This window comes from Protopterus annectens, chromosome 9.part0, assembly GCF_019279795.1.
Source record: "Protopterus annectens isolate FY-2018-M chromosome 9.part0, PAN1.0, whole genome shotgun sequence".
Taxonomy (NCBI): Eukaryota; Metazoa; Chordata; order Ceratodontiformes; family Protopteridae; genus Protopterus; species Protopterus annectens.
This window is the reverse complement of record NC_056743.1, coordinates 1,833,575,091-1,833,647,179: the sequence shown is the minus strand read 5'-3', so window position 1 is coordinate 1,833,647,179 and position 72,089 is coordinate 1,833,575,091.

The following is a 72,089-nucleotide window of genomic DNA, read 5'->3' as shown; positions in this document are numbered from 1 at the left end:
TCACTTATTTCTACAATTGACTAATTCAGATTTCTTATAGTTAGTAAAATATCTGCAAAAAGCTGTATCTTAGATTGACGATCCTTGTTAATTGAGAATTCATCATTTTTATTGCTTCTTATGCTATTGGCTAAGCGTTTGATAAATAATGCAAATAGTAGAGGGGACAAGGGGCACCCTTGCATTGTGCTTTTGTTTAAAGTGAACCCTTGAGAAATATAAGACCCAATTTTATCATATGATTTGGTGTCTCTATACAATTTTTTTAATGTTCCAGTTAATTGTTCTGGAAATGCAAATGATTCTAAAGTTTTAAACAAGTAGCTCTAATCTAAAAAATCAAACTCTCTCACATTAACTAAGCTAAGATAGTTACTACCCTTTTATATTAACATATGTTAATCTGTTGTCTATAAATCCTGTGTGATCTTTATCAATTAACTGTTTACTGTATCTCTTAATCTTTTAATGAAGAAAAAAAGTAAATATTTTATAGTCTACATTTAATAATGAAATAGGTCTATACAAGGAAACTAATTATCCTTTCCTTGTTTAAGTATAGGTATGATTACAGAAGCTTTCCATGAGGGAGGAATTATTTTGTCACTCTGAATTGTCCTGAAAAATCTCACTCAGTAATACTAAAATATTTAACAGAAGCAAACTGTATAATTCCATATTTAAAGCATTTAACCCTGGAGCTTTACCATTTTCCCCCTTGTAAAGCTTCTTTATATTCTATTAAGGTAATCAACTTATTTAACAGAGATATCTGTTGGTCATTACGTTTATTATTAATATTTTCTTCAAATACTTGTCAATTTTGTAATCATCTGAATATTATTTTATCTTTGTTAAGATCCTCATGGAATTTCATGGATTTTTTTTGAAAATGTGAAACATTTCCTCTATGTCTGAAGTAAGTTTATTAGTGTAAGGATTTCAGATATTATTGATTTGTGCCCTTTTGATTAACATCTTACTTCTATTAGCTAATCTATGTAAATTTTTTGAAGTCTTCACATAAGTAAATCTTATTTTTTCTAAAGCTATCTCCATTTTATGCATTAAAACTGTTTGATATTTTGTCATTATTTTAATGTCTTCAGTATTACCTAATTTCTTTTTTGTTCAGACTTCACTTTCTGTTTTTCAGCAACAACTCTTTATCCCACACTTTCATTTTATTACTAGCCCATCTTCCCATTCTATCTTTAATATGCATTTTAAGGAGTCCAATAGTATGAATTTACTAACCTGACCATTATCATTCAAAGATAAAAAGTCAGCTTTTCTATTTGTTCCTTAAGGTAATTCTTAAATTATTTTAATTTCATCATATACTGGGATTTTATAAATAAACTGAATTTTCCTTATATCCATTAATATAGTAATACCTAGTACATTCTGATCAGATAAAGGCAAGGAATAATTTTGAAATAATTCAATTTATTATGTAAATCTGTACAGGCATAAAACCTATCAATTCTAGTCTGCACCCCATGTGCATAGGAATAACGAGTAAAGAACAATGACTTATCATCTGCTTTTACTATTAAGTCAACTAAATTATTATTACTAATCCATCTGTTTAGTGATGTAGCTAATGCCACTATTTAGCTTTCTTCTGTTTACTTGTATCTTGTATAGTAGATATGCAGTTAAAATCCACTGCTAAAATTAAACTACATTTTCAATGACTTTATAGTAAATTTAAGCGAACTTTAGCAAATCTTGCACCTATTCCAACCATCCAGTAATAATTAGCTTATGTATAGAGTAAGCCATTATATTTAATTCTTGCAAATCTATGCATTCCTTTGGGATTATTAATGGATTTAATGACCCAAGGCATTACAATATATTTTCTCCAAAGTATAAAAGTTCCTCAACTCTTTTTGTTAAAAGAAGAAGATGATAATATTTCATAACCTAAGTTATTTAAATATTGTATATCTTTATCTTTCAGGTGAGTCTCTTACAAGAATACAATATCTCCTCTATTTCATTTTAGACATCTTAGTCAGTTTTACAGTGAACACCCCCGGTTCTTATAATTTTAGATATCTCATTAATAATTTCCTTCTGTTGCCATTATTTAATCCATTTACATTTGTAGATAATGTACTAAACTATCGGTACTGTGTATTTAAATATATTTTTTATAAAAAATAATATGACACATCCACCATATTAATTTAATTGTATATAAGACTCCAATGAATTTCTCAAACACTATCATAGCATTCCACATGTTTTGAATTATTCCTTTCTTCCAACAAAATTATTAAAACATACTAAACTATTATACAAAAGAGAAATCAATGCAGATATATATTTATCATGCTAAAATATATACACATATTGTATAAATGTAACAAAATCTGTGAATTAATTTTAAAGTACAAGTGCCTATATCCCACAATTGTGTAACACTCTTAACAGTTCAAGTATCATTTTTTTAAAATCCTTTAGCTTATTAAACTGCTTCATAAAACTATGTACAATACCAAGGTCAAAGAGAATGTTTTGCTATTTCTCTGGAGTCAAAATAACATTTGCAGTCTGTATTATATTCAAATGTTACAGTGTGCTTAATTCAAATCCCATTCTCCTTTCTCAGGTTCAAACATACTGAACAATTTACTTTCAATAAACATGTATGTACTGATTCAATAATATAATAATCAAATTTTAGCTCTGACTTATGAGAGGAGCTATTTCAGGTGGTCTTAGTAAATCTAAAACATATAATATGCAAAAAACTTCAAAGGTCACATGATCAAGCTTCATATTTCAGTGTTCTTTTTTTCAAATATGTTATATGATTTTCTATGTACATTATATGACATCTTGTGCATTCACATTTATATCGTATGCAGGTATATGTAAAACATATCTTTCTTATAAGCAGATTATTATTTAAATATTTGTTGTGGCTTATTTTCCCTCTAATATTATACCTTATTCTATACAACTTGTATTTCCAAAATCTCCCATCAAAGAGCTATTTAATCATCAGCTCTCATATATATATATATATATATATATATATATATATATATATATATATATATATATCTTAACTTACTGATACTGGTCTTTTATTAATCTTACATATTAAACATTTTATTCCTTGTGCATTTGCATGTTATTCATAAGATATTTGTCCTTCTTATTAATTCTAGTGTTACAAACAATTTTGTCTCTATATAAAAGAATTCCTGCTTATTTAATTTGAATGTGTTTTTTAGCCATTGTGGACTGTATTTCTGATCTAAGCTTCACATCTTGACATTAGAATCTGATTACAGCATATGAAATGACAACTCACAGCACACAGCAGTTGCTAATTTCCCCTGTTATTTTCTCATTCTACTTAATTCTTTTAAACTGCTCTAATCTGGACCAAACATCTACCTTTACTTTAAATTATATATCAGCAACAGTTCAGTGCTAAAACATTACTATAGCTTTTTACCAGTTATTTACTTCTATGAAAAAAATATGTTATTTTAAGTAGATTTCTCATGTATATACTTGAAAGAAAAAAAAAGTTCCTTTCTGTTTTCACAAACATCAGTAATGGACTTTGACATAGATTTTCTTCAGAACAGCTCAAGGCAGGAAGCAAGGCATGCATGAATGCAGTGTTCTGACACAACTGGAGCATTCTTTTGCTATCAAGCTTTCCTTAAATGCTACTTGCTTTATAAATGACCTGTAAAAGGAATGTGTTACACAAGAACAAAGAAAAGAAAATCACCAGCACTTAAACATTTCTAATTAGCATATTACTTAGATCTCACATTCAGTTAAATGAGTAATGCACATATTAAGCAAAGCTGAACTAAAAACTTACCATTTATATCACTCATCATTTAATGACATTCTCTTACAGAAAGTATTTAACTTTAAAAAAACACACTTATAAGTTTAGTATATATTAAGTTTTTCACTGTAAATATAGTAAAACAGTAAAAATAACCCTTTATATTCCTCATGAAAAATGTTTTATCTTAAAATATAAATACATACTTACGTATGTTTTGAAGCTTAAAGTCCAATATAAACCTTTTAACTTAAAGGGCAAATCTATTGTTTTGAAAAAATAGAAGTCCTGTAATAAAAGAATAATGTTACTTGTTTTAAGCTTTTTTAATTTTAGAAGCTGTTTTCCAGGAATTCAGGTCACTCTGTTTCCTGAGGGATATACTCTTCCACTCCATTTCTTCAGTATTATGAAAGACTTTATTGCTGTTAACAAAAGTGGATGCCTTCTCCAGCATGTCAAATGTTTTAGTTCCTTCAGAAATAAATAATTTTATTTTTGCAGTAAACACAGAATTGGTTTTAATATTATTCTTTGTAAGTTCCCTGATCAGTGGAAAGCAGGATTTTATTTTACTCATTACTTTACTGGAATGATCATTGTCAAATCTAACATGTTCACCTATTTTAATTTGTGGGCTGGACCATGCTGTTTTTAATATATGATCTTTTTCTAAGGTAAACATAAACATAACTATAACTGAACATGGTGGTGGTGGTGAGTTCTCTTTCTTTGAAGGTGTTCTCTTGGATCTATGTGCCCTTTTAAGCCCCCCCCCCAAAAAAAAACAAAGTTCCAGGTAGATTTAATGTTTTATATAGTCAGGCTAAGAAGATTATTATATTGTTTCTCTCATACTTTTAAAATATAGCATAAATCCTAATGTTATTTCATCTCAGTCTATTTTCTGAATCATCAACTTTATCTATGAACCAGGTATTTTGTTTTAAAATAAATTCAGTCTGAGACATACCTTCAGTTATTCTCCATTTATGATTATTTAACGCTTCTTTCATACTGCTGATTTGTGCACTTTGTTGTTTCGTAGGAATTTCTAAATGTTCCATCTTCTTTCTGGTCTCTTCTTTGAAACTTTTTATTTTGGTAACCAGTTTGTTTTAAGTAATACATCCTGTATACTAAATATTATTGACTGGATGTGTTTTTTAACACAGTAATCCTGGGTACCATTTGTAAAGTGGCTCATGTTGAAGTCTCTTCTCTCTTAGCCAACCTGTTGAAATTCTGACAGGAAAATTACAGCTTTTGAAGAACATGAAGTTAAAAATCTTTCCTTTGACTATTAAGCAATAAAGTTAGCTAACAAGTATCTCCACAATTTATTTCTTTGTTTATATTTTTTGTCAGAGAAAAGTTTTCAGTCACATAGCTTTCATCAGTTGCTGCTCTCATTTATCCATCTTGACCATACTGCTGAACAAGAGAAGTTAAAATAGAGCCTTATGGAATACCTTTGCTTAAAGGGAAGAGAATGAGTTTTTTGCATGAGAGATAATTTATAGGCCAATTGGAACAGAAGGATTAATTCCTGATCACTATGTTTGATAAAATTCTTGGCCAACATACTGAAGCTTTGGCCTTACCCTGCTCTTGACTAAATGACAATGTATGTATCCTGTCAAAAGAATCTGACCACATGCTCTATGATTAATAGTGTAGCTAGGGTGGGGCAAAGGGGGCAACAACCCTGGGCACAAAGTGTTAGTGGGTGCAATGTGCCATCTGAGACTGATCCTGATTGCTCTTTAGTCCATACCAGATTTTAAAAGTTGATGCTGCATTTGAGGTCAAACCTGAGATATGTAGCATTCCTTGTGTGGTCTAAACTGTTGCAGCTGCTAGCTACATTTGTAGTATGCAGGTTGCTACAGTTTAAGAGAAAAAAAGATTTATTTTTAAATACATGTGTGGTGTGAAATGTCATACCTCTAGCAGCTTATGCACATCTTGCATTTTCTGAAAAATAAACTTAAAAGATAAACTAGTGTAAATATTTTGTGAACAATAAAAGTTATTGAAACTATGCAAACAGCGATGTTATCAGTACGAAGTATTCTTTACAGTGATAATAATCAGTGCATTCATAGTGTTTTCCAAAAATACGGTAATATAATATAAGGCATACAAATTCCAAATTATATATTTTTAAACTTTCACATACACATTTTCATATCTTGAAAACTATATAGCTTAGACATATGTTGTTAGAAACTGTTTGTTAACCAAGCATAAGCTTTCACTTGACAACAAGAAATTCCTAATAAGAGTGTGTTTATTGTGGTATTTACAAAAATATGAAAACATGTTTAATTGTATAATTAACAATATAAAGAAACTGTGTATCTCTCAAGATGTGCAACTTACAGTCCAAATATTAAAGTCAGTTTTTCTCAACAACATCTAAGGTTTCATTGAATGTCATGCAGCAGTTTTTTAGTCACTTGGATTTTGAAGTATAAAGTACATATGGAAATATTGCTTAATTTCATAATTATATAAACCAAAAAGAAGGTACCAGGCATGGTTCAGATATAAACTTTATTATACAGTACGCACTTTCACGTCAAGCACGGAAGTTTCTTCAGACTTTAAAATAGCTTCAACTTCATTCATTAAAATACTAGATTACTAATTGAATTAATAAACACTTAACCAATTAGATGCTAAAAATAATTAACAACTTTAAACCTTGTAAAAATCTACTTAATTACAATCACCATGGTTACCATAAAGGCATATGTCCTGATTTTACATGCTCTAAATGCTCTAAAAATACTTATAATTTATGAACTGTCATATAAAAATTAATATATGATATGGATTAATATACATATCACAATAACACTGTAAAATAAATGCATAAAACAACCATATAATCATATCTAAAATATAAATATATAATATAATCATTACAACATAAAGACACAAATATATTAAATAACAATATTGGCTCTAACCTAGAATTAATAATTAATTTAATGTCTAAGAGGTTTATTAACCAAGAATGGTTTCAATGAAACTTTCTCATTTAATCCATATGCCTTACCTGCTTGTAACTTTATGATCCATTTAATTTCGGATATTTCAGTGTTATTCTTAAAATTACCTAACCTATAACTTCTGTGGGTAATTTCTAAAACAAGGAAAGAGAACTTATGTGTGAAATCAAAATTATGTATTTCTGGCCATGGCATTACTCTCATTCTCTTGATTTATTGCATATAAAGTTCTCTAACATGTTCTCATAAGGAACAGTTAGTTTTACCTACATAAAATGAGGGACATTTGGAGCAAAAAGCTAAATATACTAAATCTCTAGTCTTGCAATCAGCGTAGTGTGTAAATTCATATGTCCTTTCTGTAGTTGGATGAATAAATGTATTACTATTTGCCATATATGAACAATAATTACAATTCCTGCAACCAAAAGGTCCCTTTCTCTGAGACTTTATATCACATTCTTCTCCCTATCATAACATAAATGCTTCAAGGTTTTGCTATTCTTATAGACATAACTGGGGGTCATGCCTGTGATCTTAGTCACCTTCTCATCTAACATTTATATATTCCAGTTCTTAGCAATCAGTTCTCTGATTGATGATATGTTAGCTGAATAGGGAATAACTATTCTGTATTTATTACTCTGTTTAATTTGTCTGTCTGATATTACTGATAAATCAACTCTCCTATCTCTAAAATAAGGTTGGCCTCTATCTTTCCTGTTAATAAAGCTCCTATCAGTCAACACTGCACTTTCTTTCCGTTTATATCTCCTATCTAAAAAATATTTCTGTAATTCCTTTAGGGCTGTCTCACTCTTATTATCATGACTAGTGAGTCTAGACACCGTTAGACCTTGCCCTTTTACAAAGAAGGCATTTTAGGCTTGAGTGAATTAAACTTAAACTGCTACAGTTTAAATAAAAAAAGATTTTTTACTTTTTCTCAACTAAAACTTGTGGAAGGAAGCATGGGGCAGAGTACAGAAATGGGACCGTGTCTGTGTTCAGTCATCGAATGAGAAATCCGTCAAACCTCTGTTCATTGAACTTAAAACAGTGAACGTTCACTGAAGTGAATGTTCCCTCATCGAAGAGACAGTGGACCAACATACATACTGAAACACACACTGCAGGTTATTAAACCCATCCATGTGGGGGCTATGCCTCGCATGCCCTCCTAGTGTTGGGGGGGTTGTGCCCACCCCCCTACTTGTATATGCCAACTCCAAGATTGCACTACAGTGGAGGAAAAAGCAAATTTCCTAATGCTGGTCAACCAACTCTGTTCCCTGGGTAAAACATTTGATGATTGAACATTTGCTGAAGTGAACATTTGATGTTTTAAGTTTGATGAACAGAGGTTCAATGGATTTCTCGTTTGAAGACTAAACATAGTCCCAAATGGAAGCTGATTGATTCCTACATTTAAGAAGCCCAGGTACCTGATTGTAGACCTTTTCTTTTTTAACTTGTCCCCAACAGGACCTGGTTGGCTTGCTGACCCATGCACTTCAGGGATATCAGCCACCAGATCATGGACCTTTTATATACTAATTATTTATTTTGCTCTTCTATGGAAGATCTGAGAGGTGGGCTGCCACTATGGAGATTAGCCCCTACTGCTACAAATGCCAGCTTCTCCTCTGTCTGTGATGTCACAGTTCTGACTCCCCTTAAAATGAAACTATTATAGTCTGAAATTTGACTTATCAGGGAAACAAAACTCTAACAATAAAGGACACTTTCCCCATTTTTTTTAATAACTGGGTCTTAGTTTCATTATATACTCCATTGTCCTTAGAATACCTGATATACCTTCCATCCCTGATTTTATGCAACACCCATCCATGACTATCCAAATCTTTAATGTATTCAGCAAGCATAACAGAGATGAGAGAAAATAGCTGACCTCAGTATTAAGGTAGACGACTGACTTCACTTTCTTTTTATTTGAGAAAAATGAAAAAAATAAAAACAATTAAACATTACAATATTAAGCAACAGTAAAAAAACAGTCCAAAACTTCAGATGTTAATTCCTCTTCTGTGATACTTCTGAAAAAAAACTTAAATAAGCATAGTCACTGGAATAACTGAGCTTTAATTTATGGTAAGTGCTTTCATCCACTGGACCTCATCAGATCAACTTTTCAATAACAGATTTAACCCATGGAAAACTAATATATACATAAAAGCACAAAGCATCATATAACATGATTGACAACCTCATACATAGTAATGAGCCTGGCCTACAACTAAAAGCTAGCCTGATATAGCTCACACCATTTTTTACAATTCAAATTAAAATAAGAAACAGAAAGAGTACTAATAAAACAAAGTCCAAATAAACTGAAATGCAGAACTAGTGATTAACTCCTAGTCTGCCTCCAGACTGGAAAAAGGTGTCACAAAACTCCCTTCAATAAAGACTATTTAACAACAAGAGCATTTCAAAGGAGTAATAAACTAAAAAACTAAAAAAGAAAATGTCATAAAACAGCTGAAGTGAAGAACAGAGTGTGTGTTTTGTGTGTGTGTGTGTGTGTGTGTGTGTGTGTGTGTGTTTGTGTAAGAGACAACAGGCATATGAATCAATAAAACCGCACCCACTATAGTAGCCTTGGCAAATATGTGATATACAAAAACATCACAGATAAAAATATGAGTAAGATAAAAACTGTAATTGTAAGTGTATTAAAAACAAACAAAAAGAAAAGTGCTTTCACCCATAGGGCTTCATGAGATCACTGTTAAAACTCAGCATCCACAAAATCAACCATACACTAAAAATAGGGAATAAAATCACAGAATGGATCTAAAGACACAAGATCATTGGCGTTTGATTCACCCTGACCCCAGCTGACTTTAACTGACTGCCTGGATGACATGGTCTCAGTTCCCTTTAGACACCTGTTTACTGAGGACATCCAGCAGGTAGTAATGGAAGCAAGCAACTCTGCTACTAGAAAATCATATATTAACAAATGGAAAAGGTATTCCAGTGTGTGCCAGGAACATAACCAGCACCCATTCATGGCTAGTTCCTCTCTGATTTTACAATGTTTGTGTGAATTGCTTTCCTACGGCCTTTCTTACCCCTCCATCAAGATTAATTTATTGACCATTTCAGCATACTTGCCCAAGGATCCTCCTCTTTCAAAGCATTCTCATGTCAAGATGTTTTTGAAAAGGGCTTTGCTTAACAGGCCCCCAAGAAAACCAGTGGCCTCTTCTTGGGATCTTAATTTTGTATTAGAGAAGCTAACACTTGCTCTATATGAACTGGATATGAGTAATCTGGCTGACTTGCGATCCTTAACTTGGAAAACTATTTTACTGCTTGCTCTGATGTCTGCAATAAGAGTATCTAAGTTGCATACTCTTATGGTGAGTCAACCCTATCTTATTTTATGCAGAGATAGGTTTATTTTGAGAACTAATTTTTTATGCCTAAAGTCACATCAAAGTTTACTTTAAGCCAAACTATTCCATTTTCTTTACTGATCTTAAAAAGTAATGAAAAAGGATACTGCATACTTTGGATGTCAACTGATAACTCAGGTACTATCTTGACAGAATTAAATATTTCAGATCTATGGATCTACTGTTCATTTCTTGTGAAGGTAAGAAGAAGGGACAGCCCATGTCAATACAGACTATTTCCAAATGATTGTCTAAGGTTACTACTTTTTGTTATACTCATCACAACAAAACTATTCCAGGCAGGGTCAAGGCCCACTATGCCAGGGCATTGGCTTCATCTATTACTTTATGGAAAGAGTTGGATTCTAGAAGTATTCTAGAAGCAGCAGCTCTGTCTTTTATGCATGCTTTTACATGGCATTGCAAGCTTGATTCTTTGTCTCGGTCTGGATAAGCCTTTGGGGCTCCTAGAACTTTCCCCTTCCACATCACAGAATATGTAAGCTATGGTACTTTATCCATATAGCTTAGATTGATATTAAGAACATAGCATAGTTGTGTAAGCAAACTTTTCATAACCGTACAGTCTGAATGATCAGCACTGCAGTAGCCACTCCCTCCCTCTATCCCCCTTGTTTTGTTGGTGTGTTCATTATGTCAGGGTGTGGACTTTTATTTTTCTTGTTCCTAGTATTGTCTTTTCAGGCTTAGACTCCCTCACTGTTTTGGAATGAAAGCACTGAAGGCTTAGCACCTCAACCTATCTTTTTAGTCAGCTCAGTTCAAGCTGACTAATGATTTGGGTGAGTGAAGGTGCCAAGAAGCTTTGGAAGCTGGCCTTATTTTATATCCTATGCAGGATATAACCTATATAGCCAAGCTATTACAGCAATGATCATTCAAGCATCTACTGTTATGGTAAGTTTATTTGCACAACTGTACTTTCTTCCATTGAAAACAAAATAGAAATATCCTGTTCAGGGCACTTAACAGTTCAGTTTGTTTAAGGTCTTTCAGGAACACAACAGTCCACATAGTTTTGCAGTGTTGCAGCTCAGAATAGCTATATATAACCTTCACAACTTAGATTCCCGGTAGACCAATATGTAAATTGGAACTTGACCCATAAATCAACAACTTCTAATATTGTACAGGTAAACAGACATTCCAGAAGTAAATCAACAACTTTTAGTATTCCATAGATAACAGGTGTTCCAAACAAAAAGCCACATCTTATGCTATGCCACAGGTAAATCAGTACTCCTCAGATAAATCGCTATCTGGTGATTATGAGAATCCCAAAAGACTCAACTCTTGGTCTTGCAAGTTCTTCTAAAGTGAGACAAATGTCTTTGCTTGTTTAAGTTACAAACTTGCGTCAACATATTTATGATATATACACAGAAAGGAAGAAATTCAACTTCACATATTGTTATACAATGATAGGAATATATTGAATCATCAAGGTAATTTTAACAATTAACACATAAATAATCTTGGTATTTCAATAGCAACATTCCAAGGTTATCCCTACAACTAAAGGTCTTAGTATAATTTATAGATCTTATTTTGATCACTTCTTTTTCTCAGTTTTACATAATATTGTTGTTAAATTTAAAAATTCTTTGAACATAGGAACTTAGTTTGATTTACAGTTTTTTGTAATAACGTTTCTGACAACCGCCAAGAGAGTCCAAAACAGTTTTTGCTCTTTTGCTTTTACACATAAAGGAAGAGGAATATTCATTAATATTACTGATCTGGTTAAAGAACAATTATCAGACCATAACCCCTTAAAAACATACTTATTTATTCCCAATATGGATTTAGTCTTTCACAAACCATAAACATATGTGTCCAATCAGCTTTTACATCTTTACTACATTTCCAACAAACAGAATTAATTTTACTAAACTTAGAGATTTTATAGGGAGTAACAAGCATCTTATGTTTATATTTCCACATAAAAGTCTTTCCAATATAAACTTGAAAAAATTGAATAATTGAATTAAGTAACAAAGCTTTATTCTTACCATCTATTAAGTCACTGAGTCCACCTCTATCTAAAATGTTCCAGAATTTTGCATCAACATAGATATTATTGTTATTTATAAATAGCTTATATAGCTTGGACAAGCTTCCTTTGTATGTCATTCTACCTTTGATAACAGCATCATATATTCATATAATTGGGAATAATGTTCTGTTCCTCTTCACTGATATTATTAAAAAAATCATTTAATTTCTTATTCATGGATAATAATAACGGGTTAGCATATTCAGCCAATATATTCTATCATTAAATATTGAGGAGACATGCTTTTCCATTTTCAAAGCAATCAGATGATAATACTAATCCATTTATGTTCAGTAAATTAATTTTAAAATTGTTCTGAGTTTCCTTACATTTAGAGGTATGCGCAATAGGAAAACGCAAACATTTCAGTTTTGATATTAATGGAATTTTAAAAACATATTTCTTAACTATGTTAAGAATTGATTTCATATATGCAGGGTCTAAAGATTGAAATGAATTTCATTCTAAGGTAAATTTTGCTAACCAGATGAAAGGATTATTACATATTTCTAATTTATCATCTTTAATACATTTATAAGAATTTAGTATAATCTGCTCCTGGATGATTTTCTTTTGACTAGTGTAAGTTAAGTCATCCAGACTATAATAGAGGTAAAACTTACAGGAGTAGAATAAGATTCTACATCTGGGACTCTAATACCACCATAAGCAATTCTCATTTTTTAGGATAGCACATGAATGAAGTTAATGTTTTTTCAATTCTCTTTAAAAGTTTTTGTCAGTTATTAAAGCTACTGAATGCAATGTATATATACATATATATATATATATATATATATATATATATATATATATATATATGTATGCACCCCTGCTTATAGTTGGAGAAGAGTAATATGTTTCTGTATGCAGTTGTGCTGGAATATAGTAACTGTTGGTGTACTGTGTTTTCTCAATATGAGATTCAGTATTCTGAGTTTTCGGTATCTTGAACTTTTGAGATTTTTTACTCAGTCTTTTGAATTTTGAGCTTTTTGGATTATGAAACAGAAGTATATATATATATATATATATATATATATATATATATATATATATATATATATATATGGGTCTACTTCTTTTGACCTAACTCCCATTTGCCTGACACCCATTTGCCTGAGACCAAATGACTGAAATTTCATTTGCCTGACACTTCATTTGCCCGACACTTCATTTGACTGACAAGTATTATTAGCAAGAAAATGGAATATGCCCCTTTCCCCACTGTAGTGTGACCCTGGAGTTAGAATATATAGTTAGGGGGGTGTGGGGGTCACAGCCCCCCACAACGGGGGGTGTGGTGGGCAAAGCCCCCCACTTACTTTTCTTTTACTAAGCAATATTACATCAAAAGTTAACAATATCATATGAAATGAAGTGGGGGGCTGTGCCCCCCACACCCCCCTAACTATATATTCTAACTCCAGGGTCGCACTACAGTGGGGAAGGGGGCATATTTCATTTCCTTGCTAATAATACTTGTCAGTCAAATGAAGTGTCGGGCAAATGAAGTGTCAGGCAAATTAAATTTCAGTCAAATGGGGTCAGGCAAATGAGTGTCAGGCAAATGAGTGTCAGGCAAATGAAAGTTAGGTCAAAAGAAGTAGACCCATATATATATATATATATATATATATATATATATATATATGGTCTACATCATAAGATCGACAGACTATTTGATCGACATTCATTTGGTCGACAGCTCATTTGATCGACAACCAGTATTCAAGGCACTTAACAAGGATTTGCCCCCCTCCACAATGTTATGTGACCCTGGAGTTGATATATATAGTTGGGGAGTGTGGGAGGCACAGCCGTCCACATTGGGGGGGTGTGGGTGACGAAGCCCCCAACCTATTTTCATTTAAAATGTGTGTAGTTTTTCTTGTATTTTCATGCTTTTGAATGAAAATAGGTGGAGGGCTTCACCCCCACACCCCCCAATGTGGGGGGCACAGCCCCCCACACCACCCTAACTATATATAATAACTCCAGGGTGGCACAACATTGGGGAGAGGGGCAAATCCCTGTTAAGTGCCTTGAATACTGGTTGTCGACCAAATGAGCTGTTGACCAAATGAATGTCGATCAAATGGTCTGTCGATCATATGAAGTAGACCCATATATATATATGTGGAGCCTGGGGTTGGCTCCGAAAAATCAGAGTTTATGTTAAAATGGAGGGCGGTGCAGTCTACTGCCTCCCTTATGTTCATAGAATTGCTCATTGAATATTATGATATTCAGATAAATGAAAGCAATTTGCTTCTAAGGGCATGTCAAGAACGTGTTTTCACTTTTTCTGATAAGGGACAATATCAGCATTTGTATTCCATTTTCAAGTCTGATATGGAGCGACATGAACGAGATTTAAAGATGCGAAAAATGAAGAAATATTCCAGGGACATGACTGATTATAAAAATAATGTAGTGTATACGTGGAAACAACAGAAAAGGAGTGTGCGTTTTGATTCTAAAAAAAGTGGGTCAACTAAACGCAAAAGGGTTAGACCAATTTTAAGGGCTCCACATGGTAGTGAACTGTCTGATTTCTCATCCAGTGTTTCTAACACTGACACTGACATTGAAACAGGGGACATTGAGCAGCATAGCTCACCAGTGAGAAAGAGGCCTAATACCCCTTTAGACGGGGGGGCCGCAAACATCGGCGGGGAGGAAATAAGGCTGTTGTTTCAGTCCAAAATGCAAGTGATGTAGCAGCAGTTAATTTTGAGCCCGAAGGGGTTGGTATAACTGATAATGCTGATGTTAACAATTTGATTGTCAATTTGTCCAAATGCACACTTGATGTAAACCAAGTTAAACTCTTGAATAAAGGACTTGGATACGTACCATCTTTTTATGTGTCCCACTATGATGTTGTGAAAGATTTAAAGCAATTTAGTAGAAATTTAAACTTAAAGTATTATTTTGCACACCAAGCACAAAATGTCAATAGTCATATGGATGATAATTTTCATTTTAGAAAATCTGAATTTCAACCGCCATATAATGCTGTTGTTAAAACTTTTGAGAACTTGGTTTTGCAAGATATTCAAAGTAATTGCACTAACATTTTTGCTAACCATGCTAGGAATCTCAACCAAGATGAACATGAGGCTTTACACACTTTAGTCAACAATGAGGACATTATCATAGTGGGGGCTGATAAGGGTGGAGCGACAGTGATCTGGGACAAGATTGAGTATACCCAGGAGGCTTTAAAACAGCTAAATGATCAAGTCTCATATATTAAGCTGCCTATGGATCCGACCTATGATTTCAAGAGTGTGATAGATGGTTTCTTAAGAAGGGCATTTAAAAGAGGTATTATAACTGAAACCCTGCATAAACAACTTACAGTTGATATACCCAAGCATCAATATTTTTATCTTGTCCCTAAGATACACAAAACCTTGGTAGGTACTCCCGGTAGACCTATAGTGGCAGGTAGAGGTTCTTTAACCGAACCTCTATCAGAATATTTAGAACATAGGTTGAAGCCTCTTCTGAATCAGGTTAGGGCACGAATTAAAGATACCACCCAGTTTTTATCTTTAATGGGGGATTTACAGATACCTGTGCAGGCATATATAGGGACTTTAGATGTTCAGTCCCTATACACCAGCATACCCCATAAGGGTGGCATTCAGGCCATACAATACTGGTTGTCACAAGTTGGCACTTACTCTAGGGATGACATGGATTTAATTATTAATATTCTAACTTTGGTATTAGAACACAATGTTTTCAGCTTCCAGGGTCAATGGTATCTCCAAAGCAAAGGGACAGCTATGGGGGCGACGTTCGCCCCCACTTACGCTGACTTATTCATGGGTTTTTTTGAGACTAAATATATCTATAAAATTGATTTCCCATTTAAAGAGCAGCTTATGATGTGGAGGAGATACCTAGATGACTGCTGGGTTGTTTGGAATGGGTCTGAGGGGGAATGGCAAGACTTTGTCCAGTATTTGAACAGTAATGTTTTCGGAATTAAGTTTACTGGAAACATACATCTGTTCACGGTTGATTTTCTAGATGTGCATGTCACTAAGACATTGGATGGCACAATAGCCACCACTGTACACAGAAAACCTTTTTCGAAAAATTCTTTATTACTGGCAAACAGTTGTCACCCACCCCATATAATTAATAACATACCCAAAGCCCAATTCCAACGTATCAGGAGAATTTGTTCATCTGATGAGGAATATGATACACAAGCAGCAGTCCTCAAACAGAGGTTTATAGATCGTGGTTACCCTGATTTTAAGTTGAAAACAGCCTATTCTGCTGGTAGAAAGCTGAATAGAGAACAGTTATTAGAATCGAAAACTGCGGACAAAGTTATTGATGACCCGAGAGTGAGATTTATTACCAGCTATGGGACTAATACCTTTAAGATCAAGGATATCATTAACAAATATTGGCATATCTTCACTAGCGACCCATTTTTTTCAGACATTTTACCTGATAAATGTAGTTTTGGTTACAAACGGGGTAAAACATTAGGCCAATGTTTCTCACGTTTTAAGAATGAAGTTTCTCATTCAGAACATAAGTTCAGTGGCCGACCGGGGTGTACCTTTTGTGGTAACTGCAAGTACTGCAAAGTAGTGTCTAGGACTTCATCGTTTACATCTATAAACACTAGCAAGGTCTATGATATTAGATATCATATTAAATGTAGTAGTACTTGGTTGGTTTATATGGCTGTCTGTAAATGTGGTGCTTTTTATGTAGGACAGACGTCCTGCAGCTTCAAACAGAGGATAGCCCTTCATATTAGTGATATCAAATGTAAACGGGAGAGAAGTGCTTTATATAAGCATACTTTAATACATACAGCTTCACACTTTGTATTTGTAGGGATTGATTTGTTACAATCTAATGTTGCAAATATAACTTTAAGGCATCAACTGTTAAATAATTTGGAACGCAGATGGATTGTCAATCTTGGAGCCTTATTTAAACCTGGGCTTAATGATCACTGGTGAACAATGGGGGCTAACATCATCTTTCACTGTGGATATATGATATTATTGTAATTTTTTATGATAAGCATTTATATGTATATATGTATATTTAATAATATTGTCAGATTATAGATTAGTTGGATTTAGTTCTAGTATGGCTTTAGGTTTTGCATTCATATATGATAGAGTTAGTTTAGGAAAATGTTAAATGCATCATGTTTTACTCTATATATGTGATTATGTGATATACCACTAGGGGGCATGGTGCAACTTAACTATATAAATGGATGCAATATGTTGATTCTGCACTCACTGATGACGCTCTTTGGAGTGAAACCGGTTTGGGGAATGTGTTACATTCAATAAATTAGTTTACTCGCTGCTCGTGTCTCCTGTTTGTGCTGGAACTATTTTTGGAGGTTGTTTATATATATATATATATATATATATATATATATATATATATATATATATATATATATATATATAGATATAAATATAAAATCTTGGGTAGTATAATCATTTTAATAAGCACTAACCTATCCTCAAAAGTAAAAAAAATAATTCCATGTTTTAATAAGAAGTAACACTTAGTCAATTACTTTTTCAGAATTATTATTAATAATCTTACTTGCATCTGGATAGATATTTATTCCTAAATATTTTGGTTCTTTTCCTTCCCAATTATATTTATATTTATAAAATAAAAAAAATTCACTGCCATTAACTTTTTTTATTTCATTTGTTCAAATTCCTTGTTACACAGGTTTTTGTTGCATATTTATATTTATTCTTAAACTTACTATTTAGTCATTGATTTAACACTAACATTTTAGTTTTATTGCTATTAAATTTCAACAGTAACACTTCTTTAAACTTTTTAATTTCCTTATGTATTTATTAGATTGAATAATTTAAATCTCCTACAGTTATAAAATATAATCTGCAAAAGCTATATTTTAGATTGACAATCTATATTAATTGAGAATCCATTCCATTGCTTCTTATACTATTAGCTAAGGGTTGATAACTAATGCAAATAGTAAAGAGGACAAGGGACACCTTTGTTTTGTGCCTTTGTTAAAGTGAATCCTTGAGAAATGTCAGATTTAATTTTAACATATGCTTTGGAGTATCTGTATAGTTTTTTAATATTTCAATTAACTGTTCTGGAAATGCAAACACTTGTAAAGTTTTAAAAGAGTAGTTCCAATCAACAGAATCAAAAGCTCTCTCAATATCTAAGCTAATTAGGGGTAATTTCTTGTTAATTTCCTTTGCTAAAATAGTTACTACTCTTTTTATTTTCTTGTATGTTAATCTATTGACTATAAATCCTGTTTGATCTGTATTAATTCATTTTCTACAATATCTCTTAATCTTGTAGTGAAAATGGAAGTAAATATTTTATAGCCCAGATTTAATAAAGCAATAAATCTATATGAGGATACTTACTTATTATCCTTTCCTTGTTAAGTGTAGGTGAGATTACAAAACTTTTCCACGAGGGAAGAATTATTTTGTCACCCAGAATTATCCTGAAAAAATCACTCAGTAATTCTAAATATTTAATGGAAACAGACTATACAATTCCAAACTTAAACCATCTAATCCTGGAGCTTTACCATTTTTACCTTTTTTAAAGCTTCTTTAACTTCTATCAGAGTATTAGGCTTATTCATCTGAGATATTTGTTGGTCATTAAGTTTGCTAGTAACATTTTTCTGTAAACAGTTGCTAATTTTGTAATCATCAGAATTATAATTTGTATCTATTTAAGATCCTTATGGATTTTTTTTAAATATTAAGCATTTCCTTTATATCTGAAATTAGTGTGAGGGTTTTGAACATTATTGATTTGTGCCTTTTTACTTAACATCTTACTTCTATTGGCTAATCTATGTAGATTTCTGAAGTCATTGCAGAACTATGCAATTTTATTTTTCTAAAACTATCTCTACTTTTTGCATTAAAGCTGTTTGATATTTTGTCATTAATTTTTAATGATTTCAGTATTATCTAATTTCTTTGTTTGTTGTTCAGACCTCACTTTGTGTATTTTGTGTTGTATTTCTAACAACTCTCTATCCTATTATTTCATTTTATTAGTCGCCCATCTTCTCATTCTATCCTTAATATGCATTTTAAGGAGTCCCATAGTATGACTTTACCAACCTGACCATTATCATTCAAAGATAAAAACATCCTCTGTTTGTTCCTTAAGGTAACTCTTAAATTCTTTTAATTTCATCAGGGATTCTATAAGTAATCTGACATTTCCTTATATCCATTCTATATTAATACTTAGTGCATTTTGATCAGATAAAGGACATAAATAGTTTTAAAATAACTCTCTTTATTAAGCAAATCTATAGAGGCATAAATCCTGTCAATTCTAGATTGTGTCTCATATACATAGCAGTAATGAGTGAAGAACAATGACTTATCTTCTGTTTTTACTAGTAAATCAACTAAATTAGTATTACTAATCCAATTATTTAGTGTTTTAGCTGATGTCAGAATTTTGGCTTTCTTCTGTTCACTTGTATCTTCTATACTAGATATACAGTTAAAATCCCCTGGTAAAATTAAACCACACTTCCAATGACTTTGTAGTACATTTAAGTGATGTTTAGCCACTTTGCACCAATTTCAGGGATCCAAGAAAAATTAGCTAAGGTATAGAGTTTGCCATTATATTTAATTATTACAAATGTATACATTTCTTTAAGATCATTAAAGGATTCCATGACTTTAGGCTTTACAGTGGATCTTCTCCAAATTATAGCAGTTTCTCTTCACTTTTTGTTAGACAAATCAGATAATAACATTCAAAAGTGAGTCTTTTGCAAGAATATAATGTCTTGTTTATTTAATTTTAGATATCTAGTTAATAATTTCCTTTTGTTGCCATTATTTAGACTATTTACATTAGTAGATAACAGATTAAAACTATCCACATTGTGTATTTATAAAGATTTCTTTTAAAAGGCAATATGACACATTTATACACCATATTCATTTTAATTATATATAAGGCTATAATGCATTCCTCCAACACTATCTTAACATTCCAGATTTTTAATTTCTTCTGTTCTACAAACTAAACTACTAAAATAAAAAAAATAAATAAATAAAAAAGACAAGACTACAACTTTAACCATATATAATGCCAATAAAGCACAACCTACCATGGATACCAAAGTTCCTAGTCTACCTATTGATTAGCCAGACTATTATACTACCACTCTACCTAGCAACACCTAAGAATTCATCAGAAAATAGACAAAAGCTACCTTGACTTACAAATAATTCATATAATATATATATATATATATATATATATATATATATATATATATATATATATATATATATATATATATATACATATATATATAAAAATAGGTCAAAATAATAGACTATTAATTTAGTTATATATTTTCCCATTTAAAACTATCCCCATTGCTACATACAAGTTTAATGACCCTCTTCTATTAATCATATATATTAGTATATATTTTTATAATAGTAGTATAAATTGCCCATATTTCTAAATTATTCACTACCTCAACATTATTATAACTAGATCTCTAAATAAATAATTATAATAAATTATAACTTAAACCATCTAATCCTGGAGCTTTACCATTTTTACCTTTTTTAAAGCTTCTTTAACTTCTATCAGAGTATTAGGCTTATTCATCTGAGATATTTGTTGGTCATTAAGTTTGCTAGTAACATTTTTCTGTAAACAGTTGCTAATTTTGTAATCATCAGAATTATAATTTGTATCTATTTAAGATCCTTATGGATTTTTTTTAAATATTAAGCATTTCCTTTATATCTGAAATTAGTGTGAGGGTTTTGAACATTATTGATTTGTGCCTTTTTACTTAACATCTTACTTCTATTGGCTAATCTATGTAGATTTCTGAAGTCATTGCAGAACTATGCAATTTTATTTTTCTAAAACTATCTCTACTTTTTGCATTAAAGCTGTTTGATATTTTGTCATTAATTTTTAATGATTTCAGTATTATCTAATTTCTTTGTTTGTTGTTCAGACCTCACTTTGTGTATTTTGTGTTGTATTTCTAACAACTCTCTATCCTATTATTTCATTTTATTAGTCGCCCATCTTCTCATTCCATCCTTAATATGCATTTTAAGGAGTCCCATAGTATGACATTACCAACCTGACCATTATCATTCAAAGATAAAAACATCCTCTGTTTGTTCCTTAAGGTAACTCTTAAATTCTTTTAATTTCATCAGGGATTCTATAAGTAATCTGACATTTCCTTATATCCATTACTATATTAATACTTAGTGCATTTTGATCAGATAAAGGACATAAATAGTTTTAAAATAACTCTCTTTATTAAGCAAATCTATAGAGGCATAAATCCTGTCAATTCTAGTTTGTGTCTCATATGCATAACAGTAATGAGTGAAGAACAATGACTTATCTTCTGTTTTTACTAGTAAATCAACTAAATTAGTATTACTAATCCAATTATTTAGTGTTTTAGCTGATGTCAGAATTTTGGCTTTCTTCTGTTCACTTGTATCTTCTATACTAGATATACAGTTAAAATCCCCTGGTAAAATTAAACCACACTTCCAATGACTTTGTAGTACATTTAAGTGATGTTTAGCCACTTTGCACCAATTTCAGGGATCCAAGAAAAATTAGCTAAGGTATAGAGTTTGCCATTATATTTAATTATTACAAATGTATACATTTCTTTAAGATCATTAAAGGATTCCATGACTTTAGGCTTTACAGTGGATCTTCTCCAAATTATAGCAGTTTCTCTTCACTTTTGTTAGACAAATCAGATAATAACATTCAAAAGTGAGTCTTTTGCAAGAATATAATGTCTTGTTTATTTAATTTTAGATATCTAGTTAATAATTTCCTTTTGTTGCCATTATTTAGACTATTTACATTAGTAGATAACAGATTAAAACTATCCACATTGTGTATTTATAAAGATTTCTTTTAAAAGGCAATATGACACATTTATACACCATATTCATTTTAATTATATATAAGGCTATAATGCATTCCTCCAACACTATCTTAACATTCCAGATTTTTAATTTCTTCTGTTCTACAAACTAAACTACTAACATAAAAAAAATAAATAAATAAAAAAGACAAGACTACAACTTTAACCATATATAATGCCAATAAAGCACAACCTACCATGGATACCAAAGTTCCTAGTCTACCTATTGATTAGCCAGACTATTATACTACCACTCTACCTAGCAACACCTAAGAATTCATCAGAAAATAGCCAAAAGCTACCTTGACTTACAAATAATTCATATATATATATATATATATATATATATATATATATATATATATATATACATATATATATAAAAATAGGTCAAAATAATAGACTATTAATTTAGTTATATATTTTCCCATTTAAAACTATCCCCATTGCTACATACAAGTTTAATGACCCTCTTCTATTAATCATATATATTAGTATATATTTTTATAATAGTAGTATAAATTGCCCATATTTCTAAATTATTCACTACCTCAACATTATTATAACTAGATCTCTAAATAAATAATTATAATAGAGTGGGACCCGAAGAGATAAAGATATATGTGAACTTACAAGCCACAGGTAATATTATTGTACTAAACTATAATACAAAAGAGAGATGAATGTACATAAATATTTAGCAAGTCAAAAGACACACACATATTTATAGCTCTAACAAAAAGCTCTGAATTAGTTTTTAAACTACGTGTCTATATTTCAAATAGCTGTAACACTCAACACGTCAAATATCAAAATATTTAAAAATCCATTGGATTATTAAACTACTTCATAAAAATATGTACACTGCTGAGGTCAAAGATATCTTCTATTTCTATGCAGTAAAAAAATGCAGTCTATATTGTATTCAAATGTTACAAAGTGTTCAGTTCAAATCTCATTCTCCTTTCCCAGAGTCAAACATATTAAAAATCTACTTTACTTTCTATCAAAATGGATTGACTGATTTAGCAATAAAAAACTCAAGTTTCAGCTTTGACTTATGAAATGAGTTATTTCAGGAAGTCTTAATGAATCTAATAACATACAACATGTAAAAGTTGCTTCAAGGTTCACTTGACCAAAACTCAAATCTCAGTTTTCATATTATTTTGAAATATTTTATATTATTTTCTATGTAAATTATGTGTGATCTTGTACGTTCACATTTCTGCCTTATGCAGGTATATGTAATAGACATCCTTTGTAAAAGCAGTTTATTTAAATAGATTTTCTAAAGTATTTTCCAATTAGTATTCTATCTTATTCTATTTATCTTGCATTTCTAAAATCTCCTATCAAAGAGCTATTTAATCATTGGTCATCTATTAGAGATTATAGTGTGTGCACATATTTCTTAATTTACTGATACTGCTCTTTTACTAATTTTATATAGTATATATTGCACTCATTGTGTATATGCATATTATTCATAAGATGTTTACTCGTATTAATTCTAATATTACAAGCATTCTTGACTATATATATAAAATAATTCATGCTTATTTAATTTTAATATGTGTGTTTAGCCATTGTGAACTGCTGTTCTGGTCTAAGCTTTACATGCTGACATCAGAATCTGGCTACAGCATATGAAAATGACAACTCACAGCACACAGCAGCTGCTAATTTCCTCTAAGTTTTTCATTCTTCTTAGTTGTTTTAATCTGTTCTAATCAGTAACAAACATCTAACTTTATGTATAATTAAAGTTAATAACACTACAGCAAAAGCTATTAACATGTAAAATGTAAGCATTATTATAGCTTTTATCTTACCAATTCTTTATGTCTAAGAAAAGAAAAGAGGTGTTATTTTGAGGAGATTTCTCACATACATACTTGAGAAAGAAAAAAAAGAAAGTTATTTTTCTTCATTCACAGACATCAGTAATGAACTTTGACCTAGATTTTCTTCAAGACAGCTCAAGGCCTGAAAAAAAAAACAGCACTCTGAACAAATGGAACATTATTTTTGTGCTCGAGCTTTCTTTTTAAATGACTGCTGTTTCATAAATGACCTGTGAAAGGAATGTGTTACACAGGAACAAAGAAAACAAAATCACCAGCACTTTTACACTTCTAATTAGCATATTACTTAGACCTGACATTCAGTTAACCCAGCAATGTACATACTAAGCAATGTTGAAGAAATAAAATAAAATTCCTAACTTATATAAGTTACCAATTCTATTGCTTATAATATAATGCCATTCTCTTACATGAAATATTTGTTTGATATTTAGAAAAAGGTTATAGGGTTAGGTATATTAAATATATTAATTCCTTCACTGTGAATATAGTAAAACAGTAACATTGACCCTTCACATTCCTCATCATGAATAAAAATGTTTTAGCTTAAAATACGAATACATACATACATATATTTTGAGGCATAAAGTCCAGTACAAACCTTTTACTTGAAAGGCAAATCTATTGTTTCAGAAAATAATAGTCTTGTAGTCAGAGAATAAGAGTCGCTTTTTTTTAGGCTTTTTAGTTTTAGAAGCAGTTTTCCAAGAATTCAGCTCACTCTGTCTGTTCAGGGATATACTGTACTACTTCATTTCTTCCGTATTATGAAGGATTTTGTTGTTATTAAAAAAGTGCATACCTCCTGCAGTGTGTTGAGCATTTTGGTTTCTTCAGAAAGAAATAATTTTATCTTTGCAGAAAATTCAAAAGTGGCTTTAATATTGTTCTTTTTAAGTTCCTTGATCAACGGTAAGCAGGATTTTCGTTTACTCATTAATTTACTGGAATAGTAATTGTCAAATCTGACTAAGTGTTCATCTATTTTAATAGGGGGGCTGGACCATACTGCTTTTAATGGTTGATCTTTTTCTAACCTAGACATGAACTTGTCTATAATTGAGAATGGTGGTGAGTTTTCCTTCTTTAAAGGTGCTCTCAGGGATCAATGTGCTCTTTTAATTCCAAATGATAAATTTCCAGGTAGATTTAATGTTTTATGTAGCCAGGTGGTTAAGAAGTTTATTATACTGTGTCCCTCATACATTGCAGATGTACCATAAATTCTACTGTTATTTCATCTCAGTCTATTCTCTAAATCATCAAGTTTTTCTATGAGCCAGTTTTCTTCTCTTAAAAGAAGTTCAGTCTGATACTTACCTTCAGTTATTCTGCCTTCATGATCATTCAAAGTCTCTTCCATACTGCTGATTTGTGCCCCCTGTTGTTTAATAAGAATTTCAAAATGTTCCATCTTCTTTCCGGTCTCTTTTTTTCAAACTTTCTAGTTTTCTATCCAGTTTGTCTATTTTAGTAATACATCCTACATACTTGATAGTATTGACCTGATATATTTTTAACACAAAAATCCAGAGTACCATTTCTTGAATAACTCTGTTCTCTTTTAACCAAACAGTTGAAATTCTGACAGAAAACTACAGCTTTTGAAAAACTTGAAGCTACAAATCTTTTCTCTGACTATTAATGAATAAAATTAGCTAACAAGCATCTTCAAATTTTAAATTTTTGATTACATTTTTTTTGTTAGGGAAAATTTTTCAGTCACTGAGCTTTCACCAGTTGCTGCTGTCAGTTATCCATCTAGGCCATCACAAACCTTCGTTTTAATGGCATTTCAGCAGGTGGTTTATATTTAACTAGCTATTGCAAGGTTTCAATACATAATTACTTAGTATACACACAGCATGGCTAATTATAACCATTTTTTACTTCTGTAAGACATAGTATATAAGTAATATGCATAACAATCATAACAATCACTATGGCAAAATGCATACGTTCTGACACAATGCTATAGATAAGGGTATAATTACAAAAATCAAATGATTGTTGAAGAACCATTATAAGAGTACTTTTGCTCACTTGTGGAAATTCATAAGAATAGTCTTCCACCTTCTTCAGTACTATCAAGCAGGGGGCATCTAAATGAACCCAATCAGCCTCTCCAGGCCATTGCTAAAAAACATTGTTGCCCTGGGTTTGATCACACATACATGACACCAATGCATTTTTGAAGCTACTAGATAATGTACATCTAGAGTATATTTAGTTATGCATATTGGGTGTTAGATCATGTTACACCAGCACTGCTTATTTGGGTGGATTAACATTGATTGAATATTATTTTCATTGAAGTAATATTTATTTATTTATTTATTTATTTATTCTCTACAATTTGTTGATTTTTTTGTTAAAAATTTTGGAATTGGTTTTGAATTGTAATGTATTTTATTTTCAGTGTGTAGTCTATCATCAGCTTAAAGGTATAGTTATGGGTGCAAGCTTTGTATCTATGCATGCTTATTTTATTCATGGGCTTACAAATAATGAATTTTAGGCATGCATTAGAATATAGAGGAGTTATATGTATGAATACTGTCTGTTGTGAAAGGGTACAGTCAGGGGGTCTATATCATGGAGTTGAAATGGCAAAACATTGACTGCCATTTCACTGACCCCAAAATACTGAAGTGCACTTTACGTGAATGGCCAGATCACTGATTTTTTTTTCCTAGGGAAAAAAATTGGTTGTCCGTCGCCATGAATTTGCCCTTTTCTCCACTGTAGTGCAATCTCGGAGTTGGTATATTTAGTTAGGGGGTGTGGGGGCAAAGCCCCTCACTTTACAGTGTTCGAAGTGGTGTGTCATGTCTGGTTGACTTACTGATTTTTTTTCCCTAGGAAAAAAAATCAGTAATCTGGCCATTCGTGTAAGTTGTACTTTGATATTTTGGGGTTGATGAAATGGAGGTCGATGCTTTGCTGTTTCGATTTCATAATATAGACCCATCAGTCAGCTTCATTATTTTGTCAGATATGTTTATTTTAACAGATATTACACACACTTCACAGTTAAATCAATTTATTGCTGATTTTGTGTATTTGACATTTATCAAGTTAATAAATGGGGCAGCTCACACTAGCTTTTGAAAGCGACCTTTAGTTGCGGTGCACTGTCTGCTGATAGTTGCCATCCTAGGCATATTTTTAAGAATGTTCCAAAATCTCCATTTTTTATCCACAGAGAATTTATAAGAATTTGTAGTGTTGACAGTAATTGTTTATGGGTCACTGAGGAACGTCTATTCCACAGATGGGGGGAGTCTTTGGGACACAAATCTATTCCGCCAACAAGTTCTATTAATGTCACAGACTAGGTTAAGGCCTTGTGTGCAGGTTGCTTGAGTGGGGCTTGTCTTATGGATATGCAGCAACTCCATCAAGGTTGGGTCTGAGATGGCCTTGTGTGCCAGATATAGATCACGTCTGAGCAGTCTGTATGAGACTGAGTAGAGGGCCAGGGCATTTAGCCTATCTGTATAGGATAGGTGTTTGAGACCCTGGATCTTCCTGGTCAGGAACATCTGTGGTCTCCCCATCTGCTGCATGTGCTTGGCAAGGGGGCATTGTACTTGATAATGGGTTTGATAAGGGAGGAGTACAGGGATGTTATGACCTCCTTGTTCCTGGATGATATACCCTTATTTATGAGGTGGGCCATGTAGAAGGCCTTCTGTACAACAGAGGAAATGTGGTGGTTAAAAGTGAGGTTGCTATCAACCTAGGTACCCAAGTACCTCATGACTGATTGCTTACTTAGTACGTTGCTAACATGCAACTTGTGAGTGATGTCTGCTATGAGACATGCTCTTGCTGCATCTGCAAAAATACAGGAACATCCTCTCCTGAGCACAGATACCTCAGCGATAGATGTAGCCATGGAAGGGCTACTGCTGAGGGAGCATGAGCTAGGTTATCCATGCCTACAATAGTTACTATCTTTGGAGGTAACAGTGGAGCAGCTTCATGAATAGCTCCTCACATCTGGCAGGTGAGTTGGTGAGGACATCTCATGTTCCAGTATCTGACTGAGTCTATTAAAACATTCACACATAAGGAACATGCACTATTGTATGTCATCTTGCAGACCCTACATTACTCTTATTAACAAGACCATGGTTGTGGTGGTACCACCCTGTGCTTCCATGCTGGCCCTACACATATACTGGATTCTGGTCACTGACGCAGCAACTTCAGCTGTGGATAAACATATCTCCAGTGAGAACCAGTATTAACTCTCCATACATGTACCTCCCCACCCATGGAAGCTAGGGGCAGATCCTGACTTGTGTTCAGTAGGAGGTAACACATTTTCTATAACGTCCCCAGTCCCCAGTAACCTGTTCTCTCTGTGTGATGCAAGTCTCCTGGGAATCTGCAGACATCAAGCCTGTGCCAATAATGCATGTAGGGGATGCAGTGCTCACACTCCATGAGTCGAGCACAAACACACTGCTCTCTGACTGTGCTAGCTCATCCCTGTCATCATCATCATCATCATCATCATCATTATCATTATCATCATCATCAGAGGTTGCAGATCCTCTTACATTAGGCAGTGCCAGTTCCAAACTGGTAGTGCTGGATAAAGCATGACCTGTGAATACACTAAAGCAAAGTATCCCTTGTAAGTGTAACCCAGCACCAGAAGTATAAATAAAAATGAGGTATATGACTAGTACCATTTTAAAAGCTAAGATTTAAATTACATACCTTGTGCAGATGGTCCTGCAGGGGGCATCTCTGATGTTCCTGTATACCATAAATAAGACAGCTTTAATTAGCTGGCTAGTGAGTAAGGGGTTAAGAGGACTTACAGGTAGTCTTATGCAGTTAAAAGGCTTACTTACCTGGGGCATCTCCAATAGATGCTCGTTTTGGCTGTTATAGGTCTTCCCCAATATTTAGCATCATACTGTGGGACCGTGATGTGGAACAGAGATGTAGCTAGGGTGGGCAAATAGGACAGCCATCTTGGGGGCAAAGTATTATGGATCGGCCTTCAGTCTAATGACAGCATTTAGGAATGAATGCTGCCCATTTTTTCTTTGTGATCAGAAATGAAGAATTTAGCACTCTGTGTGTGGTATAAATTGCAGCAGTTTATGCTACAGTTCAAAAGGATAAAAGAATTGTTTTTGCTCTTCAACTTAGGAGAATCTTTGTACATATGTATATATTTTTGTTGCGCCTCAACTTAAAGTTGGGGGGGGCGCCAGATCAGGGGATGATACCAGGGACTAGAATAGCTAGATATGCCTCTGATGTGGAGGTGTCACCGCCTCTAAAAGAGGCCAGAAACTCCTTCATCTTCATGGAGATAATTTGGCTGACAGCCAATCACCTGTCAACTTACCTTCCTGTGTCACGTGGATAGCTATTTTCTGACCCACCTTCCTGTGTCAGGGCTGTTGACCCAATTAATATCCAGTACCAGATCTTTCCACACAAGTTCCTTGCAGGTACAATCAGCAGCATCCAGCCCAGAGAGCTATCAGCCATGGAGATGGAGGGCCTGGAGTGACACCTCATTCTCCATTTCAGGAGAGTCTGCAGTGTGTTTCTGTTAGTATGTTTTTAAGTATTACTCTGTAGGTATGGAAAACACTGATATTAACAGTGATTGGCTCTAAAAACTAAATGTCCATTTTTGCATAATCATGCTGTTGGTGTGTCTCACAGTCATATATCTCTATCTGCATTATTTAGGTAATGTCAGGTGCATAACTTTACCAATCAAGTGCCCCCACAGTTGAACACCTATAACACTGCAGTTCACCAAAGTGACATGACTGTTTTTTGTCAGGATTAAAAAGGTTTCTGCACATGAGATATATGTGAAAGCTTTTCAACAGGCAAATGCTTTTATTCAAACTAGGAGCACAAGTTTGGCCAGAGTGTGTTGAATTGTCATATGAATATCTGCTAATGGGTATGTTTTCCATTATGCTTAACAACCCTTTATTCCAAAAATTGTCTTATCCGTGCAGTACCTCTCTCAACATACCTTTCAATAACCCTTAAATGTATTGACTAAGCTGTCATACTTAACAAAATGAACTTGTAAAATGTAACACTTACCTTGTACAAGCTGAGATTTAGTTTGCCGTAACAATTAGCCCAAAATTTATTTGTTGCTGGTTTCTAATTTGTTACTCTGGGAATTCTAAAATAGAGCAATGGGGTTCAATGCCTTCTTTTGTGCTTATATTGTGCAAATTTGGTTGCCTGGGTATGGTGACTATGCAAATTAGGCATCAAATAATTTTGTTTCAGAATCACTCAATTGGCTCCTCAAAATATCTTGATAAACATTGCAATCAGTTGAACACAGTGCCATGCACACCCCTGGGTCATGAAGGCATCACTACACATGTACAGTCCACTCCATGCCTCTAGGGGAGATATGTAATTGCACATATAATCTTATAGAAATGCAGTCACTGTAGTGCCTACTTTCTTAGCAGCATATGCGGACTGCCATGTTTCACACCTTAAAGCCATTTGAAAACTGTGATAATGCAGTACATATTTTAGCCTGACCTGCCATCTTCTGCTCAAATGAGGTGTCTATGATTGCACAACAGATGGCATGCATGAGAACAGGTGTGGGTATTAAGTATCTGCCACTTTCCTTTGCTTCTTATAGGTGAGATACCATGGCAGGAGAAGGAGAAGGTTAAGTTCCTTGTAGAGCACAAGGGTGGTGAGGTTAGGACACTAAAACCTTTCTCCACTTTCTTCATAATGATTATAGCTAGAAGCTATTGCAGAGGGGTAAGAAGAGCCTCAGTATAAGACTGAGGGCTGGAATAGTTTAGCCCAGGTAGTCAGCTATGCCACTGGCATCCTACACATGTCAGAACAGTGTTATCACCATTATAGTGGCATGAGGTGTCAACATCCTGACCTTCTAGGTTGATGGAAGAATGAGGTTAATAAGTGTGCACCACCTATGTACCATAATTACATTAGCTATATATACAATATGCTAGTGTATGCCATACACCGATCTTGCACAGTGCTGTTTGTCTCTCTATAGCCCCTGAAACTATTGCAGAGAACGGGCAGCTGCACAGGAGGAGGATAGACTGCCTAAGAGATCACCAGGATGAGTATAGTATACATATTTTAATATTAGCAGGCTATTAAGGCAGTATAGATGGAGTTCAGTGGTAGCAGTATGACTGTTGGATGGTATGCTGTCTGTGTGCATGTATCCTGCCATATTATCAGAGAAGTGGCTCAAGATATTAAGGCTTTGCTTTCACATGAAGATGATGCCTGTGGGTTCAAATCTCTCTCCTCCTGCTCCCATGGATATCATAATTAATTTGTATTTTTTGGTGTCTTTCATTATAGTGCCTACAATGTTAAAATTGAGAAATATGTATGAACTAGATTTTTTCATTGTTGAAATTTGTCTCATAGACCCTCATACTTGTTTTGATGATGTTGCCTGTTTGAGGGGACAGTTTATATTGTTGATGTAGCCCAACATGTTAAAGAGTTTGGCTTGTGCATTGCACATGATGATATGCCAGGGTTCAATTCCTGCATTCAGTTGTATTCCAGCCTTTTCCTTTGGAGAAGCATGTTTTTAGCTGTATTTGGTTATAGTACCTGTGAGGGGAATTCATGTCTAAACAAATGTTTTCCTTTGTATATATTTATATATGCATTTATCTCAGAAAAACAATTACTTTATGTTGGACTACCAACTCCATAAGATGATGGCTGTGGGTTCAAGTCCCCTTCTCAGCTATTTAGGCTAACAGCAGTGATAGGTCATGAAATATGTTTGCATTTTCCTTGATTATAATACCTGGGGGGGGGGGGTGTATTTATTCACACTATTTTTTTAGTGCATGTTCATTTATCTCAGACATCCCTTTACTGAGCACTGGCTACAAACCTCAGACGAGTTGTTCAAATAACTCAACATGTTAAAGCTTTCATTTTTTAAGTCCAAAGCAAATATTATTTGATTCAAGAGACACAAATACATTGTGACCAAAAGAACACATTACAAAATAGTGGATTGAATGCATGGAATTAGCTGGAATTAATGCTAAAAAATCTGATGCTGCAATCCTAATTAAATACTGCTTCACAGACAACATAATGTATTCTAGCTACAATCCTTTGGATAGAATACACTATTACAACTGACTCCTAAAATTGCCTTGAGCTACAGAATGTAGCAGTAAGTTAAAAGCATGGCATTTATGCCAATGTTTTTGAAATCAATATGTAATATTTTCAAATTGTTTTATGATATATTTGTTACCTGTGGGATATATTTGTTACCAACAGGAACCTCACATCCAGGCCATTATTTATTTTAAACATAAGCTCCCTGCATATAATAACTTGACTTTATTGCCCAAATATTCAAATACCTTACTAATGGCAAAGACCACTAATTCATTTTAGGAGGTGATTGTCACTCGGTTATCGATACATTTAAAGACAGATTTATTTATTTATTTAACATTTGTTTACCGGGGAGGTCCAACTGGGCTATTGGCCCATTTTCAGTGGAGTCTCAGGGAGAAAAGCTCCAAGTACTAGTACAAGTTAACAATGCAATGTTATTTGTCAAATTACATAAGTATATCATCTAGAATTTACAGAATACATATTTTGAGTATTACACGTGGACCATTGGCCATGGGGACCCATGCTGAAAAGTGTGAACGGTAAGATGATTAGCATAGATTATTTAACAAAACAGCTATACCTTACAGACTATGAAGAGTTCAATGAAAACAGCAAATTGTCAAATACCAGTTGGTGCAAAGAGAAACTTTGTAGAGACCAGAGAGGAAAGAGGTGTAGAGGTGGTAGAAGTGAGGAGGTGGTAGAAGGGGGGCAGATAGATGAAAAAGGGAGAGAACAGACAGAAATAACTGATTTATAGAAAAGTGAGAGGAAGAGAAAAGGGAAAGAAATAAAAGAGTAACTGCTCGAGTCAGTCAGGGGAAATGCATGAGCAAATCCAGTTGTCAGTTAAGTGTGCCCTGAGAAGTTGTTTAAACTTGAATGGGTTGGTGGTATTAAGGATGTGTTGGGGAATGGAGTTCCAGGCTTTGGAGATAATGTTGGAGTAAAGAAAATTGCCAAAACTGCTATTAGAGTTAATGACCTTTAACAGGAATTAGTCAGTATATCTTAGAGTTCTGTCATTTGAGTAGAGCAGAACAAGATTTTGGAGTGCTGAGCATTTATCAGGTTGGTTTACGACGGTATGGGCAGTTATAATTTGATTGAGGGATAAGAGGTTATGTAATTCTTGCCAATTTAGTTGGCAAAGAGCAGTATAGTGGTTGGATCTATATGATAAGTATGTGGGAGTTTGGCAATTTTGTGGTAGCAGGCCTCAAGTCAGTTTTTTAAGGTTTGTGAAGATAGGAGACGCTTACAGGAAGGTAGAAAGAAGGTGGGTTCTGGCAATTGCTTGTCTGGTTTAGTTGGTTAGGAATGGCTTGGCTCTGTAGAGTGAGCCTAGTTTGATGTGGGTCTTTTTAATGACTAGTGTTACATGTTTATCAAATCTCAAGCTGCTAGCAATGGTGACACTGAGTAGTTTAGTATGAGAGACAGGTTCAATTTTGATTTTGTTGGCTGAGTAGATGAGAAAGGGTGATATGTGATCAGTGGACTTTTTATTGGAGAAGAGCATTAATTTGATTTTGTTTGGATTTAAAATTAATTGATAGCTGGAGAGGTAGGATTCTATGGCTGAGGAAGATTTTTGGGTTATTTCTTGCAGTTGCGGAATGGAAGGAGCAGCGCAAATTATAGTAGAGTCAATCTGCGTATCGAATTATGGTTGAAGGTGAGTAGCAGAGTAGTTGTTCGTAAAGATTGTAAAGAGAAGTAGACCTAAAATTGATCCTTAGGGGACACCAACTGTAATGGGTAAATGTGAGGATAGACAATTTTGCCACTTTACACCTTGTTATCATTCTGAAAAGTAATTGTGAAACCAGGAGAGGGCTGTTTGGGATAGGCTTAGGGATGAGAGTGCATTGAGGAGCTTTTGGAAAGGAAACAGTGTCAAATGCCTTGGACTTATCTAGAACGATAGAGGCAACATGTTGCCCTTCATTTTTGAGTTGGTTTATTGTGTTAGTGAAACTTATGAGGGCAGTTGTGGTGCTGTGTCTGTGTCGAAAGCCATGTTGGGAATTGGTTAGCAGGTTATTACAGATTCATTAGTACATGAGTAGTGAATGTATACATTTTTCCAGAATTTTTGATTGGGGTGACAAAATGGCTATTGGTCTATACTTGGGGAATTCTGTTGAGGTGTCACCTTTGTGTAGAGGAAAGATGTAGGAAATGTTTCAGAGTTTGGGAATATATTGCTCTGTTATTGATTGGTTGATCAATAGAGAGACTGAGTAGAAGATGGCATCAGCTACTAACTTGAGATCTTCATTGGGTAGTTGGTCTACAGTGACTGATGTGGGTTTTAGGTTATTTAGCAGTTTTTTTATGTTGCTTGTTTGAACAGATTTTAGAAAGGATTGATGGTAGGTTCTGTTATAGCTGGCATAGATAGGAGAGCATTGTTGTTATTATTCTCAAGAGATAGTATGGAGTTGGCAAGGAATGAGTTAAACTGGGTAGCAAGGCTATCTTTAGTGTTCATGGTAGTGAGATTTGGAGTTAAGGAATGTCCAGGTTGTAGGATTTGCTTATTAGTACCCCGGAGTTTTGGGGGATTTTTTTTGGTGTGTTTGCTGTATTCTGGAATAGTATATTTTTGTCATTTTTAATCTGTTTTTTGAATTTATTGCTGGCAGATTTCAAAGGAGCTTTGGCTTTTGTTACCTTGATGTTGGAACCATGCTTTGTTTCTTTGCTTGAGTAACTGTTTACTTTCTTTAGTCAGCCATGAAGTGTAGTTGGATTTAACTCAGACCTTTCTAAGGGGAGCTAGAATGTTTAGAATTTCAAGGAAGGTGGTGTTAAAGTTCCACAGCAGAGTCTAGATGGAAGTGTGATAATGGGGTCCAGTCAAAGTGCTGCATGAGTGATTTAAAAGTAGTGGCTGAAAAATGTTTTTTATTCTGGGCTTGTTTATATATAAAGTATTTTTGGAGTGCTAGGATGATAAGTACCAAGGTGGGTAGGTGATCACTCAGGTTGCCTGGGAGACTCCCTGAGTGATAGAGTAGTTAAGGCTGATTGGTTAAGGTTCAGTCTAGAAATGACTGCCTGCTACTGTGCTGATCCATCCTAGTTGGTGATTTTATCATTTGGGTGAATCCACAGAGATTTATGAAGTTAGAGGGGTTATCTGAAGTACAGGTACACCAGTCCATGTTGAAATCCCCTATTAGTATGGTTTCTTGATTAAATGTGGCGAATGACCAAGAAAGAACGTTCTCAATTATGGTTGAGTTGTTACTGGCAGGGATATAGATTGAGATTATGATAATGTGTGTTTTTGAGTTGACTTTGAGAAGGCAGGCTAGTATTTCAGTGTTATTGAGGCCTTTGGGGTTTGGTTGTATGCTTTTGAGTTTAACTGTGCCTTTATATATTATAGTTATACCTCCACCACATTTCTTTGTTCTATCTAGTCTGTGGATATTGTAACCTGGGGTAGAATTTCATTGTTGTTTATGTGAGGTTTTAGCGAAGTTTCTGTTAAAACTGCTATATCTGGGGTGTAAAGGGAGAGAGATGCGTGAAATTCATGTATTTCATTTAAGATGCTCCTCAGATTCATATTAATGACTAGAATTGTTTGAGCCATTATGTCGTTGATTAGTGATGATCTGGAGGTGAGTGATGTTTGGACTATGAAATACTTGCTGTGTGGGTTTAGGGCCTGGGTTTGGGTGGATGTCTCCACTTAGTTTTAGTTGTGGTTTTCTGTGTAGGAATGGGTGTGAGAGTTTAAGTGCTAGTATAGTATATTTGGGTCTATATTAGAACACCGAACATTCAAAATTTCGAGTGTTCTAATATCGACCCATTTTCAGCAAACACTGAAAATATCGAAGAAACAGAAAACCAATTTTTTTCCTAGGGAAAGAATTTGGTTGTCCATTTCTGTTGCCTCGGTACTTTCAGTGCTGTGGTGGAAAGTTACGGGTCAGGTTCAGGTAAGTGTGCGATTATGTGGACGTGAGGGTTAGGGTGGGTTAGGTGAGTTAGGGTTAGAGCACGGGTCAGGTAAGTGTGTGATTGTGTGGATGTGAGGGTTAGGGCGGGGTAGGTGAGTTAGGGTTAGGGTGCGGGTAAGGTGACTGTGTGATAGTGACAGACCTTAGGGTTAGGGTTTGGGTTAAGGTAAGTGGATAGTTAATGGTGTATGTATAGTTTAGTGTAGGGTTAGCTGTAAGAAATTAGGTGTATGTGTGTGGATTGCTGTTTGTTTGGTGTGCTTGTGTTGTGTGTATGTGTTTTGGAAGAGCAAATTTTTTCCCTAGGAAAAAATTCGCTGTTCTGTATGTTCGTTGTTTTAAATTTTCGATTGATAGGGTTCAATATTAGAACACTCGAAGTTTTGAAACTTCCTTGTTCTAATATAGATCCGTATATATATATATATATACATATATATATATATATATATATATATATATATATATATATATATATATATATATATATATATATATATATAGGCTAGATGTGTGGAGGCTAGTAGATGAACATATCTATATGTGAACAGTCCTGTCTTGGAAGTATTAAAGAAGTGTGGTGTTATGGAAATGTTAGAAAAATAGGTATGGGGTGGTGTGAGAAAGGGGTAATTGTGTGATTATAATAAGAGGTAAGATGGAGAACTGCTGTGATTTAGCTGATGATAGAAATATGTAAGAGTAACATTGTTATACATATGGTGTAACACTTCTAGTGATTAAGTGGTTTATGTGGACCATATAGCTTTAAGAGTAAATGCTATGGGGAAGGGAGGGAGTTAGAGATGGTAAGAGAGATGGCTGATTAATGAGTAATTGATTGTGTTGAAGGGTTCGGCGGTAATGACTGGATACTTGGATGTGGAGGTGTGGTGTGGTTAAAATAAACTTAGGTGAAGGGGGGTGAGGGGTATTGGGGTTAGGGTAGGGGAGCAGAGTGAGCCCGAGTATATCGAGGGTGAATGGAGTGGTAGAGCCTGGTTACACCACCATGAATGTAAAAAAAACTGTCAGAAAGCAGATAAAAGTGTAAACTTTCTTTTTCAACTGCACTATGGTGTACTCAATACTTCTGTTAGATAACTAACTTGATTTTAATTCAGTAAAAATATAAAAAAGCAATAGATCTGCATTTGGAGGACTTCTATTGCAATAATACACAGAAATAATGGACAAATGTTGTATAGCTCCATTTGGAGGGCTTCTATAGCTTCTACTCTTTTTATACCAAAGTGGTATGGTACTGTTTAGTAGTTTTCAAAGGGTCTATATTAGAACATCAACTTTTTAAAACGTTGAATGTTCTAATATCGACCCCCATTCAGCGAACATTGACAATATTGAACATGCAGAACAGCAAATTTTTTCCCAGGGAAAAAATTTGCTGTTCCGACACACATACACACAACAGAAACACACCAAACAAACAGCAATCCACACACACACACCTAAAATCCTACATCTAACTCCACACTCAACTGTGCACACACCACTAGCTATCCACTTACCTTAACCCAAACCCTAACCCTAAGGTCCGTCACTATCGCACACTCACCTCACCTGCGCCCTAACCATAACTCACCTACCCCACCCTAACCCTCATGTCCACACAATTGCACACTTACCTGACCGTGCTCTAACTCTAACTCACCTACCCCACGCCCTAACCCTCATGTCCACACAATCGTACACTTACCTAATCCCGACCCGTAACTTTCCACCACAGTGCTGAACATAGTGAAGCCACAGGAATGGCCAACCAAATTCCTTCCCTAGGAAGAAATTTGATGTTCCGCAGCTTCACTATTTTCAGCGTTCACTGAATAGGGGTCAATATTAGGACATTCAAAGTTGTAAAACTTCGAATGCTCTAATATCAACCTGTTTTCAAATACTGCTTTTTTTTATGACAAGAAACACTAAAGCTCTGTTTGGTAGGCTTTAGAATGGAGGAGGGGAGTAAATGGGAATATGATAACCTAGCTGCCCATGTGAAGGTGCATTCCACTACAGGATTACTTTTTTGTTAAGCCTGGAATAACTTAGAACAAAATATGGTATTGTGTGATGATTTCCACCTTCATTTGCAATGCAGTGTCTGTATACCCTCTATTTTAGTTTCCAAGTAATAACTTTGCTCAGTAGTGGACGACTTAAGGTAATTTATAATACTTTTTCAGTGTCCAGCCCTAATGGTGGGGGAAGCAGACACATGTTCAGGCTGATGGGGGCTGAAAAAATAAAGATGGGAGAGTTGGGGGCTACAAGTGTTTGCTACTGAATTGTTCCCAGACTCAGGGTCTCAAGTATATCTACTGAATCATTGTTTGAATATATTGTAATTACTAACCTTACCTTGATTTGATTTTATAAAACTAAACCTCTACCTGTATTAGTTCATTTATAATTGTTTATTTTTTTTTTTGTGACTTGTTTGTATTGTCTTGTCTGGAGCTTTTCTCCCCGGGCCTTCGCTGAAAATGGACATGTATCCAGTCGGATCCTCCCGGTTAACAAATGTAAAATAAATAAAATAAAATAAATACTGAAGGACCAGCTTAGGAAGAGAATGAGATAAAAAACAGAGGCAAAGTACCAAAAATGTTAAATAGTTGATACACTTAATTTGAAATTGGTCTACATCACTTAAATACAACACATGGAGAACTGAATGGTGGACAGAACTTAGCAACTGCAGCTAAGTATAGCACTATGATTGAAGCAGTCTACTGATGGTACAAACAGTCGATAATGCTTCTATTCATTCACATTCCTCCTACTTCGCTATACAAATACAGTTTAATCATTGGGGCAACAATCGCCAGCTTTTTAAGGAATCTTTCCAATTACAGCACTATTGCAAAACCATTTCTTGTTAGGGTCAAGGTAGAACCAGAACATCTAAGCATTTATAGTTTATTAATGCCAGGACAGCCATGAAAAATGAGAATCAGCACAGTTACTATTTATTTGCTGAAACAGTAAGAGCTAGATTCAATATAAACTGATATTGTGTAACTGTTTGACTAAAGCAAGATACCAGGGCTATTAACTGGAACTATTGCTTGTATGGAACTACATTTGTGACATTAGGTTCATAGGTTCATAAGCGTTTACTAGGCTAATGGCCCTGGGGCCTTTACAAGCCTATCCATAGGATTAACCTGGCTTTGTGCCACCCCACCTTAGTTCCCAGCGATCTGTCAAGTAGAGCCACTGGAGTTATCCCCGGGGTGAATTTTCTATTTCCCATCCACTCATCAAGATTGCTCTTGAAGGGAGTCAGCGAGGTGCTCTGCTTGACATTTATGTGAAGTCTATTCCATAGCATGGGCAGTCTCTGGGTTATGAACCTGTCCCTCCAGTACGTTCTGTTGATTGTGGTAATGAGGTTGAGGTCTCTGGAGCATGTGGTGCAGAGGGATTTCTTTAGATGTAGCATTTCTAACAGAGCTGAGTCAGACATGGCTTTGTAAGTCAAGCAGTGATCACCCCTAAGTAGGTGATATGAGATAGAGAATAGTTGGAGTTTTTTTAGTCTGTCCATATAGGAAAAGTGGTTAAGGCATAGGATCCTCTTTTTGAGGTACATTTGTGGCCTCTTCAGTTGTTACAGGTGTCTAGTGAGGTACATGTCAAATGGGGCATTGTACTCAATGATTGGCCTAATGAGGGAAAAGTAGAGGGAGACAATGACCTCTTTCTTCCTGGATGCAAAACCATTAGTAATGAAATGTGCCACATAAAAGGACTTTCTGACCACAGTGGCAATGTGGTGATCAAAAGAGAGGTTGCTGTCACCTTGTGTTCCCAAATCTCTTATAACACCTTCTGTGTTCAGGGGACTACCATCAATATGGTAATTCATGGGAACGGGGTTTTTCCCAAAGGGGGTGATGACACATTTTTTGGCATTGAGCTTAAGACCATGGTTCTGACACTAGTCTTTGGTCTCAGTGAGGCCATTCTGTATGATGTCAACATCACTTGGGGAGTTAATAATAGCTCCCAACTTGCAATTGTCTGCAAACTTTGTCAGCTAGAGTCCCTTCATGTTGGTCTGGACTTCAGAGAAGTAGATACCATACAGGAGAGGACCCTGGACTGAACCCTGTGGGAATCCACTCATGACTAGTTGGCAGCCTGACTTTTTTTTTTCTCAAAAATCTCTTTATTAAATTATTCTTTACTAAACATAACATCAAATCGATATAAACCACATATTATAAACTTCCAGATAGGAATTTGTTAAAATTATACAAGCTTATGTAAGAGAACATAAAACTAAAAATATCAGCTAAACAACTATAACTATATACAATGTGTAGGAGAAATGGTAACCATAGGAAATCTAATTATAATGTATTTAAAACTCTAGAGAGATTTAGAAAAGCAAGATTAAGGGTAAACAAAAATTATGCAACACACCAACAAGACTAGACCACTAATCACTGTTAATAATAAATAGAACTTTATCAATTGCTTTATTATTAAAAGCCATTTTTTTAGGACTCTTTGCCAAAGTTTTATGTGACGCAATATAAGAGTGAGCTAAAGATCTAAAACCATTCCAATTTAATTTGGTGCGGTCAAGCCAGTTTTTGGAAACGTAAAATTTTATCAGTGAGCAAATATAAATAATCACGTGTATCTAGTTTAGATAACTGTAATATAGGTATATGAAGGATAGCTAATTCCCAGGTTAAAGTGGATTTATGGTAACCCATTCTCTGTAGTCTCACTCTCAAAGAAGTCCAAAGTTTATGTGAATGATTGCAAAACCAAAGAATGTGTAGAAGGTCTGCTTTCGGAAAAGCGCAGCACGGACATGAAGAAGACTTACTAGCATTGAATTTGTTGAGTTTGGAGGGTGTGAGATATGCATTATTGTTGATCATCAGTTGGGTATAAAACAATTTTTTAAAAGGTGAATAATCTAGAGTAATCTTAATGGCGGATATTTTCTGATCTACCGATAGATTAGGATTGTGTTTATCCCAAAAATTGGAAAAGAGACATTGGGAATCTTGCATTAAATTACTTAATACCTTATATGATTTGGATAACATTTTATTAGGAAGCAAAAGTGTTTGGATTATTGTGTCTAGATTATTAAGATCTTGTTTCTTCGGATTTATATGATCCAATTTAGTCAAAGCTAAATCTCTTAATTGGCGTAAAGTTGTGGTATAAGTGAGATTAACCTTAAGTAAATTACGTATATCTGACAAAGGTTTATCTTTATAATTCAAAATATCCCAAACCTTGAGAATTTTGATTCGAGGAAATTTTGTGAGATCAAAAAGGTTATCATTTAATTTAAAGTTGGGATTTAAGTGAAAAGGCTGAAGTACATGTGAGACAGCATCTAGGTTGATGAGTTTCAAAATCTCTTGCAAAGCTTTTGCTTTATGTTTTAGGAAATTAGAAATTTTAAGAGTGTTTATGATATCCGTAGGTAGAAAAGGAAGAACTGCAGGATTAATATTTTTGGATATGATGTATTGATGCCATAATTTCACCCAACTGGGATACTGATTGTAATTAGAAGGATTCATTCTGGAGATAACTAAAAGTTTGTTAGCTGAAATAATTAGATAATATAAATAAAAGTTACCAATAAAATAATAAAAGAAGACAAAAGGAGAAGTAATGAGGAAAATCCAGTATGAACGCTTTATTGAAAAATCTGCGTTTTCGTCCGGTAATAGACTTCATCAGATATAACAACCTTGATAACCATTTCCTTTCCTTATATACACATTAAATTAATCTATATCCAATCATGACTCACAGTTATTTTTAAAAATAAACAAATCAAGTTTCACATTTCTTAAAATCTCATTAATATGTTATGCTTAAAAACATACGTTCCTTTTATTATAAACAAGTCTGTTAAAAATCTGTATCTCTCTAAACACTTTAAAAACATTTTGGGATTAGTATTGTTCAATAGTTTTATATATATTTTTATACAAGTTAGATGCATTTGTTAAAATTGACTCCACAGTATTAAAAGAAGCATAAGTAACTGTTTGTTAGTGATTGACGCCATCTACTGGTCATATCTATTATGGCTATTTTTGTGTGTTATGGGTTACAAAGAATTGTGGTGGCAGATAGCCTTGGAAGCTAATAGAACTCCGGGCTTGAATGAAAACATCTCTATTTTACCACTATTAAAACTCAAAGCAGCTAGAACATAACACATAAAAATAGCCATAATAGATATGACCAGTAGATGGCGTCAATCCCTAACAAACAGTTACTTATGCTTCTTTTAATACTGTGGAGTCAATTTTAACAAATGCATCTAACTTGTATAAAAATATATATAAAACTATTGAACAATACTAATCCCAAAATGTTTTTAAAGTGTTTAGAGAGATACAGATTTTTAACAGACTTGTTTATAATGAAAGGAACGTATGTTTTTAAGCATAACATATTAATGAGATTTTAAGAAATGTGAAACTTGATTTGTTTATTTTTAAAAATAATTGTGAGTCATGATTGGATATAGATTAATTTAATGTGTATATAAGGAAAGGAAATGGTTATCAAGGTTGATATATCTGATGAAGTCTATTACCGATCTAAAACCAGATTTTCAATAAAGCGTTCATACTGGATTTTCCTCATTACTTCTCCTTTTGGCTTCTTTTATTATTTTATTGGTAACTTTTGTAGAAGTTGTCCGTTGAAATATAAATAAAAGTTAGGCAAACCCAACCCTCCCTTATTTTTATGTATTGTCAATTTGGAGTAAGAAATCCTAACTGATCTAGGATACCATATAAATTTGGCTAATTCTTTGTTAACCTTATCTAAAAAATTTTTAGGAATAATTTGATCTGAGGAATTGAATTGAAAAAGAAGTTTGGGCAAAATATTCATCTTAATTATAGCAGCTTTAGATAAAAGTGATAAGTTTAGAATTTCCCATCTACGTAAATCCAACAATATTGAAGACCATACCTTAGCTAAGTTATTTTGAAATGTGGATAAACTGTTATGTTCAATATGGATACCTAAGTATTTAACCCCATACATAATTTTAAAAGGGGAGTCATGAAAAAAATATATTTTATGAGCTAGAGGGTTAATCGGGAGAATATGAGTTTTATTTGAATTAATGTGATAATCAGAGGCTAGTGAAAATAAATCTAGACAGTTAACCAGTTTTTTAAGATCAGTAATAGGTGTTTGAAAGTAAATGACAAGGTCATCCGCAAACGCAGACAAAAGCAGATTTGTATTCAATAATCTAGGAATTCTATGAAAAGATTTTTGTGCTAGATAAAGTAATAAAGGCTCAATATATAAATTAAAAAGAAAAGGAGAAAGCGGGCACCCTTGCCTTGTACCACTAGTAATTTTAATCGGTTTAGATGTACATCCATTTATGTGCAATATGGTAGAGGAATCTTTATACAACATTCTAATGAAATTTATAAAGATAGTAGGTAGATTAAAACAAATCATAGTTTGAAATAAAAATTCCCAATTCACTCTGTCAAAGGCCTTCGAAGCATCAAGAAACAATGCATAGAGAGGGTTCTTATTAAATTTGGTGAAATGTATTATGGATTCTAAAGTTAAAGTATTATCCCATGCATGTTTATGGGACATAAAGCCTGTTTGCTCTGAAGAAATTATAAATGGTAAAACCTTTTTTAATCTGTTAGCAAGAATAGAGGCTAAAATTTTAATATCTATATTAATTAATGCAATAGGCCTATAATTGTGTGGGTCCAATTTATCTTTATTGTTTTTCGGAATTAGAATGGATTTTGAAATGTTCCAATGCAAATCGGAGATGTTATTAATTTGTATATAGTTATATACTTTAAAGAGAAAGGGGGCTAATTCTGTTTTGAAAGCTTTAAAGAATTCAGCCGTGTAACCGTCAGGGCCAGATGATTTACCATTTTTGAGTCTGTCAGTAGCCTCAGAAATTTCCTGAATAGTTAAAGGAGCTGATAGAGATTTCTGACAATCATCACTCAATTTGGGAAATACAATAGAACTCAGAAAATCATTAATATGATTCTTAGTTGTAGGATTAGGGGTCTTAGAATATAAGTCTGTGCATAAAGAAGTGAAGACTAACATTATATCTTTATCAGTGCTATATATCTGTTCTTTGAATTGTATGGGTGATATCCTATGTCTGGTAAGGTTATTTTTAATTATCCATGCAAGAGCTTTAGAAGGCACCTGAGCCCATTCAGAATAAGTAGCTAAAAGCTTTTGTTCTAATATAGAAAGATTATGTTGATGTAAAAGAAGCAATTGCTTTTGAGAATCTATTAATTGCTTATAAATCGAAGGAATTGGGTTCATTCTGTAATTATTTTCAAGTGACTGAATCTTGTTTTTAAGAAAAAGCTCTTTATTTCTATAGTATTTTTTGAGAAATGAAGCCTTACTAATAAGTATCCCCCTTATTTTAGCCTTGCATGCAGCCCATTGAATATCATAAGGGATCTTAGTTGACTCTAGGTTTAAATCCACTTCCCGAATTATTTCAGCACATAATATTTTGATTTCCATATTAGATAGCAAATTATTATTTACTGTCCACGTATTGCATTTTGATGATAAAGGGGTATTTGAAACTATGTATAACTTTAACAAAATTCTTGAGTGATTTGAGAGAAACCTCGGCTCAATAGAGAAATTAGTTATGAAGTGAGATATGGTAGCTGATACAAGAAAGAAATCTAGCCTTGACCATGTGTTGTAGCATTTTGAATAATATGTAAATATGTCTTTCTTAGTAGAGTAATTAGTGAGTTGTAATGGGTCTATAAGATCAAGATCTAACATAAGTTCCTCAAGTGCAATGGATGCTTGATGATTATATGAGGACGAGTTACTAGTGCAATCCAAAATTGGATTTATAATAGCATTCCAGTCTCCCCCGACTATGATATAATGATCTTTAAAAGATAAAATAATATTATAAATCTGAAGAATGAAAATGTGTTGAAGATTACAAGGCCCATAGATGTTTAAGAATAAAAAGGGTTTGTCAAGATTATGTATTTTGGTAGTAAAGTAACACCATCTACCATTATTGTTGTAATCCTCCTCAATAATGACCCCCTGAAAGCTCTGTTTGATGAAAATGGCCACCCCTTTAGAATTGGAAGAATCTCCAGCTGCTATTATTTTTCTAATCCACCTTTTATTCCCATCTTTAAGCCATTCACTTACTTATAAAAGAAAAACAGAAATGATGAAATAAAAAAGGTAGAAAACTGGTTACCATTATATCGTAAATACATAAAATAGATTTATAAAAAGTCCTAACAAGAACTATTAACAAAATAACCAAACTATACATATTTACATAACTATAAATAACAAGATGTCCAACCAGCATGAACCCCTTCAGAGATATACTCCCAGACTCCTATAAATCTATTTAAAATTATAATAGATACAAATAAAATCATGTATTTAGCTTTAAATTACATTAAAAATAAGAATATATGAATGTGACACTCCAACTGTGACACACAAGCTATATTTATAAAAATTCCTAAAACAGCTGTATAATGTATATCAATAAAAGAGGACTGCATAATAATAAGACATTACTACTATAAGTCTTACATTTCATTAAATTAAATAAAGAAAAAATTAACTAGCTTATGCATCCTATATGAATCGTACTAGAAATACAATCTATATAAATTAAAAATATAACTCACGCGTGTAAGTTCTTCATACACGCATATTAAAAGATGACAAGGCTAGAGGAATTAAATTTGCTCCAGACACTGACTAGGCAAAGTATTGGCATAAGTTATCCTAATTTGTAGTGAAAAGTACTCCATAGAATAACATAAGCAATAACCCCATCAATGTCCAGCAAGACATTAACATTGTGAGTTATCGTACCTCTATTGCCCGTAGCAATTACGGAAGTGAGCGAATGGAGAAAAAGTCTTTTAACTCAATACCAACTAAATAATGCACACGGATATACAAGAAACAGAAAAAAAACATGTATGAAACATAACTACAATCTAACATTCAGAAAAAAGATGTCATAAGTCAACAAGAATGAATTTTAAAAATTCTGTAAGTCTCGTCAAAAGACATGTATCTGGCTTGTCAAAGTGTCCAGCGATCTTCACATACTTATACAGTTGAACTTGAGAAGATAAAGCCCGATTATTTGTTCGAGGATCGCCATTATGTACTTAAAAGGATACACCAACTATCATAACGCAACTCCCTAAGTATACCAGCCTTATAAATTGCCTCAGACTTGGAGACCAGATGTTAAAGGGAGCACTAAACAGACGAACCACTCTGGATCAGGCACTGCTGAACACACGAACCTCAACGTTTCACACTTCGACCACACATCTGTGTTAGCAATATGACAGAACCATGCCTTGGGAAGATTAAATAGGTGAGTATTAGCATACCAAATAAAGTTTAGAGCGTAACTCACCCATCAAAAGACAAATGAAGCTGCCACTGAGTGTGAAGCTCTCTACTTCATAGAGCTCCGACAATGCGCTACCATTACCTAGGAACCAGAAAAATTAATAGCCAGAAACCAATATCTCTCACTTACAAACAAACAGTATGCTATCTTTGTAGCATTAAGACACTCGAACTAGAGCATGTAACATGTGTAACATTGTTAGCATTTTACGAGGCTAAAGCGGGAATCTCATTGAACAGCTTCATAAAAATGCCTTTCGCTTCTTTAGGATCTTTTGCTAAGTGTTTAATGTCTTTGTATGTAAATGTCAACGTGTTAGGGTAGCGCATTTGGAATTTGATTCCACATTTGATCAAGTCAGCACAGAAGGGTGACAACTTTTGTCTACATATTTTTATTTGAAGAGGCAAGTCTTGTGAAAAAGACAGTTTGTGTTTGTTCCACGTAAAAATCTTCTTATTTCTTGCTGCAGCCAGAATTTTTTGAGTGTCCTGAAAATTTAGGAGTTTAGTATATATAAGTCTTGGTACTACAGAATCCTGACGAACATGCAGCGCTCTATGTGCTCTTTCGACAATCAGGGAATCAGGGCTTAACTCTTGATTTAACAATGCCCCAAAGATTTGTTTGGTAACTGTTAGGAGATTATTATTTTCATATATTTCAGGAAGCCCTCTTATTATTACATTGTTATGGCGACTTCTCGCCTCTAAGTCTAGTATCTTTGCCTGCATCTCCGCTAAGAGGGCATCTTTAGTTTTTAAGACACTGTCTATGGAATCAACTCTCATTTCTATCACTTGGTTTTTATTCTCAAGAATGTCCATTCTATTTGAGATATGTTTAAGGTTTGTACCAAATTCTGTGAGTTGTTCCGAAAAACCCTGAATGGCAGTTTGAAGAGGTTGAAGCGCTAACTTCAAATCTTCGAGATGGAAGCCAGTATCGTTTCTGTCCTTGGTGCTGGATTTACTAGTGTCAGAGATTTGTTTAGCGGTCCTTAAACGTTTTGAGCCCATGTCTTTCTCAGGAGAAAGTATAGTAGAAATTTTTGCCTTAGTTGCTTGAGTTTTCATATTATCTGAGGTACCAGCCATACCCACGAAACAAATTTGGCAGCCAAGTAGATTGCACAGTTAAACACCTTCTGTAAGCGCGTGGCAGGAGATTGTAGAGACTAAAAAAATATTTTGAGGTAAAATGAAGAGAAAATTTGACTGTATTTCGAAATAAACCCAGTCGGAGCGAAGTATTAACGATCCTTAATCTTTCTATGTAGAAAACTTCAAGAAATAACAGCTATAAATATGTTTAAAAAGCTGGTAATTAACTGGGATGTGAGGAGCACTGGGAATAAGGGGCACTCTAGTCGGCGACCATCTTGGAATCTCAATGGCAGCCTGACTTGGAGTCAGCTACTTTCACACTGTGGGTTCTATCTGTGAGCCAATTTGCAACCCACCTAGTGATATAGGGGTTGATGCCTAGCTTGGTGAGTTTTTCTATGATTCCTTAGTGGGGAATGGTATCAAAGGCCTTGGCCAGATCAAGGTAGGATGTAGGAACCACCTTGCATTCATCCACAGCTCTGGTGACTGAAGCAAAGAAGTCAGCCAAGTTGAGCAGGCATGATCTACCTTTCACAAAACCAAACTGTGTGGGAGCCATAGTTTGGAGATTCCCTATATCCTTGTTTATTAGGTCCATGATGATGCGTTCCACAGCTTTGCATATCAGACTTGCCAGGCTAATGGGGCGATAGTTCCCAGGGTCTGTAGTCGCTCCTCCTTTGTGGAGAGGAATGACTCTAGCAGTGCACCATTCAGTAGGACAAAGCCTGAGGTGAGGCTGTGACTGAACAGGGCACACAAGTGAGGTGCTAGTTCACTCTGTAGTTCATGTAGAACACAGCCAGGGATATTGTCAGGTCCCATAGAAGCTGTGTTCTTGGCCTTGGACAGTGCTGTTTTAACCTGTGCAGCAGTAATACTGGGTGCCTGGCAATCTACTGGTATTCTGATTGGTCCTTTGTGGGGGAGAGAGCGGTAAAGTTGGCACTGAATCTGTCAGCCATTGTTGGCTTGGTATAGGAGGTACCATTGTGCAGTAGCTCAGAGTAAATCTGGGTATTGCCATGGAGATTCTTTACATAACTATAGAAGGCCTTGTGGTCATCTTTACTATCCGCTGCAATTATGTTTTCATAGCTAGCTTTAGAGATTTGATGAAGGATCTCAACTTTTTGTTGAGGTTGATAAGGGAGTTTTTAGAGTCTTGGAACATCACCTTACTCCGCATCAGTTTCCTCCTTTTATTGTAGAGTTTGCTTATGGCAGGGGACCACCAGATTGGCTTCTTTTTTTTGGAGGAGAGCATCTTGGTTCTATTGGGTATGGCGAGATCCATGCATTTCTGTACATGTTTGTACAGTGCACTGTTGTATGATTTGGTGGTCATGCAACTATTCTCCATTTGCATGGTTGCCGTCAAGTTAGCCTCCTATGTTTTTAGGTGCCCAAAGTTATCTTTGGAGAAGATTTTCATGGTGGTTCCCTTTGCAGGGAGTGGGAGGGATGTGGATTTCCAAGGTGATTAGTTTGTGGTCGGATCTAACCAGGGAGGAGCTGACTATTGGTGTAGAGCAACAGTCGCCCATGTTAGTAATGACCAGGTCAAGGATGTTGCTACCTCTAGTGGGGGTAAGAATGAGGTGGTCCAGGGCATTGGAATTAATGAACTCCAGGAAACATTGGGCAAGTGTATTGGTACATGAGTAGTTTTCCCAGTTAATGGAGGGGTAGTTGAAGTCGCCTAGTATGTGAGTGTTAGGTTGGACCTTAATATTCTCCAGGGTGCTTAGGAACCTGGAGTGTGAGTCTTGAGACATGGTTGGGGACCTATAGCAGGCTATGACCTGAATCACTGTCTTACCCAGTGTTAGCTGCACCTGAAGTATCTCTAATGTGTTATGTTGGGCTACCAGTCTGGAGGTGTGTGCATCCTTTATGAATATGAAAACACCACAGCCTTTGTAGCTTCAGTCCACATTCTGGGGCCGAAAGGTGTGGAAAGAGTTATAGCCTGGTAGTGTAGGGGTGCTTTCTGCTGCCTTGAACCAGGTCTCTGTTACCACACGAATGATGATGTTCTCCATTTTAAGGAATGCTTCGAGTGAGTGCATTTTGAGATTTAGACTTCTAGTGTTGAGCAGCATGACCCTCAGATTGCCTTTGTTTGTAGCTGTTCTGGTGGTAATTTGGTCTTTGGAACACCCTAAAAAAGGCACTATAGGGGTGGCAAGAGCCTTGGCTAGTATCCGGAAGCCCAGGGGTAACAGATGCAAGCCATCTCTGGCAAAGCATCGAGGTCTGTCAGTCATGTCATCACAGGTAGACAGATACTAGATCCCCTTAGAATGACACCAGCAACTTAGCCAATTCTTGAAATCACTCATTTTCTGCTTGTACTATGGTATCATTCTGGGTGATGGTAGGATGCTGCTCAGGGCTAGGGTCATACCCGCCTGGGCTACATAATCCGAGAGCTCCTCATCCCTCTTTTCATGTAGTCCAGGAAGGTGTGTCTCAGGTCATTCACACCCACATGTACAATGACTGAGTCATATTTGTACCTGCTGTTGATGGACCTGAGTGCATTTGTTATGTGGTGGATCCTGGCACCTGACAGGCAGCTGACTGTTACTTTCTCCTTATTCAACCTAGTAAGTGGAACATCAATGTGCCTCACTATTGAGTCATCTATGACTAGTGTGTTGGAAATGCTGTTTTGCCTTAGGGGCTTTGATTGAGTGCCACACTGTTTAGGAGAGTTATGTGTCTCGTGATTAGTGTTGTGTTGTGGTGGTCAAGTGCATTTCCGCCTTGGAGGTCTCTACTGTTTGGGTAGATTTTTATTGAGAGCCTACATGAAAGTGGGTGTGTGGTTTATGTTTTTATGTGAAGGCAGTGCTGGTGTGTGTTCTGGAGAGCTATGTGTTCCATGTGGTGTGGTGCAAGTGTTGACTTTCTCCTCTTGACCAGCTATTCCGGTCTTGGCTGGAGAGTGCGTGGCTTCCAGTTTGGATATATAAGTGCATCTCTCACAAGTCTGAGTGTTGGGAGGTAAGAGGAGAGGGTTGTCATTATACATGAGGCAGTTGCTACATTGCCTCAGTATGCCCAAGTTCACCAAGTTAATAGGAGAAAGGACAGGGAACTGACCTTTAGACATGCCTGGAGGGGTGGGCATTAATAATAAGTACTGGATCTGTTTCCTTGTAGAACGTTTAGTGCTGGTCACACTTTTCTGTGCTACAGTAATTGCTAAAAGAAGTCTGGTAAAGTGCTAGACTAATAAGTTAGTAAATGTGCAGGAGAGGAGAGAACTAGTAGATCTAAGAGAAAAATTGAAGAGCAGACTTGGCACCCGCTCAGATGCTTACAGATAGTCCTGGATGCAGCAAGTCTGTATCTGGACTGGACTAGTTACAGGAAAGGCGGGAAACAAGTGCAAACATGGGCATTTAAACCAGAAAAACCCAAACGGCCAATAAACTACAATTTTTATGCCAGAAACCACTCATCTTGTGTTAGATAGGCTACCTAGTGCTTACCATGCCCACTGATAAACTAGAAGGCTTCCCTCCAATATAGAAAGGCTTGGGGGCTCAGAAGCATACATGCAGTCCTGGATACAGCAAATCTGTATCTGGACTAGACTAGTTACAGGAAAGACGGGAAAAGCACAAACGCTCACTTTTATCTATTAGTCAGTTGCCTGTTTGTGGTAGTTTCACTAACACAGTGACCACTGTTGTACCACCTATAAGTCATAATAACAACAGTAAATATCACTGCATTAGCATTTTCTGAAATACAGCATAATACAGAGACATTCCAGCTTCTGACATACAATTTAATGAGTATATACCATTCCAAAACAGTTCCTACCTACTTGGCGAGCACTCAGTGAGGAAGGGGGCTGAAGTGCCTCATTCTCTCAGTAGATTGCTAATTTCAAAATGCCACCTTGGGATCCAGCTGCCATTTGATATCTTGAACTGGGAGGAGGGGTTTCAAATAGGGAAGCAGCATATTGAATAGGCATTGAGTAGGCCAATGAAAAGCATGTGGGAGCCTGGCTACACGGATACATATTACGTTGTCGAACCGTAACAAGTTCGAACACCATATTGTCAAACCCATATGTTCGAACTTGGAAAAGTTCGAACATTTCAGTGGGGATTTCCGTTCAGTGCGGAAAGGGAAGATTTCCCTTAATTGCACTGTAGTGCAATCTCAGAGTTGGTATATTTAAAGAGCGGGTGTGTGTGGGGGGCATAGGCCTCCACACGGGGGCTGCAGGGGTTTTTTTTTTGACATTTTCGAACTTTTGAAAGTTCAAACATATGGGTTTGACCATATGGCATTTGGACTTTTAAAAGTTCAACAACATAATATGAACCCGGCTACACCACTACAAACATAAAATAAACTATCAAGAAACAGGTTCATAGGTTCATAGGTAAGTACTAGGCTATCGGCTCTAGGGCCTATACAAGCCTAGCCAAATGAAGTTCCATGGCTTTCACCACCCAAGAAAATTATTTTCCAGTGCCCTTGTCAAGCAGAGCCATAGCAGTGATCTCCAGGGTGAATTTCCTATTTCCCGTCAAATTGTCAAGATTTCTGTTAAAGAGGGCTAATGAAGAGCTTTGGTTGTCATGAATGGGCAGCCTATTCCAGAGCAAGGTAAGTATATGGGACAGGAATCTATCCCTCCAGCATGTTATGTTTATTGTGTTAATAAGGTTTATGTCCCTGGAGCATGTGGCTCAGAGAGATTGGGATTTCTTTAAGTGTAGCATGCCCGTCAGGTCTGGGTTAGACATGGCTTTGTACATTAGGCAGAGGTCACCTCAGAGTAAGCAATATGCAACGGAGTAGAGCTAGAGTTTTTTGAGATGGTCGGTGGGCATATGGCATCTGTTTGAGGCCAGTAAACCTCTTAGTGAGGTATTTCTGTGGTCTTTCCAGCTGTTGCAGATGTCTTGCAAGGTACATGCCAAATGAAGCATTGTACTCTATGATGGGTCTAAGAAGGGATGAGTAGACAGCAACGATGACCTCTCTTTTTCTGGAGGAGAACCTCTTTGTGATGAGGTGTGCCATGTATAAGGATTTACTGACTACTGTGGTGATGTGATTGTCAAAGGAGAGACTACTAACCACCTGTGTCCCAAGGTCTCTTATCACACTTTCAGTGTTTAGTAGGCTGCCACCTATGTGGTAGTTCATAGGTACGGTATTTTTCCCAAAAGGGATAACAATGTACTTCTTGGCATTGAACTTTAGGCCATGATTTGACACCAAGCATCAGTCTCAGTGAGGCCTCTTTGTAGAATGTCCACATCCTTAGGTGAATCGATTATGGCTCATAGTTTGCAGTCATCTGCAAATTTCATTAGCCGGAGACCACCTGTATTAGCCTGAACTTCAGAGAAGTAGATACCGAACAGGAGAGGACCCAGGACTGAACACTGTGGTACTCAGCTTGTCACTGGTCTGAAGTTGGATTTGGAGTCGGCTACTTTCACTGTGTGGATTCTGTCAGTGAGCCAGTTGGCCACCCATCTCGTGACATAGGGATTTATGCCTAGTCTAGTGAGTTTATCTATAATGCCAGAGTGGGGATGGTGTTGAAAGCCTTGGCGAGGTCAGGATAGGCTGTGTGCACCACCTTACCCTTGTCTATGGCTCTGGTGACTACTTCAAAGAAGTCAATCAGGTTTAGAAGGCATGATCTACCTTTTACAAACCCAAACTGAGTGGGGTCCAGAAATTGGAGGTTACCTATGTCTTTGTTTATTATCTCTAGGATGCTGTGTTCCATGGCCTTGCAGACCAGGCTTGTCAGACTAATAGGGCAGTAGTTCCCGGGGTCTGTGGTGGCACCCCCTTTATGGAGTGGGATAACTGTCGCTGTGGGCCATTCCACAGGCACAAAGCCTGAAGTGATGCTATGGTTGAACATGGTACTTAGGTGGGGTGCCAGTTCATTCTGTAGTATAAACTTTCTTTTTTGACTGCTCTATGGTGTATTCAATACTTTTATTAGATAACTAACTTGATTTTAATTCAGTAAAAAGATAAAAAACAATAGCTCCATTTGGAGGGCTTCTATATCTTCTACTCTTTCTATAGCAGTTTTCACATGCTGCTACATTTTATGACAAGAAACACTAAAGATCTGTTTGGTAGGCTACAACTCTAGAATGGAGGAGGAGAGTGAATAAGAATATGATAACCTAGCTGCTCCCAAGAAGGTGCATGCCAATACAGAATTACTTTTTTTGTTAAGCCTGTAATAACTTAGAAAAAAAATAGGGTCTTTTGTGATGATTTCCACCTACATTTGCTTTGCATTGCCTGAATAGTCTGTATTGTAAACTAATAACTTTGCTCAGTAGTGGATGACTTTGGGTAATCTATAATACTTTTTCAGTGTCCAGCCTATATGATGGGGGGAAAGGGGATGCGTGTTCAGGCTGATGGGGGATTTGCTTTGCAGCGTCTAAATATGCTGTATTGTAGTTCCCAAGTAATAACTTTGCTCAGTAGTGGATGACTTTGGGTAATTTATAATACTTATTTAGTGTCCAGCTCGAATGATGGGGGGAAACAGACGTGTGTTCAGGCGGGTACCTATCAGTTCACCGACAGGTCAAAACAGCGACACTCACATGTTCGACTCCACATCGACACTTCATTCATGTGTCGTTTCAGGTAGGTGATCTTCCCCTCACAGGACCCATGGTAGCACGGGTTTATGTCATTATTCAAAATTTACCCTGACAGCATTGTCCTTACCTTCTTAATAGTGAAACGAGTGCTACCATGGGTCCTGTGAGGGGAAGATCACTTACCTGAAAACCCCCTGTGAAGCGTCGTCATGATGGAGTCGCACATGTGTGTGAGTGTCGTTGTTTGTCGTCGTCGAACTAGGATAGGGCTCAGGCTGATAGGGGATTTGCATTGCAATGCCTGAATACACTGTATTGCAGTTCCCAAGTAAAAACTTTGCTCAGTAGTGGAACACTTTGGGTAATTTATAATACTTTTTCAGTGTCCAGCCTGAATGACATGGGGAAGCAGACGCATATTTCGGCTGATGGGGTATTTGCTTTGCTGTGTCTGAATGCACTGTATTTTAGTTCCCAAGTAATAAATTTGCTCGGTAGTGGATGACTTTTGATAATTTAAAATACTTTTTCAGTATCCAGCGTTAATGATGGGGAGAAGTGGATGCGTGTTTAATCTAATACCTTTCAACTAAGAAATCTAAATATTTCATGAGCCATTTTAGATTTACAAACAGATTATGATGTTTTCAGACCCAATATGATTTACACCTAAGTATTTGAATAACTACACACACTGTTTCAAATCATGGCAATAATCAATTTCTTTATTATCATATACCATTCTCTCATTTACCTTAATCTCAAACAAACAGTACTCAGTATCAGATCATTCCAAAATTCAATTACATTTATCATCATAATTGGAAATTAATCCCCTACTGTTATAAAACCAGCTTGCAAAGATAAAGAACATCAGATAAGACAAAAATGATATGTTTTAGAGAACCAAATAGCACAGCTGCACAACCCTACCATACAATCCCAAACAAATAAACTTGCTAAAGATTTGATCTTCCACTGTCTTTTTCAATTATCTAGATATACAAACAAAATATTAGCCAAATACTCTGAATAGGCATAAATCTCATCAAAACTACTTGCAAAATTATTCATCAACCAGAGAACACCTACTTATATCTACAAGATTATGTACAATCATACTTACTCTCTATCAATTTCCCTCAGACTGAATTTCAGTGTTTGAAAACGTTTTCTGTAATCTCTATAACAAAGACTCTTGTTCATTTACTAATAAAGAATTAGAATTATTTCTTGAAAAATAAAATTTTCTAAAATACACCCAGTACATAAATACATCATTACCCATCCTGGTCAGTTATTAGAAATTAGACAAGCCATCAAATATCAGGTCCAGATAGCTTTGCATCAGAATTTTATGAACAGTTTGAAAATGAGATATCAACAATTTTATTACTTCCATTCAGTTTTATAAGTTCCAGTGGTATTTTGGACCTTTACATAAATAGACCCAAAACAGTTTTGATACTTAAAAATCAGCTAGATAAAACTAATCTAGCAAACTGCAGACATTCACCTTAATTAGTTTAGACATTACACTATAAGCTACCATTTTCACTAATAGATTAAAGTTCATACAGCCCAATAAAGTTGCACCCTTCCAGTCTGTTTTTTTCATGTACCAAAGTACAGACCAAATAATATATTATGAGTCACTATAGTCATTAACAAAAAAATACAAAGCAAATATATATTCTCTAACTTTAGATGTATCAAAACATTTTGATAAAATGAACTTAACTTTCCTTTTTAAGATCCTACCTAAATTTGGTTGCCCTGATAAATTTATTCAATATATTACTGTATTATACTTCAGTCCTACAATGCAAATTTCAGTGTACATCGTTCTGAGTGAATAGGCAAAAGAAGCAAAACTCCCACCCCCTTCCTCCTAATTTTAGCTTCCAACTGATTTTCTTGCAAACTTAAATATCAAGGGGAATTCATAGAGGTTATCACAATGTGTAGACATTCATAAATCTGGTCCATTACTTATTTCTTTATCTCAACTTTCCAATTACCCAGTAACTTCTCCATGCATCTTTACAATTCCTTTTTCAGTTATGATGTGAATATTTATATTACCTGCCAACATGTTGACATCCCCAACATTTTCAATACCATTCAAAAATTGTCAAAACTGGCAAATAATAACCTAAATATACAAAAATATTCTTTATTCCATATTGTGCTGAAGAATTACTTTCCAGACTTATCAAAACTTGAACATTTAAAACTTACTCTTTAAAATACTTAGATGACAACCTTACTGTAACATCTTTCACTAATTATTGCAAAAATAGTTACAAAACAAGGCTCAGTATTATGGCAGATATTCAAATATGGCAATCACTACATTTCTCCTTTTTATCTAAATTTGTAATGATTAAAATTGATTTCTTTCCTAGACTCTTGTATTATTTTACTGTCAGTGTCACCATACATATCATTCCTAAAAAAATTCTTCAAAAAATATTCACACCTACCTATCTTTCAAAATGTATCTGCTACCCCAAAAACTATCAGAATTGCATACAATAGATTAATTTATTCCAAAGAAGCAAGGTGGAATGTGTTTAACCTGACTTCTCAGACATTCTCAGAATGTCTGATTATGGATATGAGATGCAAAATATTTTCATCTCATTCATAATAAGTCAAATATTCTAATCAATAATTCTATGATCATTCTTTTTTTTATTTATTAAAGATGTATTCATTTTGGGATTTTATTAATAAAGCTGACAGTTCCACTGCCCAACTCTTAAAACATTTTAATCTACTGAAATGTTATTTAGGCATGATTACATTAATTTACAATAAACTAAAATGAAAGCTTTCATATAAATGAAAAAGGTTTTCGTAAACTAGATCTTTACCAAAATATACAGGATGCCTTCCTAGCACCTAAGTCTATATCTGCATCTTAAAAACATTATATAAAAATAAAATGCTGTAACATTTATTTAACTGACATTTGTTGGGCAAAATACAATCCTTCTTTGAATAACAACCAAATGAAAAAAATATATATTCCCTGTAAAAAAGTCACACCTATTTCATTATTGACAACAGCACCTATCTTACCCCAGCTAAAAAATCATTATATGATGAATTAATCTCTAAGAGTTGCAAATCATGTCATCTACCCAAAGAAGATTTGTTTCATATCCTTTGGAATTGTAACTATGCAAATAAACTGTAGACAGTAACCCAATAGAAATCTATTTGGACTTTTTAATACTAGAGTCTATTTTTTGACAATTCACACTTCTCCACCTACCTCCCAAAGGAATCAAATCAAATCATCATATTTAAGACCATTCATTATTTTATTTATTATGATAATGTTTTATATTACTACAAAACGATGTTTGCAATTGACCATGTCCTGGTCTAAGTTCACTAAACTAACAACTAAATGTTATAATGCCCTTAAACTTACTTCCAAACAGCAGTCAAATTTACATATTACACTAAAAGTATGGGGCAAACTCTTAAATATTTCGGCTTACTTACTTTTCATTTCTCACATACTACCTGTTAGGAAGAACACACCCTGTAGTATAGTAGCCATTTATTTATTTTATTTTACTTTATAGTATAGTCCACTGGGACAAGAAGAGCCTGTTTTCAATGGAGTCTCGGAGAGAAAAACGCCATGAACAACAATATAATATGAAGACAATGCATTTACATTTATGTAATACTATGTAATACTATTGAAGAATGATGGTATTACACAACATGACAAAAAATCCACGACTGCAGTGAAAATACAGTCAGAAAAGCAAAAGGTAAAATTACACACAAACACGCACACACAGACACACACACACACACACACACACACACACACACACACACACACACACACACACACACACACACACACACACACACACACACAGATAAGTCAATTAAAATAAGAAAAATCCATTGGTGCATATTCATGTTAGATTTGTTACAATGTGAAATAACACAGGGTTGACATAACAGTTTTACATGATGCTTTTATTTTGCTTACTTGTAACATTGTTAAATGACCCACCCCCAAAGCTCACAGCACAAGTTACAGTTTTGATGGATGTGTGGTAAGCTGAAGACAGCCAATCCACATTTAAGTGACAGTGGTCAGGCTGGTAGTGGATTTTTAAATTAAAGCTTGAGTGACAATGGTTGCCTGCAAAGTTTGGAGTCACAGTGAACAGGAACTACCTGGAGAGTCTGAAATAATAAAAACTGGATTCAAACACAAGGTCTTCAATTGTTAAAAGACTTGCTCTATTTTATCCTTCCACTTAATTCTCAAGGGAGCCTTATTCTAAGTCAGGTCAATCAAGGTGCATGAGATGCCAACAAAATTTGGAGTACATTTTTGGCACTAACATGTCAGGCCTAAGAAAACTTTGAACTGTTGTTCAGTTGTTGCTGTGGACCAGTTTAATATTGCTTTGAGCTTCTCAGCTTATGGTTTTATTATTCCTTGGCTGATTTTACAACCTAAGTGGTGAGATTCTGCCATGCCTAACTTCCACTCAGCTGAGTTATACATTAGCCCAGCTTGATGTAAGGTATCCAAGATGTCTTGAACTTTAGGGAGAGTGCTTTTCTAGTCCTCAGAAAAATAGCACCACTTCATACAGCAAGGCTTCTTCATATTTCACTTGGGGTTTCAGAATTTTGTCAGTCAGTCTGGAATGTTTTAGATGTTCCTTGAAGACCAAAATGCAGGACTGCAAAATAGTCTGTTTTTGAAAATGCTTTTTTAGCTTCTGGAGCTAGTGAAATTTATCAGTATCCTTTGGGTAGGGCTAAAGTGGACAGAAACCTAACCATGCCCAATTTTTCAGTCAGTTCCTACACCCAAGCAAGAAATGATCATTAAATTTAGATATACTATTCAGTTTTTGGAAATTATTGCAAACCCTTGTAGACCCATGAGGCTTGGGAACCAGTACAATGCAACTATTCCAACCACACTGAGATTCTTTTATGTATTTTATTTACCTTTTCCTAACTGCTTAGCACATTGAAGCAGTGGTATTTGATATCTGATATGGTTGAACTTTTACTTTCTCATTTGGCATTGCATCTGTTTTGCTGGGTTAAAATGGTTCTACTTGACAATATGTTTGTATTGCTGTGTACAGACTCCATTACTTCATATTTGTGAGACATAGATGATATTCACCCTATTTTAACTTCAGGACATGCTGTGGGGACGTAAACTTACTACAATAACATCAATTTGTCTCTAAGGTTTCAGAACATTTATGTGGTTTAACTACTCTGCATTCTTTTTGCCTGGTTGCCTCACTTTATAATTAAATTCACGTATTCTGTGATGCCCAGTAGTCCTTGTCACTTTGCAAGAAATTTATTTTTAACAGGAGGTGCAAACACATATTTTTTATCCTGATATAAATTTTCTGAGATGAGTATTTTGTTATATGCTCTCTGTTGTGTCTCATACTCTCTTTCCATATGCTTTCTTCTTATAGGCCTTATCATTCATAACCTTGTCTTGCAGGTTGGAAAGATTCACTGTCACTCTTTTAAATAAGTGTTTTCCTCTTTCCAAGTTTTTTTTCCTATATCAAACAAGTCTCATGGATGTTTGGCATGCAGCAGTTCAAATGGTATGAATCCAGCTGAGGCATGAGGTATTTCTCTTACAGAAAAGAGAAGAGTTTATAGGACAGTGGCAGCAGCTTGTCACATTTTCTGCCGCCCACATCTATAGCCTGTTGTGATACAGATTTTAAAGTTTTCCTAAAGCATTCAGTCAGCCCATCTGTTTGAGGGTGGTACATCGATGTCCTTAGTTGTTTCACTTTAAAAAAATGTCAAAGTTCCTGCAAGTCTATGGACATAAATTCCTGTCCTAGAAAAAAGCAGTACTACTTCTTTGTTATAACTTTGTATCGACTCTCTGCATGGTACTGCATCAGGAAATTGTTCCTGGTCAATAATTATATCAGATCTCTAACTGAGGCAGTTGGTACCCTGGGTGATCCCCCAATCAGTACATTTTTAAAACAAGGGATGATAAAAAAAATCTAGCCAATGGGTTACTACGTTTCTGCATAGTAATCATTTTTGTAGGGTTTTTTGTACAAACTGTAGGCACGAATGACACTGCCTTCTTGTTATAGTTGTTAGCACATTGACAATCTTTTAAATCATTTAAGCAGCTGTGATACTTACTAAAACTGATTAAATGAGTATCAACCCTCACTTTTGCAGTGACTTACAGTGCTGATTGCAGCCCCTAACAGCTTGCACTTGGAGCAGATGTCCATTTCACCGTTCCACAGCTATAGCTTTGAATTATATCAACAATTGCAAGATATACTGATTACCATTGTTTGACTTTCCAAGGCTCTCATAATGTCCTTTACTACTCATCGGAAAGGGGCAGCACATATTCCCTGTTAAAATTCAATTCTCTACTACAGCAACACAGACGTTTTCTTGTGTTAGAAGTCACAATGTCACAATATTAACACGCCAACACACACACTTACACAAGTAGATATATAGAGGTACAGTTCATGAGACTGACAACAAGATTTAAAGTAGGGCAAACATAAAATATATCCCTTTGGTAAGTAAAACACTGGCTATCAATAGATGGTACCATACAGAAATATTAACTATCCTACTTGTGTGTGTGAGTATGCACATCATTAAAGAAAGTCACAAAAAGTGTCAACACAATGATGCAGTAATTAGTGTCACATGGGCTTTTGTTGGGTTCTGCAGTTTTCTCCCTCACTAAGATGCCATAGGTAAGCTGGTGATCTTCCAAACTGTCCACTGCTAAGGATGTCACATGTGAGAGAGTGTTATGAGTGCATCCTGTGATCCACTAGTATGCTGACAAGAATTAGTTTCTCCTTCTTGCATCCACTGTATGACCGGCCATGGCTCTCCTGTGATAGTGAACTGGATGAAATAGGTACCTCAGAAAGAATTACATGAATGAATGGAAGAGACACAAATGAAAATAGTAATTAAGCTTTCTGAATGCCAGAAGATCTCTAACTTGATAAAATAATTATGCACCTTTGAATAGATTTTAGTATATATGGCATATTCAGTAAATTCTGTTGTATTTTAGGTGTTATATAAACATACTAGGTGTATATGCCAGTCCATTTGCTACACAAAGTACACTCTGTGGCCTGTCATAGCAATTAGTATAAATAACCATGGCCTAGCATAACACTTGGTATATTTAGGCAATGTATCAACTGAATGATGCTCAAGGACAATGAACTACTATTCACCCCATCAGAAACTACCTGTGAGAAATTCAAATATTTAATTAATATGCAGGCAACCTCTCACAAAATGTATTAATTTATTTTATTTATCCTTTGTTGAGTGGGCTAGTCTCACTAGGGTAGCAGCCTCTTTTCAGAGGACACCTGAAGTTGTATTTTTACTACTAGTGGAAATTTGGCTGGGGCATCAAGGAATCTCCCCTACTCATCATTGTTCTGAGTGGGACTCATTTTGGAGGAGCACTTCTTGTTTCCATTTCAGGTGCAGAGAAGGTCTGGAGAAACAGGGAGGCAGATGAAGACAGAAGGAGATGATGGAGTGGTGAGAGAAATAGAGGAGTAAGCAAATATCAAGACAGAAGAATGTGTGCAGAATTCTGAGGAAATGTTTCAAAGAAATCTGATTGATGGCGATGAGTTAGCAAATAATAAATATATAATTACAACCCTCCAGTCGGAAGGGCTGTGGAATGATTTCCTTAAAGACATGGTGGTGCAGAATGGGCCAGAAAATGAAGAAGATGTTTCCTGGGGGTCATTATAGAGAAAATACAAAAGGAGGATGCAGAGATAATCCTGAAGAATAGTGGTGAGATGGAAAAGAAAACATATGCAGAGAAAGTAAAAGAAGGAAAAAGTGGAGTAACAGAAAAGAAGGCAGGAGAAAATAAAAAATGGTAAGGATTCAACGTAAAGAAGACAAAGAAATGGACAGTTATGAAGTGTGGGACAATTTAATATCTCCTTTGGGTGTAAAAGCACATGAGGGAAGAGCATATGAAAATTTTGTGACAGCATATCTGAGACTGTTTATTCAATGGAAACCTTTCTTAGAGAATATGAAAAAAGAAAGACTGTAACCCTTGGAATCTTTATGTGATAAAAGCATTTAACAGGGAACAAAAAAATCATGCACAGTTTTGGATAGAAGTAGAAAAAGACACTTTTATAGAACATTTGAAAACTTTATATAAAGAAGTACTGGACATTGCAAATGTTTATGACAAAGGGGGTTTATTGGCTGGTGGGTGGGATTCTAATATTGTATTAAAAATAGAAAGAGAAAAAAATATGCATATACCAAGCATGTTAAATGTGGAAGGGAATATGGGTGTTGCAAAATACTGCAGACAACCAAAAACATTTTTTGTGAAAAGAAGAACATTTGATAAGTAACTGTGGCAAAAGGAAATGTTACATTTGTGGAGAAATGAAACAATATGCAAAAAGATGCAAAAATGTAAATTGAAATGTTATAAATATAACAGAATTGGGCATTTATGGATGGATTGCAAACATGAAAATAAGAGTAAGCAAAAAGAAAAAGAAAAAAGAAAAGAGAGTACATTTTAGAAGTTGAAATATAAGAAAAATTAGATGAGAGAATAAAAATAAAGAAGATAAAGAAGACGGTTCAGAAATGAATGATGAAGAAGACATAAACTGGGAGTAAATTGGTAGTAAAAGGAAAAATCTATTGGTAAAAGAGAAGAGACAGAAAAAAAACATTTAAAGGGATAAGTACAAAAGAAAAAAGGAAATAGATGAAAAAGAATACACAACCAAAGACAGGGGGTTGGTATAATGGTTAAGGTGTTTCATTCACAAACACAAGGTACAGTGTTTGATTATTACCTTTGTAAGGGAAATTTGTGTGTTAAGAAACCTAGCCTAGTAATTAACTATAAACATAAGAAACCATGACTCTAGGGAAAATGAAAAATACAAATCTTAGAGTGCTTTCTGTAAATGTGAATAGTATTAAGAATATAGTAAAACAATAGGGATTTTAGAGTGGCATGATACATGTTATGTAGATATAATTAGATTAAAAGCTACAGTATTTTTAACAAATGAAAAAGAAATACAAACAGAGAAACTATGAGGAACTAAGACAATCTGGAATTTGAGAAATGAAAGATGTTCTGGAATAGCTGTATTCTATAGACTACAGTAAAGATGTTACACGTAACTTTAGGAAAATGGGACAATTAACCAGTGTAGATTTAAAATTGAAAGAACAACTATATAGAATTATAATGTTGTATGCCTATACAAATTGTAAAGAAAGGGAAAGCCTATTTCATCAGAGTTTAGACTATGAATATTACAGTAACATGAGACTTTAATTGTGATTTAAGAGGCATAAAAAGAAAGGAAATTGTATAAGAAAAATGTTAGAAGTTATAAGATGTAGTAAATTAAAACTATGGGAAAAAATCCATGGACTTACAAAAGGGGGTATATATAGAACTGAAATACATATAGACGAATTCAATAAAGTCTACATGGATCAATTTTCCGTGTAGGTATAGTGGCATGTACATTACACAGAAGTAAGCAGCCATGCGATCCAGTAAATGGAGCTGAGGGGCGTGCATGAGTGTGCGGACATGGAAGTGCTCATGGCATACAAATCACCTCATAAGCAGGTGAATTGCATGCAAATGAGGGTGTTGCAGTGATCCAGCACGCAGATAGGCAGCCCTGCAGACACTGTGTTGGTGTCCAAAGTGTACATGGAAAAATTCCATGTACATGAGATAAAAAAGTGAGCAGGGGGCTGTAAAAGTCCAGTTAGAATGACAGAAATAGCATTGAAGTCACAGATATGTGCAAACTATGCCCTGTGTGTCCAAAAAATAATGTAAAATAATGTAAAATATTTTTTTTAATACCCATATTATGTTTGCATGGTGTGCAGCAGTGTGCAAACATGCCATTATGTAAAAAGAAAATATTTAAAAGTATAAAAATGTAAACAATTAAATATGTGACAAAAATGCATTATAGGGCCTTGCATGGAGTATATACAATGGTAGATGTCTGTGATTAAGGAGGCAGGGTCTGGAATACTGTAGTTTCCTGGTTGTGTGCATGGATCTGTATGCAAATGAGCTGGGGTTGCTGACTAGCAAAAATTGGTATCAGTGGATGCAGATCACATCTGTGTAGCCCCAGAACCATGCCGGTGTCCACAGAAGAAATAGCTGACATCAAAAGGGGGGTGTGTCTGTATTTCTTTACACATTGGAGCTCAGCGATGCCTGTTTGTACACCACAACACTGAGCTGAGCAGGGGAGTGTGCTCAGTGCTAAGCTTTATTTATCTTCAGGGTGTGTAGTTTTGAGTATGTTTGCATGGTGCACCACTGTGCTGAGCATGCTGTGTATTTGCTGTCTATGGGGTGTGTCCACTTAGTTCTGAGCAGTGTTTATATCTGCTGTGCCTGGGAAAGCCAATCAGACATAAATTACTGATGACTCCTGTACCACTTAAACTGGGCCATTAAACCACTCATCCTGGAAACTATCGCCCTATTAGCCTGACGAGCCTGGTCTGCAAGACCATGGAACGTATCATCATGGAACTCATAAACAAAGACATTGGTAACCTCCAAACTCTGGACCCCACCCAGTTCAGGTTTGTGAAAGGCAGATCATGCCTTCTGAACCTGACTGACCTCTTTGAGGCAGCCACCAAAGCCATAGACGAGGGTAAGTTGGTTCACACAGCCTATCCTGACCTCACCAAGGCTTTTGACACCATCCCCCATTCTGGCATTATATCCAAACTCACGAAGCTAGGTATAAATCCCTATGTCACAAGATGGGTTGCCATCTGGCTCACTGACAGAACCCACACTGTACAAATTGCAGACTCCAAGTCTGACTTCAAACCAGTGACAAGTGGAGTACCACAGGGTTCAGTCCTGGGACCTCTCCTATTTGGTATCTACTTCTCTGAAGTACAGGCTAACACAGAAGTCCTCTGGCTAAAGAAGTTTGCAGATGACTGCACACTAGGAGCCATAGTTGAGTCTCCAAATGATGTGGACATCCTACAGAAGGGCCTCACTGAAGCAGATGCCTGGTGTCAGATGCATGGCATTAAGATCAATGCCAAAAAGTGCATTGTCATGCCCTTTGGTAAAAACTCTGTACCTATGAACTACCACATAAACGGCAGTCTACTTAATGCCGAATGTGTGATAAGGGACCTTGGGACCTGAGAGGACAGTAGTCTCTCCTTTGATAATCACATCACCACAGCAGTCTTTCAAACAGATGCCCTACACTGAGCGACTCAAAAAACTCCAGCTTTACTCTGTAGCATATTGCCTACTCCAAGGAGATCTCTGCCTAACATATAAAGCTATGTTAAACCCATAGCTGTTGGATATGCTACACCTAAAAAAATCGCAATCCCTCCAAGCTACACGCTCTAGGGACTTAAACCTTGTCACCACAAAAAACAGGACATGCTGGAGAGATAGATTCCTGTCCCAGAGACTTCCTATACTCTGGAACAAGCTAACCATCTATGTCAAGCAAAGTTTCTCATTAGCACTCTTCAAGAAAAATCTTGATGAGTGGATGGGAAATAGGGAATACACCCCAGGGATAACTTCTGTGGCTCTGCTTGACAGGGGTACAGGAAATTAACTTTCTTGGTGGCGTAAGCCAGGGAACATTGTTGACTAGGCTTACTTAGGCCCTTAGGCTGATAGCCTAGTACCTACCTATGAACCTGATAACTTTGCAGGTGGAATGCATTATAGGTAGTCAATCACACAGGCTGTACCTCCAGCAGAGCACTAGAAAAGTTGCATACACCCTACAATCTGATTTTACCCCCATACTCTGCACCAGTGGAGTACAAATGTGGGATTTTTAACTAAAGCACTGCTAGGGGCTGCTGCTGCTCTGCTACATCTGTATGTGCTAGATACTGAGGTCAGTGCTGCTGCTGCTGACAGTAGGCCTTAACTGAGAAGGAGAAGAATGTTCAGGCCCAGGGTAACCATCCAGGAGCTGCATGAGCTGGAGATTGTAGAATGCCTTGGGCTGCTGCTGCTCTGCTACATCTGTATGTGCTAGAGACTGAGGTCAGCACTGATGCTGCTGCTCTGCTACACCTGCATGTGCTAGAGACTGAGGTCAGTGCTGATGCTGCAGCATTGCTACATCTGTATGTGCTAGATACTGAAGTCAGTGCTGATGCTGCAGCATTGCTACATCTGTATGTGCTAGATACTGGGGTCAGTGCTGATGCTGCAGCTCTGCTACATCTGTTTGTGCTAGATACTGAGGTCAGAGCTGATGCTGCAGCATTGCTACATCTGTATGTGCTAGATACTGAGGTTAGTGCTGATGCTGCAGCTCTGCTACATCTGTATGTGCTAGATACTGCGGTTAGTGCTGATGCTGCAGCATTGCTACATCTGTATGTGCTAGATACTGAGGTCAGTGCTGATGCTCCAGCTCTGCTACATCTGTATGTGCTAGATACTGAGGTCAGTGCTGATGCTGCTGCTACATCTGTATGTGCTAGAGACTGAGGTCAGCACTGATGCTGCTGCAGCTCTGCTACACCTGTATGTGCTAGATACTGAAGTCAATGCTGATGCTGCTGCTGACAATAGGCCTAGACTGAGAAGGAGAAGAGTGTTCAGGCCCAGGGTCACCTTCCAGGAGCTACATGAGCTGGACATTGTAGAATGCAACAGTGTGGACAGGGACATACTACAAGAACTCACCAAGGTCTGCCACCTTCAACTCAGACCCAGACCCAACAGAGGGGAACCTATCCCAGTGGAAACAAAGGTATGTGTAGTCCTTAGGATACTAGCTACAGGTACTTTTCAGAGACCAACTGGGGACAAGATGGGAGTCTCACAGCATCAGCATCCAGGGTACTCAACCATTTCCTGGATGTCATACTAACACATGTCAGTGAATACATTTAGTTATCTTACACCCCTGAGGAGAGGGCTAGTAGTATGCGACTCTTCTTCCATGTAGCACACTACCCTGAGGTACTGGGTGCCATGGACTGCACTCATGTACACATCAAAGCACCACACAGTGAGGAGGGTAGAGTCTACATCATCAGCAAGGGGTATCACTCCATCAACTGCCAGGTCATGTGCAATGCCCAGAGCATTATCATGAATATGTGTGCTGACAGCCCTGGCAGTTATCATGACTCCCATATCTGACATGCATCACAATTGTACCAGATGTCTGCCAGGGGGAACATCTTGTACGGCCATCTACTGGGGAATGCTGGCTATGCACTGGAACTGTGGATGATGATACCTATCAGAAATGCACACATCCACAGAAGAACACCATAATGAGGCACATGCACAAACTAGGAATATGATAGAGCATGTGTTTGGGCTGCTGAAGTCATGGTTCTGGTGCCTAGATATATCTGGTGGAGCCCTGCAGTACTCTCCAGCCACATGTGCACAGATATTCACAGTATGTGCCATGCTACACAATATGATCCTGTGGAAACAGCTGTGGCAGGATCATCAGAGGGAAGGGATACCCATTCCATCACCAGTGCCTAGGCCCCCACAGCCACACCCACAGGGGGACTCAGGGGAGGAACCCCCTGAGGCTGTCCCTGTAGGCATACATAGGCATGCCCAGTATGCCCTGGCCTTGACCAAGAGACAATGCATAGTACATGCACTAATAACATAGTGTCCTAGGGACTGACACCTTGCTCCATCTCACATACATAGTAAAAAGGATGCCAACCATACCACACAACTTGTACCTAAGTATGTACTGACTGTGTACTGCGTGCATCAGACAGAGTCAGCCCTGAAACATAGGTCTCTCAACTGCTGCATTCGCATTATCGCACTATCCTATACAACAAATGTACGGGGTACTAGACTATGGTAGCATATGTATGGACCTGCTGCATGTATTCAAGGGAATAGAGTGGGCTACTGGGATACTTACACAGAACTAACAGCTACTTGGGACAACTTGTACTCTGTCCAATACTGAGTGCCCCTTAATATGCATTAGGCCACATGGCTGGAAACTCCACTGCATTATGCAATGGAAATGCCAAACAGTGGGGTCATAGGGCAGATGCATGACTATCAATACCAGAGGCCCCTACTCCTGACACATCAGTGTTCCCATACAACTGCAGTAACAGTATGTTTGCAAGGATATAACAGCAGACCACACAATTCCAGGGCTGTCACAAGGAACCTGGACACATGTATTTTCCACAAAATGCAGGGGTCACAGCAGGGGTCACAGTATATGTCTGTATGCTGTTGATAGTGTAAGGAATTAAACCTCACTTTCTAGAGGCTCGTGTGGCTCTCTGGACTAAGGACATAAGCATGATTGATGGTGTTGATAGTTTGAATCTGGCCACACCTACAACTTTTGCATGTGAGTTTCTCATATGGTGGGGTCCCACAGACTGTCATAACACCATAATCTGTTACTTCAAGGAAGCTTGATACAGCCAGAGGAAATGGGCAGACAGAGGTCCAAACCTACTGACATTATACATGTTCTGAGTAACCTAGGGGGTGGCTAGTATAACAGCAAGTTGCAACAGATGAGATTAGCCACAGTATGTAAAGGCCATCACATAACTGTGTCAGTACTTAAAACAATTCAGTGGACTGCATTTTATAGTATATTACAGGATAACCGCAACTGTATGAGGAACATAGCAGACATCTAGGGCAGAATGCTGGACATTCTGCAAAATCATGTACAGTGAGTGGTATGAAGACTGCCACCCTCTGTTTGGTGTCACAGCATGTACCCCAGTCACATCATACCTCTCAACCTCTTAGAGCAGGTAATCTGGACAAAGCCATAAACAATAGAGGGACAAAGGCCCAAATATAAGGAGAAGGATTAACTATTGGCCAGACAAATGTTGAAAGTTGGTAGTATAACAGTTCTTGCATTAGCATGCATCACCTGATGTGCATGGAGTCTGTAACTCAAATGTCTCTCATTATATCCTAATGTCAGTCTATAATGTTTTGTCCCTAATGTGGCAGAAAATCACAATGCTATGTAAAATGTATCAAAAATATGATGCAAAACTCTACACGTTCCATTACAATCTGTACAGTTGATAGTTACGGGGTCACATATTACAGTCAGCAAACAGCCGGGGAATGCCTTGGAGAAAATATCAGGGAGTTGCTGGACTGTGGAAACAGATCCAGCAGCCAATTGGCTGCAGCATACAAAATCCCAGACTGGAGTGCAGGTAGGTCTGGCCTGGAGTAACCTTGTGAGTACTGACAGTGACACTGGACATCCTACACTTAGCTAACTTCAGCCCATGCCTGTTGCCTCATCTGCCCAAAGATCTGCTATGTGGACATATGTCTGTACAGACATACAGCTATGTATACATATCTGTCTCACCCTAGCCCCCTCACGCTTGAATAGTGTCTCTATCAGTATGTTGCACACACACACACACACACACATATATATATATATATATATATATATATATATATATATGATAACAATATATATATATATTGCTATATAAAGTACAATGATACATAGACTCCACACATACATCTACAGAACACATTTACATTACTGACACACACAGCTACATTTAAGGCGACAACCCTGTTATACAAATTGTGATAGATATGGGCGAGGATGTACGAATGTTCCCCATACCCCTGACTGCTGGGGTTCTCTGCACATACATATCACAACATCCATCCAATGGCACCTGACCAAGGCCACAACAGTACATAAGCCACTCAACCACAGACCCCTGAGCCTGCAGGCTGTCACCCTGCAGACAGACATAGGTATGCAGGTGGTGTAATGTACAATGGCTGCAATATTCTCCTTGGACAGGCCAAACTGTCCATGCCCACATGTCTGCCTACCATACTGCAAGCAGCCACATATGGCCAGACTGGTAGGTGCACACACATAGCAAGAATATGACCAGGTATTCCACTCCTAGGACACTGAATACAAAAATAGTATCAAGCAGTATCACTCTGCAGGCCACACATGCTGTCTAACACAAGGGAACTTAGCATACTCCACAAGTGCTGTGCCTGCAGCAACATATACAACAGACACAACCTGTGGTCCATGCAATAGGTATGGTGAGCTGTAGTGTGTAATACTAGTTAGGTAGGGGTTCTAATCTCACATTCTCCAAGTGTGTGTGTGCGTGTGTGTGTGTTTTTGTGTGTGTGTGTGTGTGTGTGTGTGTGTGTGTGTGTGTGTGTGTGTGTGTGTGTGTGTGTGTGAACATACACATATCCCTCACAGCACTATGGACATATTCATATGGTATGCACTTTTGGTCTTGTGATTGGCTGCTGGCCTCTATATTCCCTCCTCTACAAGGTCTGCTAATGTCATCCACCTTAAGAGCTGACAGGGGAGTAGCCAGTCAACAGTGTGGCACATGTGAGAAATACTGCAAGCTATAGTGTTCAATACTAGATAGGTAGGAGTTCTAATCCTACAGCATCCAACTCTGTGTGCGTGTAAATATATCCTCTGGCAGCACTTCAGACAAGCCCTATGGGTTATTTCTGTTCAATGGTTATGTATTTTACACCCACTGACTAGCTGCTGGCCTCAACAGTGGCCTTTGTTACAAGGCCTGCTGATGTCATCCACCTTAAGTGCACCGGCTGACAGTATAGTAGCAGATAAACAGTATCGCAATAAGTACTGTGAGGTCTAATGTGTAATACTAGAGAGTTAGGAACTCTAATCCTACTGCATCCAACTCTGTGTGTGTGTGCATATATCGCTCTGGCAGCATTTCAAGCAAGCCATTATGGGCTATCACTGTGCAATGGTTATGCATTTTACACCCACTGACTAGCTGCTGGCCTCAACAGTGTCCGCTGTTACAAGGCCTGCTGATGTCATCCACCTTAAGAGCACTGGCTGACAGTGTAGTAGGAGATCAACAATGTGGCGTATGCAATAAATACTGTGAGCTATAGTGTGCAATACTAAACAGGTAGGAGTTCTACTCTCACAGCATCAAACTTTGTGTGTATAAATATGTCCCCTGACAGCACTAGAGACATCCCCATGTAGCCTCCCCATGTTCATTGGTTATGCATTTTATGGCCCTATGACTAGATGCTGGAACTAAATTGCCCTCCTCTACATAAGCATAATTGATGTCTATCACCATCTACAGTTGTAAGTGCAGACTACTCAGGTGACATGTATCAAGGTTAGTGGAGTGTGTCACAGGGTATGGAAGCACGATGACACTGACTGTCCCCATTGCCCTTGACATAATGTTCTACACATATGCTCCTGGAGAGCCATGCACATATACTGGCATACCTTGCTGATGCCATATC